This window comes from Colossoma macropomum, unplaced genomic scaffold (assembly GCF_904425465.1).
Source record: "Colossoma macropomum unplaced genomic scaffold, Colossoma_macropomum, whole genome shotgun sequence".
Taxonomy (NCBI): Eukaryota; Metazoa; Chordata; class Actinopteri; order Characiformes; family Serrasalmidae; genus Colossoma; species Colossoma macropomum.
This window is the reverse complement of record NW_023494801.1, coordinates 35,237,803-35,300,218: the sequence shown is the minus strand read 5'-3', so window position 1 is coordinate 35,300,218 and position 62,416 is coordinate 35,237,803. Positions and strand designations below refer to the sequence as shown.

The window sequence follows — 62,416 nt, the reverse complement described above, 5'->3', positions numbered from 1 at the left end:
GAATTATGCTGAAGGTAGAGTGAGCAAAACTTTCTTCTTTGTATTATAATTATTGTTGTTGTTGTTGTTTATGTCACAAATAAAAATGCAATAAGAATAAGTTCAAGTCTATTACATGCTAGGCCTTATTAAGTCTGTAATGAAGAGCCAGGCATTAGGCTTATGATGCAGAGTAAGTAAAAGTTGGCCTTAGGCTAATGCTAAAGTGCCAGTGAGTACAGGTAGATTAAGAGCTAATCCTTTGGCTATTGCTGCTGGTAAACAAAGTAGTTTTATATAGTTTTATCACTAAGCCTCTAGCTTAGTGCGTAACATAAGGTAGCGTAAAGATAGGATTAACGTAGAGCAAAGCCTTGATTTAGGGCAAGACCTTTGACCGTTGCTGAGGTCAGAGTTAGCACAAGCACGCTTGAAGTCTTCAGAAAAAGTTAGAGTGAACTAAATAAGTTTTCAAGCTAGGCCTCAGGCTTACAATGTAGACAGAGTAAATGATAGCAGGTTAGAGTGAGTTGCAGTAGTTATGGAGCTACAGTTAAATGATGTTAAAGTAGGGCAGGGCCTCAGGCTTGTGAAGGAGTAAGAGTGAGTGTACTGAGATGTATAGTTGGACTTATGATGAAGATGTGGTATGACAGCAGGTACAGAGGCAAGTTTTAGGCTGATGATATAGTTTAAGCAAGCCAAAATTAAGCTTTTTATTTGTACTCTGGCTCAGAGTGTAGTTAGAGCAAGTAATATTAGACTTTGGGTTTATGGTCAAGTTGGAGAACGTCAAAATGGGTTTAAGGAAAGGCCTTAGGCTTATGATGAAGTCAGAGTAAGCAAAGGGAGGCATCTAGCTAGGTTTTGTGCCTTTATTGTAATAAAATAAGTAACAGTGGTTTCATTGCAAGGTCTTAGGTTCATGAGAAGATAAGGATAAAACATACATCTAAGGTGTAGCTTTATAAGCCCTGTTACTTACTCTGTTTATATTTTTAGTCTTTATGCTTATGATGAAGCTAATGCAAGCAAAAGTAGGCTTTCAGCGAGGCCTCAGGCTTATAATGTAGATAGCTTAAGTAAGTGTTGCTATAGAGCTCAGCCTTAGGTTTATGAATAAATAAGAGCTTGTAAAAGTCAGTGTAGGCAAGGTCTTAGGCTTCTGAAGAAGTTAGAGTTAGCAAGATGAGATTTCCAGCTAGACCTTAGGTCTAGATAGCGTAAGTGATGGTAGGTTAAGAAGGAGGCCCTAAGCTTGTAGTGTAGTTAGTGTGAGAACAAGATGTTATAGGGCTACAGTTAAATGTTATTAAAGTAATCTTAGGGCAGGGCCTCAGGCTTGTGACGGAGTAAGAGTGAGTGTACTGAGTAATAGTGAGTGAACTGAGAACTTTGTAATGTATTGTACTGCACTTATGTATTGTATTATATTGCACTGTTCTGTGTTCAACTCTGTTCCTTTTTCTCTGGGTATCAACATTGACTTTTTGTTTCTATCAGTATCTGAGCTCAGGACTGGCTTTCTCTCTAACCTATTGGTAACCCGCAAAGATACTTTCTCTAGATAGACAAAGCACTTCTTGTAAGTCGCTCTGGATAAGAGCGTCTGCTAAATTCTGTAAATGTAAATGTGAATCTATAGCGCTCCATTAGACTTATGATGAAGCTATAAAATTAAAATCAGGTACAGAACCAGGCTTTAAGTTCATATTGTAGTTGGAGTAGGCCAAATTAGTCTTACAACCTTTCCTCTGGCTTAACGTGTAGTTAGAGTAATAATAAATGTAGAGTTTTTTGAGGTTCATGGTGAAGTTAGTAAAAGTGAAAGTAGATTTAGGGCTAGACCTCGACTGTTACTGAGGTCAGAGTAAGGTGATGACGCCTCCTTGCCCATCCCAAATATTTCAAATCTTTTCAGTTACACATCATTATCTCCAACTTTCATGACTACATTGAAAACCATTATATCCAAACATAGGTTATTTTATTACCTTTCACAACATTATTAATGTCATTAGTGATTTTTTATCAATAATTATTCCATTATTTCCAAACCAAGAAGTAAAATACATTTTCAAAGATAATCATAGGCCAAGGCCACAATCAGGCCTAGACCTCTAAACTTTATTCCTACTATTCAATATGGTTATAACTAAGTCTCTCTGCGTATGTGCTTTTCTCCTTCAAAGACATTTTAGTTCTCAGATGGAACAAACAGGTTATTCTCTGAGTGTGTGCCTCTCCTAGATTGGGCCTGCTTGGCACACACCACTGCACTTTGCGTTTACACAGAGGGTCTCACACACACTCACAGGAAGAGAGCTGCACGTGACAGAGAGAGCCATACAGTAAAATATAATAATATAATAATGTTTTTCATATAAGCTTAGGACTACTTCCCACTGGTCAAATCAAAGTTCATTTACATTGTTTTTTTTGTTTTTTTTGTTTTTTTTTACAACAGCACATCAGCAGAGAGCAGGCTCTGGCCCTGCGTGCCGCTGATGTCACGCCTGTGCTTTACCCGCTCCAAGAGAGCCCGTTTTACACATAGTCAACGAGGGGCTCGGTCGCTGGAAGTTCGCCCGCGCCCTCGCCGAGGTTCTCCCCGAACGCGCCGTTGAGCTCTCCGAAGGTTCACGCCGACGTTTGCCGCCGTTTTCCACCGATTATCGCGCCAAATACTCCGTCTCTCGTTCGGAGCGGCGACCGCCCGGCGCTCTTTTAAGAGCGTCCTGTAAAACGAGGCGTCGCTGCGCGCCCATTCCCAGACTGGGGACACACAGTAGAGCCTGTTTTAGAGTAGCGAGCCGTTGGACGCTCGCCAAGCGGCGCTTTCGCTCGTATTTTGCCCGATAAATGCCACGAGAAAACACAAATCTGAGCGCGTCACTGAGACACTACTGCACAGCGCCCGCCAGATTGAGTCTACCCCGTTCTCATGTGCCTTTTAAGGGGCCGGCTCCCCGCCTGAGAGGGAGGTTCCTCTGAGCAGTGCAGTTCGCGCTCATTGTCGCTCCGCTCGCAGCAAAAGCAGAACGATGGCAGAAGTCGTTCCCGCTCCAGCCGCCGCGCCGGCCAAAGCTCCCAAGAAGAAAAGCGCCGCCCGGCCCAAGAAAGCCGGCCCCAGCGTCGGCGAGCTCATCGTCAAGGCTGTTTCTCAGTCTAAGGAGAGGAGCGGCGTGTCTCTCGCCGCCCTCAAGAAAGCCCTGGCTGCCGGCGGCTACGACGTGGACAAGAACAACTCCCGCGTCAAGCTCGCCGTCAAGAGCCTCGTGACGAAGGGCACTCTGGTGCAGACCAAAGGCACCGGTGCGTCAGGCTCTTTCAAGCTCAACAAGAAGCAAGCCGAGGCCAAGAAGAAGCCGGCGAAGAAAGCAGCGTCCAAACCCAAGAAGGTGGCCGCCAAAAAGCCCGCCGCGGCCAAGAAGCCCAAGAAGGTAGCGGCAAAGAAGCCCGCGGCCGCCAAGAAATCGCCGAAGAAAGCCAAGAAGGTAGCGGCGAAGAAGCCCGCGGCCGCCAAGAAAGTCGCCAAGTCTCCCAAAAAAGCCAAGAAGCCTGCGGCCCCGAAGAAGGCGGCCAAGAGCCCGAAGAAAACAAAGGCCGTCAAGCCCAAAGCAGCGAAGCCCAAGGCGGCGAAAAAGGCCGCCCCCAAGAAGAAGTAAACGTGCCGTTGACCTTCACGTCCTGCTTCTCCTATTGAAAAAACGGCTCTTTTAAGAGCCACCCACATTTTCCTCTCAGAGTTACGTTTTCCGTAAGCTGGTCATTACTGTTAAGTAGCGATATTGGAAAGCGCCAGGCTCGACGTTGTAACGGAGGTGCCGTTTGCATTTACAATAGGAGCCGAAATGGGGTCAAAAAAGCGCGGAAACAGGGACTTTATTTCTTTGTTTCCTTCTTTGTAATTATTATTACTCTTATTATTATAATCATAATTACAAAACCATGATTGATAATAAAACAATTAAGATGAAGGATTAATTATCAAATAATAATTTAAAAGTATATACAGTAATAAAACAAAACCTATTTATGTCTGCAGCACACAAGATAAAAAGTTAATTATCAAATGTATTTTTGTAATTTAGAAGCAAAACAAGAAAATAAAAACACACCTATATTACGTATATATATATATATATATATATATATATATATATATATATATATATATATATATATATATATATATGTACACGAAGGGGAGGGAGAGAAGCAGAGGGCTTGGAGAGGAACGGTGGGCGGACCCTAAAGTTTTATGACAGGAGCCCGCCAAGGCGTTGGGGCAGAGTCTTGCGATTTGAAATGTTGACGCCCAATAGCGTTCAGCCAACGCGTGGGGAGTCGTCCAATGGGAGGCGGGCACATTCAAGACGCCCAATGAGCGGCGAGCAGCTCGAGCGCTTAAAAGCGCCGCGGTATGCGTCTGAACTTATTCTATAGCTCTGGTAGGGAGGCGTGCAGTTTGACATCATGGCAAGAACTAAACAGACCGCCCGTAAGTCCACCGGTGGCAAAGCTCCGAGGAAGCAGCTGGCTACCAAGGCTGCTCGTAAGAGCGCCCCGGCTACCGGCGGCGTCAAGAAGCCTCACCGTTACAGGCCCGGCACCGTGGCTCTCAGGGAGATCCGCCGTTACCAGAAATCCACAGAGCTGCTGATCCGCAAGCTGCCCTTCCAGCGCCTGGTGCGGGAGATCGCTCAGGACTTCAAGACCGATCTCCGCTTCCAGAGCTCTGCCGTCATGGCCCTGCAGGAGGCTAGCGAGGCGTACTTGGTGGGTCTGTTCGAGGACACTAACCTGTGCGCCATTCACGCCAAGAGAGTCACCATCATGCCTAAAGATATCCAGCTGGCCCGCCGTATCAGAGGAGAGCGCGCTTAAATTCAACGGAGCGCTGCCAGGTTTCCCCCAAAACACCCCAACGGCTCTTTTAAGAGCCCCCTCACTTCTCTGTCCAAAAGAGCAACTGTCCTAGATAGCGTCCCCCACTCCGAGTTCTCTTAAGTGCTGTGACTGAGGAGATGGTTCTGTTGCTGATGAGTGGCTTGAGAATGATTCGTTTCACACGCCCATATTACAAAGCTTGTCGCTCAGTATTTACCCAGCACTACGAACACACACCAAAAATAAATAATAAACACTGCTCTTCGACATTCTGTACGCGGGTGCTATGTCTAGGTTATTTACAACCTTACAAATTAGCAGCAGTATTTTTATATATAAAAATACGTATTTAAGCATTTAATTAATCCCTTTTGGTACACTACCTGCACAAAAGAGCACACGAACAGAAACTGGACGGGAAAAATCAACTGGCACGGCAGAACCCCAAATAATATTTTCTCCCCAACTCCGCAAATCATCGTGTTTTCACCCACACAACGGAAACAAAAAGCTCTTTGTGCGAAAACGTGGGTGGCTCTTAAAAGAGCCGTTGGGTTTAATGAAGTCTCCGTCACTTCTTACTTGGAGCTGGTGTACTTGGTGACGGCCTTGGTGCCCTCGGACACGGCGTGCTTGGCCAGCTCACCGGGAAGAAGCAGGCGCACGGCGGTCTGGATCTCCCTGGACGTGATGGTGGAGCGTTTGTTGTAATGAGCCAAACGGGACGACTCACCGGCGATGCGCTCGAAGATGTCGTTGACGAACGAGTTCATGATGCCCATCGCCTTGGAGGAAATGCCGGTGTCGGGGTGGACCTGCTTCAGCACCTTGTACACGTAGATAGCGTAGCTCTCCTTCCTGGACTTTCTGCGCTTCTTGCCTCCCTTACCAGCCGTCTTGGTCACGGCTTTCTTGGAGCCCTTCTTCGGGGCGGACTTGGCGGGTTCAGGCATGATTTTCTTCTCTTCGAATAAAACTGAAGAATGAGGAGGAGCGCCCGGCACCGGCTTATCTAGACTCCGATATTCAAATTATAGCTCCGCCCTTCTGAACGGCTCACTTGGCGGACAACTCCCAGCTCCCCCTCCTTCTCCTCCTCCTCCCCCCAGCTAAAGACTCTTCCTTTGTTCACCTTCCCGCGCATTCTTAGCTACCGTGCGTCATGTACAATACATACGTTTCTATCAGGTTTATTCCATAAACACACACACACACACATGCAAGTTACAGGCTCGAGAACTCAGGGACGCGCGTGAAATATATCACATTTTTGGCACAGTGCAAGGTTTAAAAATGTGACTGTGTGTGTGTGTGAGATGGTAGGATGCACATTCTATTCTCGTTTTTTGTTTTATTTTTATTCTTATATTATACACAACTGCGAAGTGTAAATAATAATTTAAACTGTGCGCTGAGAGCTCCTGTAACCAAAACCAAAATCCTTGTATGTGTTAAGCGTACCTGGCCAATAAAGCTGTTTTAAAGCTTTAAAGATTTTTATTTTTCTTGAGTGGCTTGAGAATTCCCCCGTTGTAGGACTAATAAAGCAGTATCCTGATTCTGGAATAAAATGATTATAATATTTAAAACACTTTTGGGGGAGAGGGGGCGTCTGGTTAGTTTAAACTTTCGCCCCCACTCGTCTAGTTATTCCGGCATTAAATTATGGTCATTCAGTCAGCCTTTAAGAAGTAAAATAACTAGCTAGTCAGAATGAAAAAGTCTGTATCGGGTCATAAAGAAAAGCTCTTTAAGCGGAAACGTGGGGGGCTCTTAGAAGAGCCGTTGTGTTTATCGTTGTTCGAGTCGAGCGCTTAACCTCCGAAGCCGTACAGGGTTCGTCCCTGACGCTTCAGGGCGTAAACCACATCCATGGCGGTGACGGTCTTCCTCTTGGCGTGCTCGGTGTAGGTGACGGCGTCCCTGATCACGTTCTCCAGGAACACCTTGAGCACGCCGCGGGTCTCCTCGTAGATCAGACCCGAGATACGCTTGACACCGCCACGGCGAGCCAAACGGCGGATAGCCGGCTTCGTGATACCCTGGATGTTATCGCGGAGCACTTTGCGGTGACGCTTAGCGCCTCCTTTCCCGAGACCTTTTCCACCTTTTCTTTTTTTTTTTGAAACTTTATTTGGTTAGCAACAATTCAACATATAAAACAGACAGAGCATAAGAAAGACAGCATATATATACACATACCTTAACACCTACAATTCAAAAATGTCCCACAAGTCAACGTCTTTGAATGGCGTGTTCAACGTCCGCAGTCTCTTTAGTTCAATTTTAATTTGTTTAAAAACGTCTCTGCTGGACACGAATTGTTGGTCTATGGTCATCCGACATCTTGTTTTCCAAAGTTTAGACTTTACAATAGCGATGATAAACCACAAGAACTCATGTTTCCTGTTATCTACTTTTTCATCAAAAATCCCATATATTATAGATTTCATATGTATATTTATTTCTAAACCCATATCCTTAACCATCTCCCACACTTCTTGAGAGCGATAACAGTTGAATAAAAAATGGTCTAAAGTCTCTTCTTCTTGGCAATTTGGCATGGGGCATAAAGTGGTTTTCACAAAGCAACTCCATCTTACTACAGCTCTCACTGGCAGCCTTCTTACGGCCATCAGCCATGAGAGATCTCCCTGTTTGTCAGAAAGTTTTTTACACAGAAGATTTTTAATACACCTGTCATTTTCTTCTCCTACAAGATTTCTAAATTCTACCTTTGAGCCGTACTCTTCATCAGTTATTAACCCATATATCTTTTTATTTGAATCATTAATCCAATCGATATCTAAATGTTTGTATTTGTTTATAAAATCACCATATAACAACTTATAATAGGGTACTGATGTTCTAGCACGACCCTTTTTTTGCTTCCAATTGGTAATATTTCCAATCCAATCTGCTTGTCTATTTATACCATTTGCAATGATTTTACACACAGAGATTTTGGTTTTAATGGCGATATCTATGGCTCCTAATCCCCCCAAATCTTTCCTCTTATATAGCAAGTTTCGTTTTGTTACTTCTCTAGTGGAATCCCATATAAAATTACAACATAATTTATTCACAATTTTGAGCCATTTATCTGTAGGTGGAAATATGCAAGATAAAAATAAAATTTTTGATAAAATATAAGTCTTAACTATATTTATTCTAGTTTTATAGCTTAAATCACAATTTTTCCATTTACTCACTTCTTCTTTTATAACTTCTACTTTTCCATTCCAATTATTCTCGACACAATCTTTATTGTTTATACAAATTCCTAAAACCTTTAAATTTTGAGTTTCTGGTATATTAACCACAAACTTATTTTCAGGATTCCCTATCCAAACACATTCAGATTTAGAGACATTTAGTCTTGCTCCTGATACTTGTTCATACATTTTAAAATGTTCAAATATTGCATCTAATTCATTTTTAGATTTAACAAAAACAGTTATGTCATCTGCATATGCAGAGATCACAACTTTCCTTCCACCTACAGTTACTCCTTTTAAACGCTCATCGTTCCTAACTTTTGTGATCAAAGGACTTATAGCCAATACATAAAGAGCTGCACTAAGAGGGCAACCTTGCTTTACACCCCTCATAACTTCAAAGGAATCTGTCAAATTGCCATTCACATTAATCTGTATATTGCTTTTAGCATATAAACACATGATCATTTTAATAAAATTATCAGGAAAATTATACATTCTAAACACTTCCCATAAATAAGTTCTAGAGACATAATCAAAAGCTTTTTTCTGATCAAGAGTAACAATATAAAAACTTTCACCACTCTCATATACCAGTTCTCTTAAAGTGTTCAAATTATCCCACATAGCTCTCCCTTTAATAGCACATGTTTGCTCTTTAGCTATGATTAAATCCAAAATATCATTTAATCTATTCATTATTACTTTTGCAAAGATCTTGTAATCAACATTCATCAAAGTAAGGTGTCTCCAGTTGTTAATATCACTGGCATCACCCTTTTTATACAATAATGATAACACCCCATCATAAAACGTGTCATACATATAACCTTTTCCAATACCCTCATTAAACACCCGTGTAAGTAAGTTAGATAAGTCAAAAATACACATTTGATAAAATTCCGAGGGCAAGCCATCTTTCCCAGGAGATTTCCCAGTGTTTAGCTGTTTAATGGCAGACACTACTTCACTTTCTATTACCTCATCTCCCAAATGATCAAAATAATAATTATATTTAAAGTTCAAAAAGGACTTTAACATGTTAACATCTATTTCTATTTCTTGATACATTTCCTCACAAAGCTCTTTTATTGTATGTCTAACTTTTCCTGATTCGGTAATAATAATACCACTTTTATCTCTGATGCTAGTAACACAAGATCTTTGCTTTTGTTTTGAAAACAGATGAGATATTTGAGATGGATTCAAAGTTTCATCAAGATGAACACCAAGTTTAATCTGCAATTTCTGTAAATGTTCATTATTCATAACATCAATTTCATCCTTTAATTCACGTAAACTATTTTCTTCAACTGCAGTTATGCATGGTTTTAATTTCAAGTTAATATATTGCTCCATTATATGGTTATATCTCACGTTTTTTTCCTGATTAATTAATTTGCTTTTATATTTAAAATAATTTTTAACACGTGTTTTTAAAATTTCCCATACTTCATACTTATCTTTGGTCAGAATATTTAGAGATCTAATTCTTGCAAGCTCATCTTTTAATTCCAACAAAATATTGGGATATTTTAAGATTTTTGTATTCAATTTCCAATAGTTGACACTTTTATCATTTAAAAAATTTATTGTAGATGTAACTGTCAAATGATCAGAATCTATAAGCATTTTAGTTTTATATGAAATTACAGTAAATTTTTTATTAACATAAATTCTATCTATTCTAGTTTTACATGTTCTATCAAACCTTGTAAAGTCTATACGATCAGGATAAACCATTCTAAATGTATCCTGCATATTGTATTCGTTCATTATTTGTTTCAAAACATTACCTTCTCTACCGATTTTACTTGACCTTTCTGCTATTCTGTCTCTCTCATCTGTAACTGTATTAAAATCACCACAGACAATTACATAAAATCCTACACATAGCAAAGTTTTAATTTTATTAAAAAGCTGTATTTTTCTAACTCTATCTTGGGCTGTATATAAATTTATTATTCTAATTTTTTTTCCAAATAAAAACACATCAACAAACATTAACCTGCCTGGAATAATTTCTCTTAATTGGATAACGGCAACATTTTCAGAAAAGAAAAGGATTCCTATTCCATCTGCTCTACTGTCACCTATTGAAAGAAAGGACTTACCCTTCACCCATAACTTTTGTACTTCAGCAACATCTTTAAAAGTAGACAACCTTGTTTCCTGAATACACAATATGTCTAATTTCTCTCTTAACAATATATTAATTTTTTTAGATCTATTTAAGGCAGATTGAATACCACGAACATTGCAAGAAGCAACAAGTAAATTATAAAAAGGCATGCATGATACATCAGTTCTCAACTTTTTTTCTGATTTTTTTTCTTCTTCTTTACAGCATTACCTTCAGTCTCAGTCGAGGAGTTCAGCTTCCGTTTCTCATTTTCAGCTTTCAGAACTTCTGGATCCTTTCCAGTTGTCTTTTCAATATCCATTTGTTGATCCTCTGTGTACTCGTCCGGTGCTTTCTTTCCTTTTTGTGACGGTTCCTTCTTTTCTTCCTCCGAAGACTCACTAAAATCTCCACTCTCTGATGAGTCACTTGACGAGTCGCTGTCCGAGCTCTCATCCGGGCTTGATTCGTCATCCGCTTCTGAAGTCTCCATTTGGGCTGCTTCCTCTTTAGATTTTTTTCCTTGGGCATGTTTGGAAGCTTCCTTTCCTTTCTCTACGTCCTTGGCAGAAATTGTAACTGCACCTTGAGCTTGACCACTCAGCATCTGGACTGTAGCATCCACTGACAATTCTGTTGCTGCACCAGTTTCCGCACACTGTAAGTTGTCATGTCTTGGAACACTCGGCTTTTGCTTGGATTTATTGGCGTAGGATTTAGGGCATGTGAAGAAAATGTGCCCCACGTCTCCACACAAAGTGCAGGTGGCAGTGTTTCCACATTCCATAGCCTTATGGCCAAATCCTCCACACTTCCAGCATTTCGTTTCCAGACATTCTTTAGCCTGGTGTCCTGTAGACTGGCACACATAACATGAGGAGGCTTGACCTTGATAGCTAATTTTGCCGTTGTAAGGGCCAAAGGAAACAGAATTTGGGATGGGCATCATCTTGCCTTCAGCATCTTTGCGGAGTTTTACTTGATATTTCCTAATCCCATACCACATTCCAAAATTATCCACAGGTTTAACTGCGGGCTTTAAGACATCACAGAATCGTTTTAGGTACAGTTCAACATCATAATCAGAAATGCGTCCAGTCCAGAACTTGATAACAAGTGTCTTAACATCCAGGTTTGCAGGGGAAAATACTTCAAAATCCTTCCAAGCATGTTGGTTGGAAGAGTACAGCTCAAGGAACACATGTAAAGCTTTTTCTGTGTTGAAACAAATTTCAAACTCTTTTCGATTCGGTAGACTTATGAAAGAATAAATGTCCTGTAAGGTGATCCACTGGGACTGAAAAAGGAGTTCACCAACATAGTTACGGTCTGGTGGTTCTCCAAGTCCGATATATTTCAACTTAACCCAATATTTGATGAAGCGATCGCTGAAGGCTCCACGAGACGCCATTGCCGCGTCGAGACCTTCAGCGTAATAAGACGAAACTTTGTGCCTTAAAAGTCCACAAACCGGAAGAAAATCCAAAATGTAAGAGTAGGAAACAGGGACCGCAGACACCGCGAGGTGCTGCGGTCAAAAGGACCACACTAATTCTCTTCTTTAAACTTCAATTTCCCCCTTTCCTCTACCGGACATCCTACCTTACTTTCTTTTCAAGTGAAGGAGAAAGGAATCAATTTCCTCCTTTTCCTCTACCGGACATTCTGCCTACTTTGTTTCCCACGTAACGAGAATACAATCAGTGACAGGGTAGAGCGCCGTCCGCGCCTGTTATGCTCCTCTACAGGACCTAGTTGAAGCCAAGACACGGGAGGCGGAGTCACGACACACAACGGACACTACAGAGAAAACAGCAATACGATGGAATCAAAGATACACAGAGCAAATACAGCCATAAAATAAATATCACTTGTATTACTATAATTATGACTATTATCAATACATTTTTTTAGTAGTTGCACTTTACAGCCTTCTAAACCGCATTTCATTTGAAGTCGAAATGTCAAAAATTGTCCAAAGTAGAAAACAAAAAACGTCTCTGTGTGTGTGAGTGTGTGTGTGAGTGTGTGTGTGTGTGTGTGTGTTATATACAATATATTACTATGTATGAGGGAGTTTATGCAGGAAATAAGTGCTACAGCTCTCATTCACGTGTCACTGATGAGTCTTGGGCGCCATCCTGTGGTCAAACCGTGAACAGGCAAGTCTGAGAAAGACCATCAGACTGCTTACTGTAAAGGCTGAACTACTGTATGAAATGATGTGGTTTGGTTGTTGTAACTACGCTAAAATTATTAACATTCTATTTCCCATTTTATTCACTCAGCCTCACAAACACAGCAATTCAAGAAGTCACTCAGCTACACAATGTTTCCACACAGGGAACTATCTGAAACTTGCAGGTTTACATTTTGACCACACGATGGCATCCAAGCTCCATCGATGACAAATCGCCCTCAGCCCAAAACAGCTGGGATGGTCTTTCTGCAGTGTTTTCGCTTCTCTGATCAGAAATAAATAAATAAATAAATAAATAAATAAATAAATAAATAAATAAATAAATATTACACATTTTTTTTAATGAACAAAAAAAAAAACCCTTTGTTTTTCACAGGAAGCTCAGATTTTTCTCTGAGGAAATGTCCCTCCCCTCGTTTTCAATGTAAGATTGCATCAAACTCTTCTTCAGTGTAAGTAGCTCACACTCATTCTCTGTGTCTCTTTCTACAGTGAACACACACACACACTTTTTAAAGCCTTGTCTTTATGATGAACATCAGAGAAACATGGAGCGAGTTTACAGAGAAATGTTTGACATTCAGCAACTTCTTTTCGCCGTTATGTTTAATGTTATGACTGCATTTCACAAAGATAAAATGCACTGATGTAATAAAATGACTTAAGATCAGCTGCAGGCACCTTAAATCTGTTTAGCATCTAAAATCACTGTGTTTTCATAGAAGTTCATTTTAATTTCTTTGTCAGTCCTTTGATATTTGCTGTCTTCTGCCATGTTTTCTAGCAACAGCTGGGAATAACAGAATCGCCTGATCAGCCATATGACGGCCCAAGCCATCAGGCTGCTGAACAGCCAGTAGTGCTGGTGTATCGGTCAGTGGGCCGGTCACTACACCTCTGAATCATCATCATGATGATCATGATCTCCACAAACAACCCACATCAACAGACTCACTCAGATTTCTTACTGTAAGATGACTACTGTAAAAATGAATTAGTTATTTGAATTGATCAGTGGAATAGAATGGAAAAAAGAAAACAACCCAGCCTTTGGTTCATTTAACCCAGCAATACAGTAAAAAGTGCACAGCTGTTGGGTTAATTGCTTGACCCAAAGAGCTAAGACTAATAACCCAAGATGTTGGGTCATATCTACCCAGGGCTGTGTTTGTCCAGTATTGACCCAGCACTGAGTTAGGAAAATGACCCCATGTAGTAACATGAACTATTTTTATTCAACTCAAAAAAATCACACTGATGTAAAGAATCATTCATACCACATCAATCTTTTAGGCTGATCTGAGGAGCCATTTTTACAGTTTGTGTGTTTTCAGTGCCACGATCATGGAAACATGATACAGTGAGGAACAGAAAGACCACAGAGGCAAAAAACACAGTGAGCTACTGTGACTTATTTGATTCACTTGTGTTTGTTTGGTCAGTGAAAGTTCGTTGTGTAAAACTCTTGTATCTCCCGTTGTCTTCTGGCACCATCTATTCGCATATTATACATGTTGTTCCCCTGTTCTGTTTACCGCCTGGTCAAGCTTCCCTGATGTATGTGTTTCCCTCTTGTTCTTTGGTTAATTATCTAGCACCTCTGGCTGTAAAAGTGAGTTAATGTGTGCTCTGTTCCTGAAAGTGTCCCTACACTGCACTGTTAAAATGTCAGTTCAACCTAGAACATTACTTCATGTGGTAACAAGTAATTAAACTAAATCATTTGAATGAACCAGCATTTTACTCAAAGCATTTGATTTAAATAAAACTTTAATTTGCTTGTTACCACAAAGTACATTTTACAAGTTACCATTTTTGCAGTTTGGCTGTAGCTTAAATCTGTCAGCCTGGCTTGTGTTGCTTTTGCTCTTTTTGTTTAAAATAATTTAAAATGAAAAAGGTGTGCATCGTACATAAAAATGATTGGTCCAGTTAGTTTCCATTCATTCAATTCATTTTTATGGTACACTGTAAAAAATGTCCGTAGATATTACAATAAAAAAAAACTATGAATTGGCAACAGTAAAAGACCATGAAATGCAAAATAGTATCTCACTGTACTGGATATAATGGCTTACCCTAAATCAAGAAGCACTACATTACTTTAATTTTTCCTGTCATAATATGTAGAAAATGCACAATTTTACTGTGAAAATATAAATTTTTTGGTAAAATTAATGGGAAAATACCATAAAGCCACTAGCAAGTAATTACCCTAAAATTAACAGTATTACTTTGTATAAACTACGGATTTTGCTGATGTGTACATTTAAATTTACAGTCTAAAGCCTTCCACCATTCAGCAAAATTATACCTTCATTTCTATAGAAACAAGATGTTAAAAATTTAGTACGTTTGTTAAATAATGTTTATTTCATGGTAAAACATAAATATGGTAAACGTAAAATATACGTATATGTAACTTTAGGCGATATCCTTGTAAATATGGGTTCAATCTGACAGTTAATGTGTTATGTGCAATGAAAACAAAAACATTTCCAGAAAGATGTATTTCTTTAAGAAATTCAACTGATTGCTGTGCACCAATGCTAGCAATCTTTGGTGGTGGCCAGGGTTTACTAGTTGGTTGTAAGGGTGTTTTTAGATGGTTGCTAAGGTGATTGTAGGTGTTTGCTATTGTTGGTCTAGGTGATTGGTAAGGTGTTTTAGTTGGTTACGAAGATGCACAAGGTGGCTGCTGGGATGTTGTGTTTGATAAGATGAACTAGGTGGCTGCTAGCGTGTACCATGTGGTTGCTAAGGTGTAGGTGGTTGCTAGGGTGTACTACCCTGATAGCAAGAGGATAGAGGACTACTGTTGGCCCGCTGATGGCAAAGCTGGTGGTCCACTGGCGTTTTGTTCAGTGTTCTCTGAGTGGCCCACTGGTGTTTAAGCAGAGTAATAGAAAAAGTTCCACTCATTTTCCACTCACAGTCCTTTTTACTTATTTTTTTCCTATTTTACTTTGTAAATTAGTTTAGTATCCATCCATCATCTAAACCGCTTATCCTTCTGGGTCGCGGTGGGGTGCTGGAGCCTATCCCAGCTGTCATTGGGCGGAAGGCAGGATACACCCTGGACAGGTCGCCAGTCTATCGCAGGGCAGACATACACAGTCACACACACTCACACCTAGGGGCAATTTAGTGTGTCCAATCAGCCTGACTGCATGTTTTTGGACTGTGGGAGGAAACCCACGCAGACACGGGGAGAACAGGCAAACTCCACACAGAAAGGACCCTGGTCACCCGGCCGGGAATTGAACCCAGGCCATTCTTGCTGTGAGGCGACAGCGCTACCCACTGCGCCACCGAGCCGCCAAATTAGTTTAGTAAATAATTTTAATTTAGCACAGAGTCAGCAGCAACATTTTCTATAAAATCATTTTATATCAGGCCTCGTCATTATTTTTCTCTTAGTTGTTTGTCATATTAGTTTCTTTTTTTCTAAAATAAAAGGCTCTGTCCATTTAAAACCTGTTTGGGGAGATTAAAATGTAGGTAGAGTTTTTATGCAGGACAAAAATCTGGGTGGTCTGAGGGTGGAACAGCAGTGGCAAACAGTCAGCGGGGTGTCTTATCAAACCAGCAGACCAATATATGCTTGCTATCTGGGTAGCCAGTTGCTAAGGTCTTTGTAGGTGGCTGCAAGGCTGTTCCAGGCTATAAACTAAGATGTGACAACTAAGATGGCTGCTGTTGTGTATCTAGGTTGTTGCTAAGGTGAAGTATTTGGTTGCCAAGGAGTACTAGGTGGTTGTTAGAGAGTGCAAGATGGCTGTTGTTGTGGTTAGAGATGTTGTTAGGGTGTTTCTAGGTGACTGCTGGAATGTTCTACATGGGTGATAGGGTGTTTATGGTTTATGGTGGCTGGTTTTTCTAGGCGATTGTTAGGCTGCTAGAGTGCTTGGTGGCTGCTATAGAATACTGGGTGTTGCTAGGGTATCGGTACAGTGTACTTAGCGGTTGCTAAGATGTATGTGGTCGTTGTCAGGGTGTTTCTACATGATAGAATGTACTGAGTGGTTACTGGGGTCACTGTAGGTGGTTGCTAGGGTGTTTTGGGTGTTTGCTTGGGTGATAATAGGCAGTTGCTTGGGTGATAATAGATAGTTGCTAGGGTGTTCTTGGTGGTTGCTATAGTGTTTATAGGTGGTTGCTAGGTATACTAGTTGGTTGCTAGGGAGTTGCTGGGATGTTTTTTGTTGGTTGCTAGGATCTACCAGGTTGTTGTTATAAGAACACATAGGACATTAGATGATTGCAGCAATTACCCTAATTAACATAACTAATGAGGCATAACTTTACTGATGTAATAAGAACATAGATATTGTCTTTTATATTGTCATTTTGTAACAACATAGTGATTTAATTTTCCATACTATTTTTTTCTTATTTATTTCAATTACACACAATAAAATGTGGCTCTCCAACATAATTAAAATACGCACAGTTTAAACGAAAATGATAACAATTATGTGCATTATAATTAATAATACCATGTTTCTTTCTTTTTTTTTTTTCTCTACAGAACAAAAACTCCAAAGCGTGGGTTAACATTAGATTCTTCAGCCTATGATACAGCCTGTAAAACACTGCTGTAAGTGGCTTTAAGAAATATTTGCTCACCAGCTGCTCACAAACGATTATGCTTTGTTTTTAAACTACCTCAGAGTCCATGGTAACTTCCTAATTTAGACGGAGAGGGAGGAGAGAGGCTCCTGTGCAAGCCTAACGGAGAGCGAACTTGTGACCCCATCACCGAGCGATTGCCGCCGTTTCAGCGCGCCTAGCTGTGCTGGTCCGTGAGGATTACGCGGGCAGCGCTGATGGCACAGCGTCCTGTCTGCTGGGCTTAGAGGAATGCGTCCTTCAGGTCAGCACGTCAACATAAATTATTCCAGTCTGAGAGTAAAAGCTTTCTCGAAGGGTCGTTTGGGTTTGTAATAACTACGTTAATATTACGTTAAGTTTGCTAGCGTTAGCTGGGTCAGGTTTAGTAATTGACCTAACGTTACCCAGCTGGCTGGGGTTAGCGTTGATGTTAACACGGCCTTGTTTGCAGTTTTGTGTTGTCCTTGAAATAACTAAGTTATCTCGCTATTGAACGGTAAGTTAACTTAACGTTAGCTCGCTAACTTTACCCAAGGTTGGCTAAAGAAATGTTTAGGTTCTGTGCTTCGTTGCAAATTTCATCGAAATGAACCGCGTTGTTTAAGTGTTTCGGAGCCGCCTGTAAACAGACGTTTTGTAGATTTGGAGCGTTTAAGGCTCATTTTTACCGGAGGCGTATCTGCTTCTGTTAACGTTCCTGTCGGGGCGGCTGTTACCGATTTTAAATGCGGATCGGCGCTGTGAGAGCGCCAGTGTAGAGACACTGAAGCTCTAATAGCGCAGTTGAGGGAGCGTGTTGTTGAAGGTCGTGCCGTTAGTTTACCGCCCACATGTCACAGAAGCGCAGAGAGCAGCGTTAGTGATTTATACAGAGAATCTGCTTCTCAGTCATCACGTGTTCCAACTGAATCAGTAGACTTTGACCCTCGTGTGTGTGAGGCAGGTACAAGATGAGAGTCAAATGGATGTGTCAGAAAAAAATCAGCGATCTTTTTCTTCGAAACGTCGGCTTATTCTACTTAAAATTGCAGGGGCAGTTTCTTCTACCTGCTTCGACCATACAGAACATCGCGGAGGAGATGCAAAACATACATGACCTGGGTCAGACATATACTTTGAGTAAACTTACTTCGCTGCTAAAAAATGACATCATTATCAGATGAGGACGTCACCAAAGTTTGTGAGTCTGTCCGGGGATTTGATCTGTTCTCTACATGTCACGCAGGGCCAGTGAGGACAGCATTCTCAAGAGCTCAGTCTTACAAAAAAATGTTCAACTATGTGGAACCTAAGAAAATATGTTTAGGAAGAGATGAGAACAGCACAGATCTGTCTGCCTATTATGTGCCTGTGAGAGAGACTTTGAAATGCTTGTTAGAATCTGATCTGTGGCGGAGTTGTGTGTCAGGGGAGCACTCAACTGAGTCTCCTTCAGATGTGACATTAGTGATGGTCAGATATTAAGATCCAACGATTTTTTTTGGTCAACATCCATCGTATTTGAAGCTAGTACTATACCAGGATGGCTTTGAGGTCGTTAACCCTTTAGGCTCTGCAAGAACAAGACATAAAATATTAGCTGCTTATGTGTCTGTTGCTAATGTGCCACTTCATGTATGGTCTGACACAGACCACATGTCACTTGTTTTATTGTGCAGAGAGAAAGATTTCAAAGAATTTGGGCATGCTAAGGTGTTCTGAATTAATAGCAGACTTGAAGGAATTGGAGGAGAAAGGGATTGTACTAACAGATGAAACAGCAGTCAAAGGAACCATATATTACATTGCTGGAGAAAATTTGGACTCGCATTGCATTGGTGGCTTCTCTGAAAATTTCAGTTGCTCAAAACATTTCTGTAGGTACTGCCTGATAACACGATCTGAATTTCAGGGTGATGACCTAAATCTGTGCGGACCGGAGCGCACCATTGAGAGCTACAATTCTGCTGTTGATCGCCTCCTGATGTGGAAGGCATAAAATTCAAGTCAGTATTCAGTTTTTTGAAATACTTTAATGTGTGTCAGCCAGGTTTGCCACCTTGTCTAATGACATCTCTAATGACAGGCCATGCAGAATTGGAATTTTCTAAGGCTGCTGCCTCTCATAATTGATGACAGAGGGAAAGATACAGCAGATGATGTGTGGCAGTTGACTCTGCAGCTGAAAGACATTGTGGACATGATATGTGCTCAGAAAATCTCTGTGCCTCAGGTTGCATATCTTGATGTTCTTATTCAAGAATATTTAGAGTCAAGAAAGGCTCTATTCCCAGAGAGTAACCTCAAACCAAAGCATCATTATTTACATAATTACCCAGCACTGATTCTGAAGTGTGGCCTCTTGATCAGGCTGTGGACAATGCGATTTGAAAGTAAGCACAGTTATTTCAAGAGATGTACGAGGAATTTGAAGAATTTCAAAAACCTCTGCCATACTCTCTCTGAAAGACATCAGATGTTGCAGGCTTATCTTTCTGCTGGATCAGTGGGTCAGACTGTCTTGCAAGTTAAAGGTCCTTCTCCATTTTACTCAGTATTATACAGTAAATCCATTCAAGATGCAGTCAGACAATTTGGCCTCACTGAGACCAAGACAAAGGTCACAGTAGAAATTCTGTATAAGGGAACATCATACAAGAAAGGACAATTCCTTGTCACAGGGAACACTGATTCCATGGAGTTTGGTGAACTAGTGCTTATTTTGATAAAAAAATGACATTGTCCATTTTCTGGTGTCCGTGTATACATAGCAGAATTCCTTCCTCAGTACCATCTGTACTCAGTTAAGAAAGCCAGTGAAAAGATGTAGTGTCTAAACATCAATGACTTGACTGATTTCTATCCATTGCCATCTTACATGAAGGATGGATACCAAGTGGTTCCTTTGAAACACAGTGTGTTGTCACACTAATGAATGTCTTGGGCTGTTGTTCTGGTGTTAAATGAGATTTATTCACACTTTCATAGTCAGAAATGGATGATCCAGAGCAAATCAACATAAGCAGTGCCATTACTGAGGTGTTACCAGACCTCCCAGCCTCAATTCTAAATATAGTAGAGGAGACACTACAATCGTTGGGGGTGGAGACACTGATGGCTGCATAAGTTGGGACATGAACTTAATGCCAGTGAGTGAGACACCAGAAAGCCAACAGGAGAAAGAAGACAAAATGAAGGTCCTCAGTGAACAAACTAACTTCAGCTCAGATGAGGTAAAAACCCTTATGAAGTGCACCTACTACTCCCAACGTAAAGAGATGAATAAGGGTACAGATCTGCAGTGCTTCATGGAGAATTGGCCTTTTTTGTTCCGAGAGATTGGCATGGTGGTTCACTTCCAAGAGCTCACTGGAGTATCACTAAAAGAGACTTTACTAACAAGTGTGGGAAAAAAAGGGAAAACGGCTTCTGGACTTCATGAGAACCGTTTGTGCGAACAAGAACAAAAGAGTTTTGCAGGCTGTCACAAAGCTGAAAATTCTGAGATGACAGTTGGAGTGTTGCCCAGAAGATGTCAAGGATGTGGTGCTCCTTCATTTCTCCTATTTCGAGGAAAAAGAGGAGAACCTCTTACACTATGTAGATGAAACATGTCTGGCAACAGAAGTACAAGTGGAAAGCTTGCCTGTGACTCCATGCATCATTGTATGTGCCAAGTTAATATTCAGTTTTACTGAAGGAGCCTAAGCTAATGTAAGGAAATATTTAATCAAACGCATCATCATGCTTAAAAATGCTAGTTGTGTTTCTTCCCCCTATTTTTTTCTCCATACAAGTATAATAGATCTTCCAAGTTTGACCTGTCAGCTCCTTCTTTGTGGGAACAAATGCTTCATCGGGACTGTTTCATCTCTGAAGTGAATGAAATGGATCTCGACCTGCAAACACCATTTTAAGCTGCTAAAATGGTTTGAAGGATGCACAACAAGAACAGAATGCACAATAAATGTGTTGTCATGCTTTCTTCAAAACATTTTTCAGCTCACAGTGGTGTTCGCAGGTCCAGTTCCACTTCATTCATTTTGGGGAACAGCAGTCCTGGTGAAGCACTTGTTCTCACCACAGGAAAGGACAGCTGACAGGTCAAACTACACTCATATAGAGGAGAAAATACCACTGGATGGGGAAGAAACACAAGTAGCATCTTTTAAGACCACTTTTGGATGGTAATTGCTGATGTGCTGTTAATTATTGTCTACCTGTATCTTCTTTGCAGGAACCTCCTGCTATACCTCAAAGCAGTTCATGCTGAGTCTAGACCACAATGACCAAACCTCCACCTTCATTTCTGATATCTGTTTGATGTTTGGAAGCTATTACTGCCTCAATATCCACTATCCCGTGTATTTGGGCTCCACACTTGAGTTCCTTCAGAGGTATATGTGTGTGTGTACGTGTACATATATATATATATATATATATATATATACACACACACACATATGAGTTAAATCTCCTCTTCAGAACAAATCACCGTATATTGTGGTTGGTTATGAGTTCTTGTGTTCGCAAAGGTGTTTCTTCAACATCAATCCAGAGAGGGGCACAAAAATTGAAACAAGGAAAAACAAGAAACAACTGTCAGTAAACCCAAGAGTCCTCACCCTCATCGCAGATCTCTCTGATCACAAGTGGAGAGGGACATGTTCAGGATGGATTTATCCAACTGAACTCTTATACAGTACTAGCTGTATGGAACAGTATGCACTGTTAATTGTTGACATTCAGAATAGTGTTCTTTGATGTTTTCAGCTAGCTTTAGTGTTTTAATAAGCAGTGTTTAGTTCTTTTAAATTTATGTGAACTGGCTTATTGTACATTTTGGTGGAATTACTAATGCCTGATGATTACTTGAACAGTTCAAAGCAACAGCAATTATGTTTGTCATTTTTGTCGGAGGCTGTTTCAGTTAGCTTAAACATTTTAAAGGGGAAGACTGACTTTCATTATATAATTCTGAAAATGGCAAACAGTAATTTAGTTCAAGATTTTACAATACATACAGGGAGCTTTCCAATTTTGGCTTTTTCTTTTTCTTTTGCCAGAAGCAACTTTTCAGAAGATTTGGTCACTTTTTTTGATTTGAAATTGTCTGTGACCCATGCAGGGAGTTTGCAGAGCTTAAGACCACTTGAGCCTTTGTTTCAGTTCTTTTGTGACACTCCAGAGTAGGTTGAAGGCTGCTGGCATTGCTAAGATCTAATAATCTAATAATCTCCTCTAAGGTAAGTAAACTGAGCACATGTCTAACAAATGTTTTAACATTTTAAGAGTAAAATGTCTTAATTATCTATACACACCGCTCTTGTATAAATTCTGTTTATTACAAGTGTAAAAATGTAAGTCTTTCACTCTTGCCACCTTTCATGCATTGCTTTCATACTCCTGTGAGCAGTTATAGACCTGGAAGTAACAACTTGCTGGCCTTTGTGGCACCTAGGAAAACGGTGAGATTCTAATACATTTAAATATCAAAAGCAAGCTGTTTTTGATTTTAACTTTCAAAGATGATTTGTTTGGCATTTCTGCTTTATTGGACAGATGCAGTATTAATAGACAGGAAACACAGTGGAGAGAGGGGATGATATGCAGAAAAGGGCCCAAGCTGAAATGGAACCTTGGATGCTGCAATAACAATATGTATATGTGTTCTACCAGCTTGAAAAAAATTTGAAAAAGCAATTGAAAATAGTAACAACCATAAGCAATACACTTAGTCAGCAGTTCATTTGGAAAAGAAATTTTTAATTTTGGCTGCTTTAGTTTCACTTTCACCGGGCCTTTTAGGTTGAAGATCCTGAATACAGGTGGGGTAGTGGCGTTTGGGAAAAGGAAAAAAAAAAAAATGCAGGTGCTTTTGTTTCTAGCCTTTAGGCTGTTTGTTTCCCTGGCTGTAAATGCTGATTTGCAGAGTTGAAATAAAAAGCTTCAGTTTTGGACCAGACCCTTGACTCCACTAAGTTTCAGACAGAACCTAAATAACACAATGTATTGCATTTAGCTGCATTATCATTAAATTTCGTGAGCCCACACTTTTGAATGTCTTACCCTTACTGACCAGTCTGGAACAGGTAGCAGTTTAATACCAGCTCTCGATACCTATCCCTAGTGTTCACCTTAAAAAAAATAAATAAATAAAAGGAGGTAGATATGGAGGAAAAGGAAAGACAACGTGAGTAGCGGAGGTTGGGCTGTGAATAGGCTCAAAAGTGAAATGACATCTGTTTCTACCTTTTGCCCTGATACTCTGTCGACTATAAACTATATTCTAGAATGCTGTGCCATATTACAGAAACTCGCTATCTTTTAGATTTGAGGGTTAAGATTTTTCACATTCGTATTACAGAAGCAAATTTTATATTAATTTAGGCTCTTTATCTTATCTTGCAACATCTTATCTCAATGTAGGAAATCTTAACCTACTCAGTTGAAGTTGACAGTTACCTAGCAACCGACCATGATGTAAAAAGGTCAAACAAAACTTGTGGGCTAAGTTAAGAATATTGTGAGAGCCCCCCTCATTATTTCTTATTATTCACCACCATCACTGTAATATTTCATCATCAACATTAACACACGAAGGTGATCAGAGGGGCGGTGGAGATCGAGTCTGCAGTGTCTGAGATCTTTAAAACGCAGAGTTAGAAAAGAAAATCATCTCACAGTGAAAGCAGCGTTTTACAGTAGAAATAAATGGAGCTCATTATGCTGGTAGTGAACTATGCTGCTGACACAGCTGCCTAAAAACCATAGAAACGGACCTTAAACAGAAGTGAGGACCCTGTTGGGGTTTGTCCTAATTTCAGTCCTAACTGAAGTTGTCATGGTGACCTAAAAAGATTTCAGAGGTAAGAAGTTTCTGCAATATGGTTCCTGGTTTCTCCTATACATCATGGGAGCTCAGCTTAACAACAGTCAACAGTTAACTGTCAGTTTATCTCCGTGTAGGCATCATGCTCAAGAACTACATCAATCTAACTGCTTTTTTTCTGTTTTACGGTGCAGAGAGGATGGTGCCAGCCCACAGTGAACAAACACCTGATGGGCAACATGTGAGTCCTCAAGTTCCAGTTTCTTGAGCATCATGTCCATGTGAGAGTCTATCCCATGTTGAACACCCTCTTCAGTCAAGTCTGGACTCGGTGACTCATTACTCTTGATCAACCAGGGCAAGTGGCTGTTTTTTGTCCATGAGGTTTATTCATTCCACCGTGGATTATCCTATATATGGACACATGCTGTTTTTTTCAAGATCTCAACACTAATTTGTGAGTGTGCTGGACAAGTTATTAGATCAGTTCAATTTGTTTTTCACAGAAAATCTGTAAACAGTTTCTTAATATTTATCTGTGGTAGTCTATACCTTTGTTTACAATGGACTTTATTTGTTATTTTCTTTGTAGTTTATCATAAACAGTAGTTGACTGCAAAGTTTATGCCAACTAACTGTAACCCCTTATGTGTTGTACCATTTTTTGCAGTGGAATCCTGGCAACCACAGCTGCCGGTAATTTACTGTAAAGTTGAACTTTGCAATAAAGTACTGTAATATATAATACAGTTTTAGTGTGTCCATCACTGAGAGAGACCGTAATTATCTTTACAATATATTTGTTGTTTTTAAAATTGTTTACCATTGTAACGTTTGAGGCATGGAGGCGGGATGCAAATGCGAGTTTTTATTGAAATGAGAGTCCATAACAAAAACAAAACAAAACCAAACTACAAGCGCAACAAGCAAATAAGATACAATACAACAATACACAGAGGGGAAACGAGACACACCTGGGACTAATGAGGGGCGGAGCTACAAGCAGGTGGAACAGATAACAAGGGGGCAGGACCAGGGAGGAGACACAGAGCAACAACAAAAGCACATGGTACAAGAAAACAAAAAGACACATGGCTACAACAGAGGGGAAGAAACAGACACTCAGAGGGAGAAAAGAAGGAATCCGTGACAGAACCCCCCTCCTAACGCGCAGCTCCCGAGGTGCGAAAAACAAAGGCCATCCAAAGTGGGAGCCGGTTAGGAGGAGGGACCGGGCAGGAGACGGGACTGAAGACAAAAGTGGAGAGAGAACAGGAGACTGGAGCGGAGATACAGGATACAAGAGGGAAGTCTGGACAGTGGAACAGACATGGTTACTGGGACAGACATGGACAGGAATGGGTACAAAAAGACCAGACACAGGAACAGAAACCCGGATAGAGACTAGAACAGATATATACAAGGTGACAGGGACAGAAACAAAACTATGGATCGGAGACTGGACAGACATGGGGGCACACACAGAATGAAGAAGTTCATGTAGGTGAAGGAACTGGGAGGTTGACTGGGCAGGGAACTTGAAAGGCGAGGAGAATGTTACTTGAACAAGGAGCCGGGGAAACGTTCGAAGAGCAGGACACTGGAAGGTCGGCACTGGAGCAGGACGCTGGGAGGTTGTCACTGGACGCAGAAAGGTTGGCATAGGAGGGGGTCTCTGGGAGGTTGGTGGCGGAGCGTGATGCTGAGAGGCCGGTGCCGAAGCGGGACAGGAAGTGAGAAAAGGAGTATCCCAGGGTGCAGGAGCAGGAACTGGGACTGGTGACCCTGAGACCACGGGCAGGTCTGGAGACATGGAGGTAACCAGCAGGTCAGGGAACTCTGAAGTGACGTCCTCGGCAGCAGCCTGGGCCACAGCGACGTCCTCGGCGGCAGGAGGGCCTGCGGCGGCGTCCATGGAGGCAGCCTGGGCCGCAGCGACGCCCCCGGCGGCAGACGGCCCTGCTGCGACGCCCCCGGCGGCAGGCGGCCCTGCTGCGACGCCCCCGGCGGCAGGCGGCCCTGCTGCGACGCCCCCGGCGGCAGGCGGCCCTGCTGCGACGCCCCCGGCGGCAGGCGGCCCTGCAGCAACGTCCTCGGAGGCAGGCTGGGCCGCTGCGACGTCCACGGAGGCAGGTGGCCCTGCAGCGACGTCCACGGAGGCTGGCAGGGCTGCTGTGACGTCCATGGCTGAGGCTTTCTCCTTACTAGGGAGCAACAACTGAAGCCGACAGAGCAGATGGTAGCTCTCCTGAAGTCTGACCTCATTCTCCTTGATTAGGTCCTGCAAACTCGCTGCTTCCCTGTGTGGTCTTGCATTCTGTAACGTTTGAGGCATGGAGGCGGGATGCAAATGCAAGTTTTTATTGAAATGAGAGTCCATAACAAAAACAAAACCAAACTACAAGCAAACAAGAGACAAGATTACATTCACAATGCAAGACGAAGACTGAACAAACACAGGGGTATAAATACACAGAGGGGAAACGAGACACACCTGGGACTAATGAGGGGCGGAGCTACAAGCAGGTGGAACAGATAACAAGGGGGCAGGACCAGGGAGGAGACACAGAGCAACAAAAAAGCACATGGTACAAGAAAACAAAAGACACCTGGCTACAACAGAGGGGAAGAAACAGACACTCAGAGGGAGAAAAGAAGGAATCCGTGACAACCATAAACAGATTTATAATATAGCTGTTATTTTTAGAGCATATTTACAATATATGAATTTTTTTTTATAGTAATTTACCGCAAACAAATTTTTAACTGTGAAATTTACAGTTGCCAAAAAAACATACCATAATGTCTTATACATTGTCCCTTTACTTTTAACTGTGAAATTCTGGCAAGCACAGCTGCCGGTATTTTACCATGAATTACACGGATTCTTTTTTACAGTGTACTTACCCTACTCTGACATAAGATTTTTAAGCACATTTAAGCAAAATAAAGAACGCTTTCATGATGCAAAGAACACTTTAATCACACAAAGGGTTCTTTAAGTGTTCATGGATCTGCATAGAACTAATTCTTTACTAAAGAACCCTTGAAGCACTGAACACTTTTTTAAGAGTGTTTAAAATCAGAATTTAAACTCATCACCACACCTGCATCAGGATTTCACCTGAATAGAAACCAATCACTATAGTTCAGAATTTACATTACCCAGTCTTGTTAGACCAGATAAACTACATTACATTGTTTTGATTGTGTTGAATTTTATTTATTTATTTGTATGGAGATACGGTTTGCAGTGGTCTTCTAAATGCTCTTTCCTCTCATTGGTCAGTCTGACCCGTTTGTTTATCTTTATCCTGTGTTGTAAATCTTTGATCTTGCCATGGAAAAGATTCAGGAGACCGGGGTTTGCAGAAATAATGATGGTTTTATTAAAAGGAGAGCGCTCAGTATTCCTGCCTTAGTCTCTCCCCCAATCTGAACAGCAGCTCAAACACACAGCTTTTGTGCTAAGCAACTGACCCCCCACCCCCAACAGAGTAATACAGAACAGTGGGACATTTGAATCCTGTCGTAAATACCTTACTGTGTTCTGCCCCAGGACATCCTCCTTTGGGGTGTTGTAAGGCCATTTGGTGTTATTGTTCAAACCACGGGAACAGAAATGGAGGTGGTTTCTTTCACCCTTCAGCATTAATAGTGTTTAGCAATGATTAACAATTAAAGCAAAGTAAACAGAACACTAGCAAATAAAACAAAATAAAACAATTTCCAACACCTGCCCACAATTTTTGTGAGGCCGTCAGATCAACAGGATCAGATTTATACTCGTTTGAATATTTCCACCTTGTTCAGCAACAAGCGCTTCATCGGGTAAGACTGCAGGTGTGACTGTACACATCTATTCAACTGAGTGATATTTTTATTACACCTTTGAGAACAGATGTACACTCTTAAAAAGGTTCTTCAAGGGTTCTTTAGTGAAGAAAATGGTTCTATATAGAGCCATGAGCACTCAAAGAAGCCTTTGCATGATTAAATGTTTCTTTGCATCATGAAAGGGTTCTTCAGACTGATAGAGAATGTGCTGCATATGGTTCTATGTAGCGCCCAAAGGGGTTCTTATGTTGTTATGCTGAAAACAAAGAAATTGGTTCTATATAGAATAATGAAAACTCTTGGCTCTGAACACCATTAATGTCTGTTCGTTATTATTAGGCTTTATACATTTTAACTTCGTCATGTTTGCTGTGAAGATTCTGAGTCATTCAGCTTTTACACAGTTCGACGCTGAAGTTACTCCTGTAATTTATGCGTTGAGGCCTAATAAGAGTGGTTAATAAAGCGATAGGCCACAAGAGGCCATGCGTTACTGCGATTTTATTAGGGGAAGGGTCTTATTTAGCGAGTCTTATTTAGCACCAATCCTGATGGAGGTGTGCTGAGTTTACACTCTTAAAAAGATGGTGCTGCAAGGTTTGTTTAGTAAAGAAAATAGTTCTGTATAGAACCATAAACACTCAATGAATCCTTTGCATGATTAAAGGTTTTTTTGCATGGTAAAATGGTTCTTCAGATTGATGGAAAATATGGAAGCACTATTTAACCATGGCAATCATTCTTTATTGGCAAAAGCACACTTAGTGTGTAAGAGTGAACTCGGTGGTTTGCCACCAACCATTTATTGAGTCCATTGAGAATTCAACCATTTACTCCCATTCATTGAGGACTTGCTCGTGGGCGCCCTCTGCTGTTTAGCAGTCCTGTTTTTGATACAAGAGGGGAAACAGGAAGAGTCAAGACTCCTCATAAACTGGCTTTGGTTCAACATCATATATATTAGCTTCAACTCCCAGCATTCCCTCTAATGTACATCGATTTGTGTCAGGCTTAATACTGACTTGACCATCACACTAGACTTCATCAATATGCATATTAATACATGAACAGATAAGTACAAATAATTATTGCCAAGTATTTTCATGAAAAAATGTCTGCCGCAGATGTATTTTTCAGGACCTTTTTTATTCATTTTTACAAACGATGCCAATAATTATGGAGTTCAGAGGTGTAAAATTCAGGTCCTGAAAGTAAAAATCCTTCCCAGGATTTTGTTCCAACTGCCTCGACAGCTCTGCTGGTGGTTGGATCAAACTAGAGAAGCCAAAATTTTTCACCTCTGAATGGAGCTGACTGTATTTTTATGTAATGCAAGTCATTACTGTACTGAATTCACTGGTTTATTAATGAGCCACAAGGGTCAGTTCTTTTGAAAGGGTCGGTGTGTAGGCTGGATATTTGGGGGCTGAAATACATCTCTGAAGTTGTGTATATTTTTGTAGTTGCATCAACACCAAACAAGAAACACAGTGTTTCAAGCTCAGAGTTACTGCAGAAACATCTACACTGACCTGGTCAGCATCAGAGATCAGAACCAGAATGAAGCAGTGAAGATAGAAGGGCTGAAGAGCAGCACGTCCTTCTGGATCGGCCTGCTGAGTGATGACTGGGAATGGACCGATGGAGGACGCTCTGCCTACAGAAACTGGGCGACTGGTCATCCTCAATCATCACCGTTTGACTGTGTACAACTGAGAAATGGGAAATGAGGACGTGCAGTGGAGTCCACTCTGTTCTGTGCCACCACAGTAAATCAGGATCTTTCAAACACTAATTAAAACTTAAATTTGATGTAATGTGGGTGAAAAGGCAGTAATGAGAAACACTACAGCAAGTAGGAGGATGTGGAGAAGAATCTATTGAGAAATCAGAGCTCCGCCCTTCCCAGTGTTGATAGGAACTAATGTACTACTTATATTATAAACTAATTGTTGCGAATTATATAAGATGTGAATTTTGTTGAATGTATTTTGTATATGGCTAATTATTTTACTACATGTAGAAGCAAACCATGATTTTGATCTGTCGATTTCTTCATTCTGTTGTATTAAAGTGATGCTGTTTGAATTCTGGTGTAATATCTACTTCATGAATCTCATCAATTATAAACCTTAAATATCATCAATCATAAATACCTACTCATTATTAAGCTCGGATCATATAAATCTGGACAGGACTCTTATATGATCATTCAGTTATGAAGACATGATTTGCATCATTAAAGGGTTCTTTGGTGTGAAAGGGTTTATGTTGTTGGAGAGTGTGGAGTAGATGGTTCTTTACAGAACCTTTTTTGAAAAGTGTTCTATACAGCACTAAAAAGGTATTGTTACGATGTGAAGTTTGTTATAACAGAACCTTTTTAAAAAGGTACTGTATAGAACCATCGACAGCACATTCACCATCAAACTGAAGAACACTTTCATGATGCAAAGACTCCTTCAATCACACAGAGGGTTCTTTCAGTGTTCATGGTTCTATACAGAACTATTTAAAAACCCTTAAAGAACCATCATTTTTAAGTGTGTGTGTACTAGATTAGTGAAATTTTTAAAATCCCTCTTTAGAAATCAAGACCTATAATCACTGTGTGATATCAAGAGTGACTTTAGGAATGAAATATGATTTCATAAACCTTAATGTACAGAATACATGCATCTACAGATAAACAAGTCATTTATTTTACGTTTGTGCACAACAGAGTAAAGAGGAATGTGAAATAGAGCCGTACAGCGCTGTATCTTTCACTGTGTTACTGCAGTAAATCATGACTGGACGAGCTCTCTGATTCTCTCAGTGTTCAGTGTCACAAACACAACATACCTTCTGTAAATCAGTCACTCTAAAACATCCCTGTCTGTTTGTGTTTTATGCCTCATCAGCCCTGATCCATGTCAGTGCTGAGCGTATGAGCTGGGAGAGCTCTGGATTACTGTAAGAGAGATAACAGGAGGGCTGTTCTGCACATCGAATCTGATCTGGACCAGAAAGAGGTGGAGTCTGAGCTCAGGAGGAGGCGTGTCTCTGGGCCTCTGAGGGTGGGGCTTGGACAGAGTCAACTCTCTGAGCTGCTGAAGTCGTTCACTAAGCTGGCTTTGGGACCCTGGACCAACTGGAACGAGAGACGGACAGAGTCTCCGCCCTCCCTCAGTGGGCTGGGACAGACACTGTGCAGGAAACATTCAGACAGAAGATGGACGTTTCCTGTTTGCTGGCGAGTCTTAATCTTAATAAAAGAAATTGTACTTTTTTCCCGCTAATCCTGGTGTTTTGGGCTGTAATTGAGTCTCCAAATCTGGAGCTGCAAAGCTGCAAATTATTTTTTCCTCACAACATCTGGAGCAGAAACACAGACGCTATAATGAAGTTCACCTCTAACGGCGCCACATTACAGCGTTAATCATCATTACTGAGCAGCGGGGCTTTCATTTCTCTATGATTTCGCTGTTAAAGCGGGAGTCTTTAAGAGTCTCTTCCTCATATCGCTTCAGTTTTTACTGATACAGTAACTACATCAGATATAGAAACAGCTGTAAAAACATCATATAGTCTCCTAAAATGCCAGGATTGGGCCTGTCTGCTCAACACTAATGCCTGACTGCCTTTATCACACACGTGCAATCTGCTCGCGTATTTGCGGTTGAAGTGATAGGAATTTTTTTTGTTTGTTTGTTTGGATAAATAAAATACGACCCTTTATTCCACCGTTGTTTACTATTTGATTTTATGATTAGTTTCTGAAACTGTAAAATGAAGCTATTTCTTGATTTTTCCAATGACAATAACAAAACCAACAACGGGAACTGACCCATTTCCCGTTTTTCAAAACTGCTTTTGAAATAAAAATAAAATAACCAAAAGATACTCGAACCACAGCAGCACCCAGTGAGTAGTTAAATTACTAATTCGCTGATCAGAGAAGCGAAAACAGTGCAGACAGTCCGCCCCAGGTGTTTTGGGCTCAGGGCGATTTGTCATCGATGGAGCTTGGATGCCATCGTGTGGTCAAAAAGTGAAAGTCGTAGAATCAGAAACATTTTCACGTGTGGAAATATTGTGACTGAGTGACTTCTTGAATTACTGTGTTTGTGATGCTGCGTAAATAAAATGTGAATGAAATGACGATAATTTTAGAGTATAATTTTATGGCCAAACCACATCATTTCATACAGTAATTCAGCATTTACAATAATGAGTCTAATGGTCTTTCTCGGACTTGCCGATTCACAGTTTGACCACAGGATGGCGCCCAAGCTTCATCAGTGACACGTGCATGGGCGCTGTAGCACTTATTTCCTACATAAACTCTCTCATACACGGTAATATATTGTATATAACACACACACACACACACACACACACACAGACACGCGCATAATTATACGGTGTTTGTGTTTTATTAATCTTACAGGCTTCTTACTCCATAACAGTGTTGCTTTACGTTTAGGGCAGTCTAGTTTAGCCCACTTTGACTTGTAATTATTAAATACTTTTAAAATTAGACCCGCGGCGTGCTCAAGGTGTTCCTGGAGAACGTGATCAGGGACGCCGTCACCTACACCGAGCACGCCAAGAGGAAGACCGTCACCGCCATGGATGTGGTTTACGCCCTGAAGCGTCAGGGACGAACCCTGTACGGCTTCGGAGGTTAAGCGCTCGACTCGAACAACGATAAACACAACGGCTCTTTTAAGAGCCCCCCACACCCCCACCAGAAGAGCTTTTCCTTATGACCCAATAACATCACCAAACTTTATATTATGCCTTCCTTAGTAATTTTACTTTTTCAAGACCTTAATCTGATACTGGAACAAGCGGAGCGGTGGCGAATGTTTAAACTAGCTCGAAATCCTTTAAACATGTTTAGAATTGTACTATCATTTTATTTCATGCGCTTTCGTGAGTTGATGGGCAAAACATTCTCAGGAATGAGGGAAAAAAGAAACGTTATATTTGTAATAAGCCCGATAAGGACGTTTGTATTGTACGTGATACTCAATAGCTAAGAATGCGCGGGAAGGTGAACAAAGGAAGAGTCTTTAGCTGGGAGGGGGAGGAGGAGAAGGGGGGGGCTGGGAGTTGTCCGCCAAGTGAGTCGTTGACATTTGTCCAATGATCGTGTGTCTGTGTTCAGAAGGGCGGAGCTATAATTTGAATATCGGAGTCTAGATAAGCCGGTGCCGGGCGCGCTTCCTCATTCTTCAGTTTTACTCGAAGAGAAGAAAATCATGCCTGAACCCGCCAAGTCCGCCCCGAAGAAGGGCTCCAAGAAAGCCGTGACCAAGACGGCTGGTAAGGGAGGCAAGAAGCGCAGAAAGTCCAGGAAGGAGAGCTACGCTATCTACGTGTACAAGGTGCTGAAGCAGGTCCACCCCGACACCGGCATTTCCTCCAAGGCGATGGGCATCATGAACTCGTTCGTCAACGACATCTTCGAGCGCATCGCCGGTGAGTCGTCCCGTTTGGCTCATTACAACAAACGCTCCACCATCACGTCCAGGGAGATCCAGACCGCCGTGCGCCTGCTTCTTCCCGGTGAGCTGGCCAAGCACGCCGTGTCCGAGGGCACCAAGGCCGTCACCAAGTACACCAGCTCCAAGTAAGAAGTGACGGAGACTTCATTAAACCCAACGGCTCTTTTAAGAGCCACCCACGTTTTCGCACAAAGAGCCCTTTACGTTTGCGAATGTCAGGGAGAGCAGGATGTTTCTGCGGAGTTGGGGAGAAAATATAAGCTAGGGTTGTCCGCATTTCAGTCTGTTTTACTGCATAATTACTTGCTAGTAGTTACTCTATTGTGTGGGTAATGGTAAGGCTTGTAGTAAAATAAGTTATATTTCATGTTCTGTAGAAGTGTAATGAATGAGTGAGCAAAATGTTTATGAAATTAGACTAAGTTAAAGTAGGTTAGATGCTAGGCCTTACATCTGTGATGTAGAACCAGGCATTAAGACTTATGCAGTTAGAGTAAGTTGGCCTTAGGCTAATGCTAAAGTACCAATGAGTACAGGTAGATTAAGAACTAAACCTTAGGTTGTTGCTGCTGGCAGTGTAAGTAAAAGTAGTTTTATATAGACTTATCACTAAGCCTCTGGCTTCTAAAGTGGTCAGAGTTAATAGAGGTGGCTGTGGAGCTTATCATGTAGATAGGATTAACGTAGGGCAAAGCCTTAGGCTCCAGAAAAAGTTAAAGTGAACTAAAGCTTTCAAGCTAGGCCTCAGGCTTACAATGATGTTAAAGTAGGGGAGGGCCTCAGGCTTGTGAAGGAGTAAGAGTGAGCGTACTGAGATGTATAGTGAGCTGTTATAATGACTTATAAGGAAGTTGTAGAATGATAGCAGGTACAGAGCTGGGCTTTTAGCTGATGATATAGTTTAAGCAAGCAAAATATTTCATCAATATTAAAATCAGGTACAGAACCAGGCTTTAAGCTCATATTGTAGTTAGAGTAGACTAAATTAGTCTTACAGCTATGCCTCAAGCTTAACATGTAGTTAGAGTAACAATAAATGTAGAGTTAGGCCTTTTTGAGGTTCATGGTGAAGTTGTAAAAGTGAAAGTAGATTTAGGGCAAGACCTTGACTGTTGCTGAGGTCAGAGTAAGGTGATGACCCCACCTTGCCCATCCCAAATGTTACAAATCTTTTGAGTTACACATCATTATCTCCAACTTTCATGATTACTTTGAACACCATTATATCCAAACCTTACATAGGTTATTACCTTTCACACCATTATTAATGTCATTAGTGATTTTTTATCCATAATTATTCCATTATTTCCAAACCAAGAAGTAAAATATATTTTCAAAGATAATCATAGGCCAAGGCCACAATCAGGCCTAGACCTTTAAACTTTATTCACTTTGTGTATTCCCACTATTCAATATGGTTATAACTAAGTCTCTCTGCGTATGTGCTTTTCTCCTTCAAAGACATTTTAGTTCTCAGATGGAACAAACAGGTTATTCTCTGAGTGTGTGCCTCTCCTAGATTGGGCCCACTTGGCACACACCACTGCACTTTGCTTTCATACTGAGGGTCACCCACACACACACACACAGGGAGAGCCATACAGTAAAATATAATAATATAATAATGTTTTCCATGTGAGCTTGGGGTTATTTCCTACTTGTCAAGTCAAAGTTCATTTACATTTTGTACAACAGCACATCAGCAGAGAGCAGGCTCTGGCCCCGTGGGGGTTAGGGTTAGTTCCGCGTCAAGCTCGCCGTCAAGAGCCTTTTGACGGAATGCAGTCTGGCGCAAACCAAAGGCACCGGTGCATCAGGCTCTTTCAAGCTCAACAAGAAGCAAAAGAAGCTGCCAAAAAGCCAAGAAGGTAGCGGTGAGTTAGATTTTTCTTCGTGTTGCACTTAAAAATTAGTCATTGCTAGTCAGTAGTGACATTATTGGAAAGCGCCAGGCTCGACATTATAGTCAAGTTGCCGTTTGCATTTACATGAATGAGAATAGGAGCGAAAATGGGTTAGAAAAACAGCGAGAAAACAGGGACTTTATTTGTTTCTTTCCTTGTCTTCATCTCTTTGTATAATAATAATTACAAAACCATGATAGCAATAAAACAATAAAGAGAAAATAATGAAATTAATGATATAAAAGTATATACAACAATAAAACAAAATCTATTTAATATGTGTCTGCAGCACACATCAATATATAAAAGCACACCTATGCTACATAAAAGGGCAAGTTGTGGTTTGGTGGTCTCTCACTGTCCTGGAGTGAATGTCACTCATACATATCTGGCTGATGGACCTCCTAATATAATCAAAATCTTTATTTTCCAAAGTATCTTATGTATTCTCTCTCTCTCTCTCTCTCTCTCTGTCACACACACACACACACACACACACACACACACACACAACACACACACACGAAGGGGAGGGGGAGAAGCAGAGAGCATGGAGAGGAGCGGTGGGCGGACCCTAAACTTTGACGACGCTAATATGATTGGTTGTTGGAAGTCATCGCATTTTAGCCAATAGAAACACAGCAGCTTTGCCTATATGGAGGGCGACCAGAGACCGTTGTCTTCTATTTCAGCTTAGTTCTGCAAAGCGAAAGGAAGTGAAAATGAGTGGAAGAGGGAAAACCGGAGGTAAAGCTAGAGCGAAGGCCAAGACTCGCTCCTCCCGCGCCGGGCTGCAGTTCCCTGTGGGCCGTGTTCACAGGCTGCTGCGCAAAGGGAACTACGCCGAGCGCGTCGGCGCCGGCGCTCCCGTCTACTTGGCTGCCGTGTTGGAGTATCTGACCGCTGAGATCCTTGAGTTGGCCGGCAACGCCGCTCGCGACAACAAGAAGACCCGTATCATTCCTCGTCATCTGCAGCTGGCTGTTCGTAACGACGAGGAGCTCAACAAACTGCTCGGAGGAGTGACCATCGCTCAGGGTGGCGTGCTGCCCAACATTCAGGCTGTACTGCTGCCCAAGAAGACCGAGAAGGCGGCCAAGACCAAGTAAACTGGGTTTTTCCGCTAAACTGGAAAAAAAACAAAGGCTCTTTTAAGAGCCACCCACCTTAGCAACAAAAGTGCACGTTTCCTTTTCATTTCCCATGTAAAAACCGTACAAAAGCGGTTTTCGATCAGTTGTGTCAGGTTACTGTGTACATTAAAACGAAATAAAAGGATCACAGCATCGCCACGTCCCGCGATTGCATACTGCGTTCAATTTAGCTTTCATTTTACTTGAACACAAGGTGAACAAATCTACATAGGCGTCTGTACAGCTACGCGCGTGAAAGTGAAATAAATGGCGTGTAATAATGAAAGAACCAAAAATCTGACGAACGTTACACACGACATGTAGGAGATAATGTGGTTCAGGAGCCCGCCAAGGCGTTGGGGCAGAGTCTTGTGATTTCAAAATGTTGACGCCCAATAGCGTTCAGCCAACGCGTAGGGAGTCGTCCAATGGGAGGCGGGCACATTCAAGACGCCCAATGAGCGGCGAGCAGCTCGAGCGCTTAAAAGCGCCGCGGTATGTGTCTAAACTTATTCTATAGCTTTGGTAGGGAGGAGTGCAGTTTGACATCATGGCAAGAACCAAACAGACCGCCCGTAAGTCCACCGGTGGCAAAGCTCCGAGGAAGCAGCTGGCTACCAAGGCTGCTCGTAAGAGCGCCCCGGCTACCGGTGGCGTCAAGAAGCCTCACCGTTACAGGCCCGGCACCGTGGCTCTCAGGGAGATCCGTCGTTACCAGAAATCCACAGAGCTGCTGATCCGCAAGCTGCCCTTCCAGCGCCTGGTGCGGGAGATCGCTCAGGACTTCAAGACCGATCTCCGCTTCCAGAGCTCTGCCGTCATGGCCCTGCAGGAGGCTAGCGAGGCGTACTTGGTGGGTCTGTTCGAGGACACTAACCTGTGCGCCATCCACGCCAAGAGAGTCACCATCATGCCTAAAGATATCCAGCTGGCCCGCCGTATCAGAGGAGAGCGCGCTTAAATTCAACGGAGCGCTGCCAGGTTTCCCCCAAAACACCCCAACGGCTCTTTTAAGAGCCCCCTCACTTCTCTGTCCAAAAGAGCAACTATCCTGGTAATCTCAAAGTTACTTCGAAAGTACTGTACAAAGTACTGCGACTTAACTATCTGTCTGAGATAGTTCTGCCACTGGTATTCATTTTGACTAGTGTAGTGGAACAGATTCGAGTCTCTCAGTCGTAGTAAGGCAAAAAAAAAAGGAGCGGCTTGAGTATGATCTGCTTCACATGCTCGTGTTACACAGCTTTCTGCTCAATTTTTACCAAACACTATTAACACCAAAAAAAATTACTGCTTTAAGCGCCCGCCTATACAATGTAAAAATAGCATCTGAAATATATCATGAACGTGTTTCATAAATACAGACACAACCCTGGATTATGGAGGAGCAGATTTGCCAAAATGAAAAATAAATACAATTAAAAATAAATGGCTTAGTAAATTAATATGAAGTAGAATTCCAAAGAATAATAAATCTAAAAATAAATATACATAATAATATATGAATAAATAAAACCTTATATAAATCAATGTCTGCATTTATTCGTCCATTTAGTAATTTCCCCTTCTCACTCATTTTTATATATTTTTTTTGTTTCTTTATTAACATTTTGTTTTTCTATTCATTTATTTCCATGACTATTAATTTCTTTCTTTATTTCTCTGTTTATTTATTTCTGTATTTCCTTGTCCTCATGCTAATAAAGGGGCTGTCAGTCAATGATGTCACAGCGTCTTAATACTCCTATTGGTTGATCGATGTCAGTTTCTGTAGATCGATTGTATTTGTCTTGCTCTCTCAGCGGTAACTGAGGACCAGACAGTACAGTAACGGCTTCTTACAGCAGCAGACAGTCAGAGATCTGAGAGTCTCGGCTGATCTGGCTGAAAATGCAGGTCCGGATTATTGACTCTTCCGTTGGAGGCTGTGGGGACAGTTTGCTCCATTTTGCTGCCTCTGCTGATTCAGAGGTCAAGCCGTAGTGTTCAGAGCTTTGGAGGAGGAGTTTCAGCGTCTTTTTCTGTAGAATTCAGATCAAACTCAGACATTCGGACGCCCGTCTCACACACGGCCTGTGGAGCCATCGAGAGTTATTCATTGGCAGGTCTGTCTGTTCGTGACATTGCAGCTCTTTATGGAGTGAAAGAGCAGTTTAATCAGCTCTTCTCCTCCTGGTCTTGACTGCTAAGCCTCAACGTGAAAAACACGCCCCCTAATCATATGAACGACGAAATACAGAAATAAATAAATGAATTAATGAAAAAATAAATAAAAATATAGATACGGGAAAATATTTTAAAAAAAGGCATTAATAAAACAATACAGAAATAAATTGAGAAATATATAACTGCAAATTAAAGAAACGTGTTTATTCACAATTGCAATATATAGTTTTTCTTTTATTTATTGATTAATTTACTGATCCATTTATTTTTTTAATTTTATTTATGGCGGAACTCCAAGTAACGTTTTCTCCACCTCTACAAAACATCATGTTTGAAGTCACATAACAGAAAAAGCTCTTTAAGCGGAAACGTGGGGGGCTCTTAAAAGAGCCGTTGTGTTTATCGTTGTTCGAGTCAAACGCTTAACCTCCGAAGCCGTACAGGGTTCGTCCCTGACGCTTCAGGGCGTAAACCACATCCATGGCGGTGACGGTCTTCCGCTTGGCGTGCTCGGTGTAGGTGACGGCGTCCCTGATCACGTTCTCCAGAAACACCTTGAGCACGCCGCGCGTCTCCTCGTAGATCAGACCCGAGATACGCTTGACACCGCCACGGCGAGCCAAACGGCGGATAGCCGGCTTCGTGATGCCCTGGATGTTATCGCGGAGCACTTTACGGTGACGCTTAGCGCCTCCTTTCCCGAGACCTTTGCCGCCTTTTCCTCTTCCAGACATGCTGCTTCGTTCCTCTCCTGAACGCTACGAAAAGAACCAGTGACAAGCGGAGCGCCGTACGGCCTGTTATACTCCTCTACAGGACCTAGATGAAATCAATGAACAGGAGGCGGAGCCACGCACAACAGACAGTACAGAGAAAACAGCAACGTGGTGGAATCAAGGAAAACAAAAAGCAAATATTGCCATGAAGTAAATATCACTCATATTACTATAATTATCGCTATTATTAATACAGTTTTTAGCATTATCATTTCACAGCCTTCTAAATCTCATGTCATTTTAAGGCGAAATGTAAAAAAATGTCTAAAGTACAAAACAAAAAGAACAAGAAAAAGAACGAAAGAGAGCAAAAAAGAAAGATTTTTTTTTATCAATTGTAAAACATTTCATCTTAATTTTAAAAGTATTTAATAATTACATCTCAAAGTACGTTAACCTAAGCTACTCTAAACGCAAAGCGACGCACTGTTATAGAGTTAGAAGCCTGTAAGAATAATAAAACACCAAAATACTGTTTAAATATGCGTGTGTGTGTGTGTGTGCGTGTGTGCGTTGCTACATTTGGAATAAATATCTAATTTTATAGATAGATATTTTGTCATATTCTAGAATATTGTTCTTTTATTTGATGTTTCTTATTAGTTTAGTGTTTCATGTGAGCGGGAAGTTATCCAGGCACTTTTAGTTGTACCGCGTATGTGAAAACTTTGAAACTTTGACCTTGACAGGGACACGCAGTAGCTAAGAATGCGCGGGAAGGCGAACAAAGGAAAAATCTTTAGCAGGAGGAGGAGCAGGAGAGGTTGGGCGAGAAGCTGGGAGTTGTCGGGAAATCGAGCCATTGGTTGCTGTCCAATGATCGTGTGTCTGTGTTCAGAAGGGCGGAGCTATAATTTGAATATCGGAGTCTAGATAAGCCGGTGCCGGGCGCTCCTCCTCATTCTTCAGTTTTATCCTCATTCTTCAGTTTTACTCGAAGAGAAGAAAATCATGCCTGAACCCGCCAAGTCCGCCCCGAAGAAGGGCTCCAAGAAAGCCGTGACCAAGACGGCTGGTAAGGGAGGCAAGAAGCGCAGAAAGTCCAGGAAGGAGAGCTACGCTATCTACGTGTACAAGGTGCTGAAGCAGGTCCACCCCGACACCGGCATTTCCTCCAAGGCGATGGGCATCATGAACTCGTTCGTCAACGACATCTTCGAGCGCATCGCCGGTGAGTCGTCCCGTTTGGCTCATTACAACAAACGCTCCACCATCACGTCCAGGGAGATCCAGACCGCCGTGCGCCTGCTTCTTCCCGGTGAGCTGGCCAAGCACGCCGTGTCCGAGGGCACCAAGGCCGTCACCAAGTACACCAGCTCCAAGTAAGAAGTGACGGAGACTTCATTAAACCCAACGGCTCTTTTAAGAGCCACCCACGTTTTCGCATAAAGAGCCTTTTGCCGTTTTGTGTGTGAACATAAGCACAAAGTTTCTTTCGAGGCTCAGCGCTTTGCCGTGTTCGAATCCATTTTCCCGCCTAATTTCTCTGCTGAAATGGGCAGTATAAATGCGTATACAAACAGACCCGGATATGTGCATATGAAAAATTCAGCTCTGCTGCAGTGTTTTGTTTTTGGTGCACGTCGTGCTTGGTAAATACCGAGCAGAAAGTCAGTATCGCTTGCCTGAGTTACACACAATCATCGTCAAGCTATATTTTTGTGCTTTATTCACGGAGAGACTAGAAACTACTATAACACTGCGATATCAGCAGCAGGACTGAATGAATATCTCACAGATAATTAGGTCACAGCACGTAAAACCGTTGGGGTGTTTTGGGGAAACCTGGCAGCGCTCCGTTGAATCTAACCGCGCTCTCCGCGGATCCGGCGGGCCAGCTGGATGTTTTTCTTCTATTGATAAAACGGATCACCCACATTTTCCTTTCAAAGAGTTGGATTTTCCTTCGTGTTGCACTTAAAAATTAGTCATTGCCAGTCAGCAGTGATGTTACTGGAAAGCGCCAGGCTCGACGTTATAATCGAGTTGCCGTTTCCCTTCACATGGGTGAGAATTGGAGCGGAAATGGGGTAGAAAAACAGCGGAAAACAGGGACTTTCTTTGTTTTCTTCTTTGTCTTCATCTCTTTCTCTCTCAGTTCAGATTTTCTTTACTGACGTGACAAATTTACATTTGTATTATTAAAGTACTCCAAAAATGATCAGAAGTTATAATAGTAATAAAAACAACAAAATAATAATAATAATAATAATAATAATAATTATCATAATACCAAAACCAATATTGATAATACAAGGAGAAAGTCTAATCAATATTATAAAAATATATACAGTAATAAAAACTATTTAATATGTGTCTGCAGCAAATAACGAGACAAAAATATTAATTGTCAAATGTATTTTTGTAATTTCATATGCATATATAACAGTGAAAGGAAAGGTTGTGGTTTGTAGGTCACTCACTGTCCTGGATATTTGGCTGCAGTGGACACTGATGGACCTCCTAATATAATCAATAATTCATCTTTATCTTCCAAAGTATTTTATGTATTTTATCTATTTTTCTTTTTCTCTCTCTCACACACACACACGCGCGCGCGTGCGTTCAAAGGGGAGGGAGAGAAGCAGAGAGCATGGAGAGGAGCGGTGGGCGGACCCTAAACTTTGACGACGCTAATATGATTGGTTGTTGGAAGTCATCGCATTTTAGCCAATAGAAACACAGCAGCTTTGCCTATATGGAGGGTGACCAGAGACCGTTGTCTTCTATTTCAGCTTAGTTCTGCAAAGCGAAAGGAAGTGAAAATGAGTGGAAGAGGGAAAAACCGGAGGTAAAGCTAGAGCGAAGGCCAAGACTCGCTCCTCCCGCGCCGGGCTGCAGTTCCCTGTGGGCCGTGTTCACAGGCTGCTGCGCAAAGGGAACTACGCCGAGCGCGTCGGCGCCGGCGCTCCCGTCTACTTGGCTGCCGTGTTGGAGTATCTGACCGCTGAGATCCTTGAGTTGGCCGGCAACGCCGCTCGCGACAACAAGAAGACCCGTATCATTCCTCGTCATCTGCAGCTGGCCGTTCGTAACGACGAGGAGCTCAACAAACTGCTCGGAGGAGTGACCATCGCTCAGGGTGGCGTGCTGCCCAACATTCAGGCTGTACTGCTGCCCAAGAAGACCGAGAAGGCGGTCAAGACCAAGTAAACTGGGTTTTTCCGCTAAACTGGAAAAAAAACAAAGGCTCTTTTAAGAGCCACCCACCTTAGCAACAGAAAGTGCACTTTCTTTTATATTTCTTATTCAATGCAAAGAAAAAAATTGATTGGTATCGATTGGTACAGGTTGTGTACATTTGAGCGAAATAAAAGGGTCACCGCATGATCCACGATTGGATATGGAATAAAGTTTAGAAGCTCCTATTCTATTCGAGCACATAAGGCGAACAAACTTACATGAACGTCTGTGTATCTACCTGAGTGAAGGTGACACAGCAGGCGAGTAATGAAAGGCAAAAATCTGAGTAACACTACAGAGGGCGTGCAAAAAAGAACATAAAGCGGTTCAGGAGCCCGCCAAAGCGCAGGGGCGGTGTCTTGTGATTTGAAAATGTTGGCGCGGCAGAAGACGCCCAATAAGGTTTAGACGCGTAGGGAGGCGGGCACATTCAAGACGCCCAATACCGTTTAACCAACGCGAGGGGAGCCAATAAAACCGTTTAATGCTAGTACAAGAAATCACTGCGTCACTGACCAGAGGTCAGGCAGAGTAATGTTTCTGAAATCTCCTTGTTCTGGTTGGTCACCTGCACGTCCTTCATATACCAACAGCATTTTTCAGGCATGGAGGCAACCTTTATTTTCCTTTCTTTTTCTGCTGGCCGCTGGTTTGATTCCACTCATTTTCTGTCTGCAATCACCCAAAACAAGTCTGTCTGTCTGTGTTTGGCTATTTTATATCTTAACCACACGTCAGCACAAGTATACCTTTCCCTTTCTCAGGATTGGCTGTAATAACGATGGGGGAAGAACAGTTTTGTGACACTTTATTATAAGTCCTGTTTCAGTGTCTTTTTCCTCTTTTACTTCTACGCTCCCTATTAACCACCATATTTCAAGCTATGGAAGCTCTTCTCACCAGGAGAGAGCAAAGTACAAAACTACTGAACCTGAGTAAAAGTAGAAATTCTTAAAGTACAAGTATTTGAGTTAAAGTACCAAAGTACTTGTTTTTAAGTTGTGAATTGGAAATCATAATGCACTATATATTCATTTATTTTTTGCACAAGTAACTACACTTTTATAGAAGATTATGGTGAAATAAGAATTGTGTTATGTGATGAATTAATAAGACCATGGTGGTTAATAAAGTAAAATGAACTAAGAAAGGGTAAAGTTCCATTTTGATTTCAGATTGACTTTAAATGTATTTCATCAAACTATCATCAGTAAAAGTGCTGAATTGCAGAAACTGTATGGAACTAAATTGAGTATGTTTTGCTAGCTGGGAGTGTTAATAGCACAACGTATCTGGATGTAAGCCGAGCATTTAGGCCAGAATTGGGCAGAGATACAATCCAAAGTCTCGGCCAACGAGGTTTAAGCTTGGTATGAAGTATTCGGCCCAGATGCGGCCCAACTGAGTTTTGCTATCTGGGAGACTCGATGTTGAAAGGTAAGACGTTGAAACAACGTCGCAATATCAACGTTGATTCATCTTTCAAAATCGTTCCATAATCCGTTTTTTCAACCGTGAATAAACTTTGAAATTCCAGCTGGGGAGTGGCTGAAGCAGCTGCTCAGTCTGAAAGTGCTCCACCTGCACTGTATAAAATGCTCTCGTGCTCCAGCAGGACCACAAAGGCTGAAACCTCAACACAGGTAAGCTGTTCTTCTGTGTATCTGGAGATGTTTCAGGTAGTCAGAACTTTTTAAGGATGTTATTAGAAATTCTGCTCAATGCTGCTTTAAAGAGCTGAACTCAGCTGGGTTTTAATGTAGAACAGAATTAATAAACTTACTAAACTCTGCAGTGCCCAATAAGGGTTTCTATGGTCAGTTAGGTTTTCTACCACACACGCACACAGAGGTTTGGGATGTATTGGAATACAAGTGTTGTAAATACACATTCAGAATACAGAAATTAAGTATCTGTCAGTCCAAGTTACATTTTGTAGAGTTAGTATTCAGAATACAGTTACTTTCTACATTTTAGGAGAAAACTTTTAGAACACTTACCTACTAAATTAAGGTTGTGACAGGACGGCAGGAGAGGGGGCAGACCCAGAGAGTGAAACCTGTGAACAAAGCTTTAAATGACAATGAATGAAAGGTATACAATTATAATTGCCGCTATTATTATTATTATTATTATTATTATGCAATTTAAATAAATGGTATTTGGTGTGGATGGGAACTTTTGTGGCGAGAGCACTCTGAGCAGGGACTGACCCGTTCGTATCATCATCCGTTGCGTTACCACCTAAGATTTGGGGTGGAAAAACAGCAGGAAAGGGCAGACAAAGCGACGCTGAGGCAGCAAGAAACAAGCTTAACTCTGCTTTTCCTTAGGAGCTGTTTCTCCTGTAAGCCTCTTCTCTTTTCCTTTCTCTTTTCTTTGGGGCTGTTTCCCTTTTTAACTTTTTTCCTTCTTTTCCGTCTTTTGGTTTTTGAGACAGACACTTCAGTACCATGCTTGTCACCCTTCTACAAAGGTGTGACACTGACTGCTATTTTGCTATTTGCCACAGCCTTAAATGGGCTTCTCAGAACTAGTTTTCCTCAAGATAATAGCACTTTGCCATTGTTGCCCTCTGCTGGTGGCCAGTGGCACAAGCTGGACCCTTTCAAATGTGTGTGTGAAAAAGTTAGGACAGGATTTAGGAGGTTTAGTCTAGTTAGGATGTTTGTGTGATGCTGTTTTCTTATCTGGAGTTAATGATGAGATGGTGAAGGTAGGAACTGTTATTCTGGAATAGCTACTGTCCTGAATTCAGTCCGTACTGAAGTCGCCATGGAGAATAAACAGATTTCAGAGTTGAGATGTTTAATAAGGCACCTGGTTGAGGGGGAAAAAAGAAAGAACACAGGAATTGTGTTTGAGTATTGAGGAATTGAGTACTAAGGTCCAGATGAGGGGGGCTGAGGGGGATACCTCACCTCCAGAATTCAGGACCGTTTTAACTGCAACATATAAAATAATAGACAAACTAGTAAAGAATTATTTAACATCTACGCTGTGTAGAGTTGAATGATGATTGAAGTGATGACACCAACATATCAGCTTTTATGTGAGGTGGCATTTATTTTCTCTGCCTGCATAAAGAGCACACAGGACCAATCAACAGGCTTCAAACGCTCTTCTCTCTCTCACTGAGAGCTCTCATTTCAGCAGAGCTGTTACACTACATAAGCTCTTAAAACCAAACAGAACAGATCAAAGTTCCAGCATTTCTCTAAAAATGACCGAATGCATCATGGCTTGTTGGTTTAATCTTGTCGCATTAAATAATGAGAATGTTTTGTGAACAACTAGCACCAATGGTCTCACTTCATAATTAGCATGTCAAAGTCACACCTAACAGTGAGTAAAAAGTATTTAAGTGCCCAAAAACACAACCAGTATGTGATTAAATGCTTATATGATTGAATGACTGCATTTTATGTTGAAAACTGAACACAGAGCACATCTTTTAGACAGAATTGCAGAGCTGTGCTGACACAGTGGCTGGTGTTTTTCAAAGAGGACGAGTGGTGAGGCTGAACTTCTACTCCACTCACATGAAGGCTGTGTCTATCTGTCTATCTTTGAAGTAATTTGAAGTGAAAGCTGAAGAACAGATGATGGCCGCAGCTCAGGGACATCCACTCATCCTGTGGGTGGTGCTCTTGCTCTGCTTCATCACTCCATCAACAGAATTTGGTAAGATTTCACAGCCATCAGTTAAGATAGTTAAGAGAACTGCAGAACTCTTTAGAGCACTTTGCTTGACTGAAACTAAAAGTACTTACTCATAAGAAAACTTTAAGATTACTTATCAAAACACAATGAGGCTGTTAGTTTGTTAATAGTGCTTATATTTGACTGTGCAGAGCTGGAGGAGCGCGAGTTTGAGGAGTTGGGGGTCGATGTGATCTCTCTGCACAGACTGAAAGGAATGGCTGATCGCTTCTCACACTTCACCACAACAGCCCAGAATGATGATTTGAAGTATGTACAGTAATTAACCACCAAATATGAAAGACAGAGTCGGGTCCAATCGCTCAACAGTCCATGGCCATAGTTATCTGATTTGTTGTCTTATCAAAATAACCATGGACTTCCCAGGAAAAAGTGTCATCTCACTGGCAGATCAAAATCCCAGTATCCCAGCCCACAAAGTTCCGTCTGAACCGACTGTAGCCCACAAAGTTCCGTCTGAACCGACTGTAGCCCACAAAATTCTGTCTGAACCGACTGTAGCCAACAAAATTCTGTCTGAACCGACTGTAGCCCACAAAATTCTGTCTGAACCGACTGTAGCCCACAAAGTTCCGTCTGAACCGGCTGTAGCCTACAAAATTCTGTCTGAACCGACTGTAGCCCACAAAATTCTGTCTGACCCGACTGTAGCCTACAAAATTCTGTCTGACCGACTGTAGCCTACAAAATTCTGTCTGAACCGACTGTAGCCCACAAAATTCTGTCTGACCCGACTGTAGCCTACAAAATTCTGTCTGACCCGACTGTAGCCTACAAAATTCTGTCTGAACCGACTGTAGCCCACAAAATTCTGTCTGAACCGACTGTAGCCCACAAAATTCTGTCTGACCCGACTGTAGCCTACAAAATTCTGTCTGACCCGACTGTAGCCCACAAAATTCTGTCTGAACCGGCTGTAGCCCACAAAGTTCTGTCTGAACCGACTGTAGCCCACAAAATTCTGTCTGAACCGACTGTAGCCCACAAAACTCTGTCTGAACCGACTGTAGCCTGAAAATTTTATAGCTAAAGTAATTTCAAGTTAAAATCTTCAGTGAAAATCTGCAGCAAATAGCAACACAAATACAAACAGACCTGTAAATCTATTTGCTGTAAATGTGCAACAGAAAATATTAAAGGATACTTCCCTGTTTTTTTTTAAATAAAGTTCATACATACATACATCATCCAAACCGCTTATCCTTCTGGGTCACAGTGGGGTGCTGGAGCCTATTCCAGCTGTCATTGGGCGGAAGGCAGGATACACCCTGGACAGGTCGCCAGTCAATTGCAAGGCTGAATAAAGTTCAGTGAACATGTAAATATTGTTAGTGTCAAAATTTACTTTTCACTCTCTTCGTCTATACAGTATATGTAAACTCTGCTGCAACAACAACCTGTTTTGAATCATTGTTTTTGTGATGTTACAAGAAACAACACATTTTTTAAATATCCACCTTTTCAGAATGAGGCACAAATCATAGTAACCAAACAGAACAGCGCTTATTTATCTTACATCTGTCTAAAATGCACAGTAACAAAGTAAGCCTTTTTCATTCTAAGGGTTAAAGAGAGGTGAATTGTGCCCATGTTTGGTACATAAAGTCACACAAATATCATATTTTAACCTCAAGGAGAAAAAATAAAATACAAAAAATGTGGGATATGGGCTCTTTGACATTGTAGACTGTGTTTGTGTTGTTAGTGTCTTAACGGCCAGTTTTATGTCTGAAGATGGTAAAGATTTTGTTGAGAGCATTGTGAAGAAGCAGAAGGTAAGACGAACACAACATGCTGTAATCTGCTTTATGGATCTGTCTGTTTTTGCGGTGCTAGTTTATTCACTAATCCTAAATCAACTGAAAGAATTAGAAAGGAAATGATATTGGAAAAAACCTTGAGTAAACAGAGTTAAATTAAATGCACTTATAATAAACAAATTGTGTGTTGCTTAAAAAATAAAATATTGTCAACAAATAAGAAGTACTTGTGAACATTTCTAATTTATAAACCTGTTTCCAAAAAAGTTGGGACGCTGTGCAAAATGTAAATAACAAAAAAAGTGCAAAGATGTGCAAATCATTTAAAGTCTATATTTAATTAAAAATAGAACAAAGACAACATATAAAATGTTGAAACTGAGAAATTTAATAGTTTTTTGAAAAATATATGACAACTTTGAATTTGTTGCCAACAACATGTTTCAAAAAAGTTGGGATGGGGCAACAAAAGGCTGGTACAGTTAAGTAAAGCTAAAAACACACCTGGTGGTTGATTGGCAACAAGTCAGTAACATGATTGGGTATAAAAGAGCATCTCAGAGAGGCGGAGTCTTTCAGAAGTAAAGATGAAGAGGGGTTCATCATTCTGTGAAAGACTGCATAATCAAATAGTGCAACAATTCAAGAATAACGTTTCTCAACATAAAACAGCAAAGAACTTTTGCTTTTCATCATCTACGGTTCATAATAACATTAAAAGATTCAGAGAATCTGGAGAAATCTCTGTATGTAAAGGACAAAGCCAAAAACCAGTATTTGCATCCACAAATGCTGATAAAACTCTAAAATACAAAGAAGAAACCAAATATAAACAGGATCCAGAAATGCTGCCACCTTCTCTGGGCCTGAGTTCATTTGAAATGGACTGACGGGAAGTGGAAAAGTGTCCTGTGGTCTGACGAATCAACATTTGAAATTCTTTTTGGAAATCGTGGACCTCCAGGCTAAAGACCACTCAGCTTGTTATCAGTGCACAGTTCAAAAGCCAGTATTCATGATGGTATAGGGGGCGTTAGTGCACACGGCATGGGCGATGTGCACATCTGTGAAGGCACCATTAATAATTAATGTTTTGGCAACATATGCTGCCATCCAGACGACATCTTTTTCAGGGAAGGCCTTGATTATTTCAGCAAGACAATGTCAAACCACATTCTGCATGTATTACAACAGCATTGCTCCGTATTAAAAGAGTCCAGGCACTAAACTGACCTGCCTGCAGTCCAGACCTGTCACCACTTAAAACATGTGGCACATTATGAACTAAGAAATACAACAAAGGAGACCCTGAACTGTTGAGCAGCTGCAATCCTATGTTAAGCAGGAATGGAAAAAAAAATTCTCTTTCTAAACTACAGCAGCATCTCTTCAGTTCCCAAACACTTACAGAGTGTTGTTAAAAGAAGAGGTGATGAAAAACAGTGGTAAACATAGACTTTAGTTTAGCATTCAACACCATCATCCCTCAGCATCTTGTTGGAAAGCTGAACCTGCTGGGATGCTTCCCTCTGCAATTGGATCCTGGACTTTCTTACTGAGAGACTTCAGTCAGTCCGGACCAGGACAACACACTGAGCACCGGAGCTCACAGTTCTAACCACCACTGTAAAGTTTGCTGATGACACTACTGTGGTTGGACTCATCAGCAAGGACAATGAGTCAGCATACAGAGAGGAGGCGCAGCGACTGAAAGACTGGTGTAAAGTCAACAAGGTTGTTGACTTCAGGAGAGCACACGAGAGCACACAAATACTACTTGCGAAAGTTAAGGAAACTTCATCTCCCACCATCCTTACCACCTTCTACAGAGGCGCTATAGAGAGCATCCTGAGCAGCTGCATTACTGCCTGGTTTGGGAATTGCACCACCTCCGACCGCAAGACCCTCCAGTGAATAGTGAGGACAGCTGAGAAGATCATCGGGGTCTCTCTTCCCTCCATCACCGACATTTACATCACACGCTGCATCCGAAAAGTCTCTAGCATTGTGACTGACCCCACACACCCCTCACACCACCTACTCTCTCTTCTGCCCTCTGGAAGAAGGCACTGCAGAATTCGGGCCCTCGCAGCCAGATTGGGCTACAGTTTTTTTACACAAGTTGTCAGATTCCTCAACTTCCACAGACTGAACTGAAGGACACCCACATGGACCCACACACATATATGTTACAATATGCTACCATCTCACTCTCTGCTTCTTGAAATTCCAAATTATGTCTGCGACACTGTATTTAATAACATATTTACATAACGTATATTTTTATATTTTATACATAGAATATTTTTTAATCTCTCTGTTTTATCATGCAGAATTCCCAAGATCTGGAAAATAGCTCTTGTAACTCCACTGCATAAAGGAGATGAGGCGGCAGATGTAAATAACTACAGACCAATCTCAAAATTGTCCTCTTTAGCTAAACTTTAGCTTAAAATCAACTTAAATCACTTCTTCTTTTCTGTCCTGTTTCATTATCAATTAGGCTTTAGAGAAAGACACAGCACCATCTCTGTTACCACACTGGTGTTGAATGATCTCTATGGGGCCATAGACAGGAAGAAGCATTGTGCTGCCATTTTTATTGATTTATTAAAGGCTTTTGATACCGTTGATCACATTGTTTTTTAAGGAACTTAGAAAAGATTGGCTTTGATACAAATGCACTAAAATGGACGCAGAATTACCTTTCAGGCAGACAATAGTGTGTAGCAATTAATTACAAATAATTACAAGTCAGATTTTTGACTATATACAGAGGAGTACCACAAGGTTCAATTTTGGGCCCAGTTTTATTCAATATATAATATATATATATATATATATATATATATATATATACATATATATATATATATATAAATGTATACTTGCTGCCTCTGCCTCAAACTTCAAAGTACACCTGTATGCAGATGACACGGTTTTATACTGTTCAGCTGACTCTGTTTATGCTGCAGTAAGAAAACTACAATGCTCATTTAATGCTCTACAGGTTGATTTGTGTAAACACAAACTGGTTTTAAATGCTAAGAAAACTAAATTCATGCTGTTTTCCAGATCTACTAATGCTTATTTTAATACTATAAATATCACTACCACCGCGACCCAGAAGGATAAGCGGTTTAGATGATGGATGGATGGATGGAAATATCACTACCCTGACAGGATCCAACATCAAGAGAGTCACAGAGTATAAATACCTTGGCATATGGCTGGATGATAAACTCACTGTAAACCCCATATTAATAAATTGGTTAGCAAATGTAGGCAGAAGCTCAGTTATCTATATAGAAATAAATCATGTTTCCTCATGTAGCTAGAAAAAGAACTGTTGAGGCAGCCTTACTGTCTGTCATGGACTACGGTGATGTAATTTACAAACACGCGGCCAGTTACCTCAAACCGCTGGACTCAGTCTGTCACTCTGCACTGAGGTTCGTTACTGGAGATCCTTATAACACTCATCACTGCAGACTGGATGAGAAAGTTGGTTGGCCCTCACTAGCAACACGGCGGGAAACACACTGGTTTATTTTCATTTATAAAAGAATGCCAGAAAATATACTTCAATGATGTCTGTAAATAATCGTATTTATCAGACTCGCTCCAGTGGTTGGATCACATGCCAGGTATGGAGAGTTTTTACTGAACTGGGAAAATCTGCCTTTAGTTCCAGCACCAGTGAGCTGGACCCTCACTACAGGAACCACTACAGCTCAGCTCGCTGGGTCACTCAGTCATTTTAAACTCTTACTCTCTAACCACCTCCACTCTGCCTCACACCATTTTACCTGATTTTTTTTATTATTATTCTGTTTATTTGTTTGTTTATTTACTATTATTCATATTCGTATTCTTATTTTAATTATGATTATTTTATTATTTTAGTCATTTTAATTAATTTTAGTTTACTTTTTGATCTGATTTGATTGTAAGAACTTTTACATTTTAGCTATGTTTTAATTATTGTTTTATATTTTCTACTGTATTTTTATTATAAACATTTCATTTTTTTATACTTACCTGATTTGAGTCTTTTTTATTATATTTACCTTTATTATTTGATATGTTCTTACACATTATCAATCCCTTTTCCTATATGACCTCAGTAACATTGTAAATGAGGATCACCCTCAATGTTCTCCGAGGTTAAATAAGGTTGATTAATTGAAATGTAATTATTGCATGTGTACTTCAATAAAGCTGAAATGACAATAAAGCTTCTTGAACAAGCACTAGGCTCCCTGACTACCTGTCTGTCTGCTCTTGATCAGGGTATGAACAAAACATTCCAAAACTAAATGAAGATCAGACAGAAATACTCTAGTTTGGCCCTAAAGCCAAAAGAGACACACTGTCCACTAGGCTAGGAGATCTGAGTCATCAGAGTAAAGGGGGAGTTTTAAATCACACATCAGCAAAGCGACCAAAACAACCTCCTTCCACAAAAAAATATCAAGCAAATATGTTCCTTTTTAACTCAACAGAAGTGCCTTTCCTGTCAATGCTTTAATTTGTTGGATTTTTTTCTTATTTGTTTGATTCATTTTTTGATTACATGTTTGCTTCTTTCTGTGTTGTTTTTACTTCGTACTGTTAAGCACATTGAACTGCATCTGTAATGTATGAAAGATGCTATACAAATAAAGATTATTATTATTATTATTATTATATACATAATGGCAGACCATCATGACAGGCTTCTTCCTTTCACTGACATTCATGATTTTCTCTGTGATTCACTCCTAACAGTAGTTACTTGTTTTTCACTGTTAACTGATTCTCAGAAATCTGTTTCTCAGAGTTGTTCACTCTGATCGGCCTCTAAAGGTACTCATTGGTTATCGTCAGGCCCAGATCATCAATTGGGTTTTATGGTGGCATGCCCAGGGGCCCAGGCCACAGGGGGGCCCTCATGAGCAATCATGACAAAATTTAAGCAGCTGTTTTGACTCACAGCGGGGAAAAAAGGCTCACAGGCTGATAATCCTGATGCTCAACACGTCTTTCCTTTTCCAGCTTAGTTTTCTCCTCCAATCACTGCGTTAGCAACAGTTTCATTGTCCGCCATTGCTCTGGTCAAACGTTCAGGGGCTATTTTTTATATTGAGCTAGAGTTCCTGTAAATGCACTTTGAATTTGAAGCTCCAGAATTACACTGTAAAAATGTCTCGTCAGATCAACCTAAAACATTACTTCATGTGGTAACAAGTAAATTAACTAGTTTTATTCAACTTAAATAAATACTTTGAATGAACGATTCCTTCAGTCAGTTTTGAGTTGAATAAAGCTAGTTCAGTTGTTTGTTGAGCCATTTTTACAGTGTACAGTAGATGTGCCTGGAGAATCTGTAAAGGTGAACGATGCCCATTTCTGAAGCTAGGCACAGCTAAAAATCTCAGCCTGAGTTGAAATTGCTGTGTCTTTGTCTGCAATGATCTGTAAACCGTCTACTTCAAAGACAAAATGCAAAAACCAAAAAATCCTCTTCCACTGTGGCCGTACGCTTCGGCTTAGGATGGCTGATAGTTTGGGTTTTTAAGTTTGCTGTTGTTGTTTTCTTCAACCTTCATTTTGTACATCTGTCAGTCACCTGAATTTAAATGATGTCTTCATTGGGGTGAATGCAGTGTTTGTGAAGAGCAGAGGTGCTTTATAAGTAAGAGTTGTGTTGGTCGCTGGGTTTATGTTAAGCTGTGTTCTTGGGGGGTAATCTTGTATTTTTGGTTTTCACCACAATAGCATATTAGAATATGCAGGATTACAACTACATTGAGGTCTACAACCTGATTATCATGTTACTGTGGGACACAGTGTGTTTGGGAAATGTACTGTTGTCTTTATGCAGCCAGTGCCCTACAACACCCTAAACTTCCTGCTAATATTTCACTCAAGAGGTTTATTTGTAGAACCACTTACATAAGGTTTTTTTTTTGTACTGTTTTATATAGCACAATGCAGCTTAGTCAGAACATTCAAAAATGCTTTCAATAAAAAATGTAACTGAATAATTCATTATATATATATATATATATATATATATATATATATTGAATTTGATGTCAACAACACGTTCCAAAAAAGTTTGGACGGGGGCCTGTTTACCACGGTGTTTCATCACCTCTTCTTTAACAACACTCTGTAAGCATTTGGGAACTGAGGAGACACTGCTGTAGTTTAGAAAGTGAAATGTTTTCTGTTCTTGTTTGATACAGGATTTCAGCTGCTCATCAGTTCAGGGTCTCCTTCGTCCTATTTATATCATAATACACCAAATGTTATCAGTGGTGACAGGTCTGGACTGCAGGCAGGTCAGTTTACCACCCAGACTCTTTTAATACGGAGTAATGCTGCTGTAATACATACAGAATATAATTTTATGTTGTCTTGCTGAAATAATCACGGCCTTACCTGAAAAAGACGTCGTCTGGATGGCAGCATGTGTTGACAAAACGTGTATATTGTTCAGCATTAATTGTGCCTTCACAGATGTGCATGTCACCCATACCATCATGAATACTGGCTTTTGAACTGTGCACTGATAACAAGCTGAGTGGTCTTTAGCCTGGAGGACACAGTGTCCATGATTTCCAAAAAGAATTTCAAATGTTGATTTGTTGAACCACAGGACACTTTTCCACTTCGCCTCAGTCCATTTTAAAAGAGCTCAGGCCCAGAGAAGGTGGCAGCGTTTCTGGATCCTGTTTATATTTGATTTCTTCTTTGCGTTTTAACTGTCATTTGTGGATGCAGTCATGAACTGATCACTGATCACGGCCAGCAAATACTGGTTTTTGGCCTTGTCCCTTACATACAGAGATTTCTCCAGATTCTCTGAGTCTTTTAATGTTTTTATGTACTGTAGATGATGAAAAGCAAAAGTTCTTTGCTATTTTATGTTGAGAAACGTTCTTCTTGAATTGTTGCACTATTTGATCGTGCAGTCTTTCACAGCGTGGTGAACTCCTCCTCATCTTTACTTCTGAAAGACTCCGCCTCTCTGAGATGCTCTTTATACCCAATCATGTTACTGACCTGTTGCCAATTATCTATCAGTTGTGTTTTTAGTATTACACAACTTTACCAGCCTTTTGTTGCCCCTTGTCCCAACTTTTTTGGAACATGTTGTTGGCCTCAAATTCAGAAAGGGCAAATATTTTTCAAAAACCAATGAAATTTCTCAGTTTCAACATTTGATTTATTGTCTTTATGCTACTTTCAATGAAATATAGGGTTTAAGTGATTTGCACATAACTGGAAATGGGGTTGTAGATCAGACACTTTAAATGTTTATGAAGAATGATAAGGTTAATTAAATCATCACTGGTTTTAATCAGAAACACTGTAAACTTTCTGCTGTTTTGGTGAATATCAAAGTGAGCAGCAATTTAATTGGAGGAGAACATAAACATGGAACCTGCTGAACTGTGTTGAAACCAGATTATATTTTATTGATGGAAGATTTTCTATATATAGAAATTGTTTCTAACTCTGCTAACAGATATTAACAGATATTAAAACTGATTTTTGTTCTTCTACAGTCTGTTCCTATGATAGCTGGAGATGATACTGATGGTAATGTTTAAACTGTTATTTTGTTAAGTGTTTATTAGACTCATAAAATACTCACACAGAAATGTATTCATTTCTCATATTAGTCTTAGACAAACATGAAATGTAAAACCAGTTAAGAAAATGTAAATAAAATATATAAGCCTCAAATAATTGTTATGCAGAAGTACATCATTTAATTATATCATTTAATTATGTCATTTAATTGTATCATTACATTTTATGATTTAATTAGGTTTTTAAATTCACAAGGACTAAACTACACCCCCCCCCCACACACACACACACACACACACACACACACACACACACACACATTGTTTGCACACTTATGTCTGCACGTTTGTACTTTGTACTTTTTGTTCCATGTTGCACCATGTTGTTCCTGGAGGAACGTAGTTTCACTCCACTGTGTATTTGTACATAGATGGAATGACAATAAAAGCCTCTTGACTTGATATGAATATTACTAATATTCACTGGTAGATCTTTCTCTCATTTTTAAACTTCCACTTTAGCTTAGAGCAAAACTACAGGCCAGGAAACACTGTAGTTGTGCTATAAAAGAGATTTTGTGGCCAAATGCAAACACTGTCCACTGCTTACAGGTTGTTTTACATTCTGTACACTGCACTGTGCACTGTGGTTTGGTGTGAAACGTTCTGTTCTAGATAAACAGACCAAGTCAGAGCTGTTCACAGTGGTGCTGATAGGAACCAGACGTCCCCCTCTAAAAGCTCCCTCACAGAAAGTTCCTACATGAAATGGTTATGAATTCACTGCCTGATGACTGAGACACTGTTTTATGATGGTTTAGAGAACTTAAACTCCATTCATGGTGGAGGGATACATGCAGGGCGCTGTGAGGCAAAATAGTCCCCAAAGAAAACTTATTATTTCAGATTTTCCACTATTTTCCATCATCAACATTCCATATAAACTCAGAAGACTCGTGTAGGTTCACTGGTGGTTCTGGATAGTAAATAAAATGTCTATATTTGTGTTGTAGTCATGGCGACCCCTGGTTCCTATCACCACCACTGTAAAGACATCTGTGTCTCGTTTCACATGAATACATTTTTGAAAAACTGGTGGAATTAATTTGCTTGACTTGCATTCAAATATCGTCAGCAGATATTTGTTTCAAAATATCATTATCAGACAGTTCTTTAGATTTGTCTAATATTTCAGACTAATATTTGATGATATTTATTTATTGATATGCGTTGAAGAGCAGAATGTTTAGGTGATGCTGTATTTATTTTATTGCATTTCTAACTCAACACAAATAAATGTTATATTTCTCTGTAATGAAAATCCAACTTGTATTAATCCTAATTAATGTATCAGCATCTGGCAGATTTATGCATGAAAAATATCAGACATCACCACATCAGTGCATCTGCAGTCTGCTGACACGTTTGTGAAGACAGACCCAGAATTAAATTTTGAACACAAGGTTTCACTGCTTTAAGTCCCCAAAAGTTATTAAGGATCGCCATCCAGTGGTGAAATGTGGTACTACATTAGTTTGTCTCTAATGTGGAGAAAATAACGCGCTGTGTTCATCTCTGAAAATTTCCATTAGGAGTGAAGTTTGATCAGAAGCTGACAAGCTATTATAGGTAATAAATTATGGATATTTGAAATATTATAGATAAAGGTGATATAAATAGATCTGTAACTTGTTAAAAGAAAAGATAAATTTTATTTTACAAATAAAGATATTCATAATCAAATAAAAACAGATATAACAGCAATAAAATGAAACAGGAGATCCACAATTCATATAATGGATCATAATAAAAACCTCAAAAATTTTTTTTTAATAAAGTTCTGACTAACTAGGTTCTACATCTTTAAGTCTTTGAGGGAGTGGAAGATCCTTTGAGGGGCTCTCTGGGCCTCGTCACTCATAAACTTTGTCTTCTTCCTCTTTGCTCGTTTACGTTCCTCTCAGGGTAGGTGACAATGTATCGGTTGGCCTGAATGAAGAACCGCAGCTGTAATCACCACAAACACAATCCAAACAAAAACAGACCTATACAGTTGGAGCACATCGGTGTTAGCCAAGCCCTTACATGAGTTAACCACGACCTGCATTAACCGCATTCACGATTGTTGTGGTAACACCCGAATAAACCGCATTCACTACTGTTACACCAGCATTTATCTTCTGAACTCTGTGAAGAGTCTGCAGTTCATTTTCAAAATGCAGTAGACTTGATAAGGCAGTGCGAAGTTCAGCCGACTGAAACAAGCTCCTATAACCTTCCTGATCAGCCTTTTACATCTCTAATGACATCTTCATCTGTCATCAGTCATCAAGAGCTTACAAATATTATAAAGTTCATCCATGTGATCTTGACCCTTTTCCTACTTCTTTTTTGTTACTCTTTTTTGTTTTTTTTTTTCCAGACACTTTTAAAACTGTCCTGGTGAAGCCTCTGCTAAAAAAGAGTAGCATGGATCCTTTTGTACTAAATAATTTTAGACCAATTTCTAATCTTCCTTTTTTAAGTAAAGTCACTTTCAAACAATGAAAGTTATTAATGGCATTCTCTTACACACAGTCTCTGAAAAAACATCTGTTCTATTACTACTCAATCTCAGTGCTGCCTTTGATACTATTGACCATAAAATTCTCATAGACAGACTTGAGAACTGGGTCGGGCTCTCGGGAGCTGACCTAAAATGGTTCAGTTCATGCTTGCAAGGAAGGGACTGCTTTGTGGAAATTGAAAATAATATTTCTGAGTGATTGCCAGTGACTTGTGGTGTCCCCCAGGGTTCAATTCTTGGGCCACTCTTATTCAATTTATACATGCTGTCCCTTGGCCAAGACTATGGCCAAGACTTACTACAAGACTGTGGGAAATCTTACCACAGCTATGCAGACGATACTCAGATCTACTCAACCCTCTCCCCAAATAACTATGGTCCCCTTGACTCACTCTGTAAGTGCCTTGAGCTCATCACTAACTGGATGGAACAAAACATTCTGCAGTTGAATGAAGATAAAACAGAAATTATTTAATTTGGAACCCTAAAATTGAAAGAACTAACATGTAACCTTGGTGTTTCAGCAGTCAAGAGCAGCGCATCTGATCTGCTGCAGCGATATGAGCCGAGCAGAACTATCAGAACATTAGGAACTGGTCAGTCAGTCCTGCCGAAGATGAACACTAAACATGGAGAAGCAGCGTTTAGATACTGTGCTGCTCTTAAATGGACCCAGAGAGCATTAGAAGAGCCAACACTGGACACTTTAAATCAGCCTGAAAACGATCCTGTTAGAGCAGCTTTCAGCTCAGTTTAAACACTGTTAGCTCTGCTGCTCTTCTCTCCTCTAACGCCGCTCTATTATACTCAGTTCAGCTTTAATCTGATCTTTAATTATACTAATTAAATGTTACTTTGATTTCATTATTTTCGCTTTTAAATATATTGTTTTAATCATGTTTTTAATTTCTGTTCCGTTTATGTTTCTGTTCTCCTTTTAAATGATTTTGTATTTTGTCATTTGTAAAGCACTTTGAATGACAGCAGGTTATGAAAGGCCCCTTATAAATTAATTTGCTTTGCCTCTTATTTAACTTAATATTACTGTGGACCATCTTGTCAAACGGCGACAGTTTAGGCCAGAGTGCAAAAAAAACAGTATTTCCTGGCCGTGATCTTTGGGCCCTCAGGCAGCACTGCATTAAAAACAGACATGATTCTGCACTGGAAATCACTGCTAAACACTCTCAAACTCAAAGAAGAAACCAAATATAAACAAAGATAAATGGCAACAGGTCAGTAACATGATTGGGTATAAAGAGCATCTCAGAGAGGCGGAGTCTCTCAGAAGTAAAGATGAGGAGGGGTTCACCACTCTGTGAAAGACTGCACCATCAAATAGTGTAAAAATTCAAGAATAACGTTTCTCAACGTGAAATAGCAAAGAATTTTTGCTTTTCATCATCTACAGTACATAATATCATTAAAAGATTCAGAGAATCTGGAGAAATCTCTGTAAAACGCGAAGAAAAAATCAAATATAAACAGGATCCAGAAACGCTGCCACCTTCTCTGGGCCTGAGCTCTTTTAAAATGGACTGAGGTGAAGTGGAAAAGTGTCCTGTGGTCTGACGAATCAACATTTGAAATTCTTTTTGGAAATCATGGACACTGTGTCCTCCAGACTAAAGACCACTCAGCTTGTTATCAGTGCACAGTTCAAAAGCCAGTATTCCTGATGGTATAGGGGGCATTAGTGCACATGGCATGGGTGACGTGCACATCTGTGAAGGCACCATTAATGCCGAACGATATATACATATTTTGGAAACATATGCTGCCATCCAGACGACGTCTTTTTCAGGGAAGGCCTTGATTATTTCATCAAGACAATGTCAAACCACATTCTGCATGTATTACAACAACATTACTCTGTATTAAAAGAGTCTCTGCGCTAAACTGACCTGCCTGCAGTCCAGACCTGTCACCACTGATAACATCTGGCACATTATGAAATGAAAAATATGACAAATGAGCCCCTGAACTGAGGATCAGCTGAAATCCTGTATCAAACAAGAACAGGAAAACATTTCACTTTCTAAACTACAGCAGTGTCTCCTCAGTTCTCAAACACTAACAGAGCGTTGTTAAAGAAGAGGTGATGAAACCCAGTGGTAAACAGGCCCCCGTCCCAACTTTTTTGGAACATGTTGTTGGCATTAAATTCAAAATGGGCAATTCAAAATATTTTTCTAAATTAATGAAATTTGTCAGTTTCGACATTCAATTTGTTGTCTGCACAGCGTCCCAACTTTTTTGGAAAATGGGGTTGTAAACTGAACTGCACTCAGCTCAAAAATCTCATTTGAATGTTTGAAATTGTGAAAAAAAAGGTTACAAGAGAGTGAAAAGCATGAAAAGCCTAAATCATTTAAACAGAAATGTTTCTGCAGTCTGTCAGATAAATTCACTGACAGTCAGCTCAGCCACTGAACCAGCTGATAAAAACACTGGAACTGGAGGCGACCTGATAATCCTGATAAGCATCATGTTACTTGTGCTTGTCAACCAGCACTTAACATACCTAAAACGAGGATGAGCACATGGAGGAAACAGTTGAATAACATTTTAAACTTTTGAATAAAGTTACCTGAACTTAAAATACGCTTCAAATATCCATCTTACCTCATTTAAATACTTAGCAGCTCTTCTGAATCAAGCCATCAATTTTAACTGTGTTAGTCTTTCACCCATCAAAGTACCCGAACTCTTCTCTTCCTGACTTTTCAGAATTGCTCTCTCTACATATGATATGATTCTAAATTTCCATGTTGGTACCTCTACAGACTGCAAAACCAAAGATTAATGCTACTTTTAACTTCTCTTGATTTTATTCAGCATGTGACTGAACCAACAGGCTCTACTCCAGATTTGATCATTTCTCATGGCTTAAGCATTAATATACATGATGGTATCAGATCGTTGCTGCTTGTTTTCAGGTTAGCGTGTAAACAAAATGTCAAGAAACCTAAATTGATACATGCAGCTACTGAGGATGAACTTCAGCTGACTTTATGAACATGTTTAAGGGAATCCAGTCCAGTAGTGAGCCTGAACTGAACATGGTCTAGTTTTCTTTTTCAGTAGGCTAATGAGGCTCTAGAAGCAGCTGCACCATCACAAATTAAAATGAAAACACAAGCTAAAGTCATACTCTGGAAGAGTGAGCGATTATGATCTCTCAAACAGGGCTGCTGTAGAAATGAGCTTATTTGGAGGAAGACTGAATTAGCCACACACTACGAAATCCTGAAAAACTGTACAGAACTACAAAACAAGGCAGTAAGTGTTGCTGGAAGTGACCCCAGATTTTTATTCTCTACAAAAGGCAGACTTTTTTAAACTCCTCACAAATAATGGAAGAGTTATCATTTTCACTACTATTTAAAAATAAATTCATTAATATTAGATCTAGTATTTAACTCTGAAGTAGAAGTATTGGATCTAAAAGCCTGCTGACAGCAGAACTCTCTAAATGATTTTAGTCTAAATAATGAAACTGAGCTTCATCCTGTTGTTTATCAGCTAAAGTCCATTTCTTCTTTAAACAGCTTATTTATTCCCTTTGTAAACATTTTCTTAGAAGCAGGTCGCTTCGCAGTCTCACTTGAAATTGCCACGGTGAGACCACCACATATGAAAAATGTCAGTCAGGCTTCAGGTCAGGCCACAGTACAGAAACTGCCTTGATGAAAGTAGTTAATGGCCTCAGACGGAATACTGACAGGATAAAATATTGATCCTGTTGGATGTTATTGCTGCGTCCGACACTGTTGATCTCTGTATACTCTTAAACAGATTGGAAAATTGTATTGGGCTTTTAGGAAATGTACATAAGTGATTTTACAGTGATTTTATTTGACTTTGCTACATTTGCTGTGGTGTACCACAGGGGTCTATCAACAGGCCACTTTTATTTTCATTATATATGCTGCCATTTGACCATATAATCAGTGAACTTCCTCAACTACACTGCTGACACACAGCTCTACATCTCTGTTGCACCTGATGAAATAAGTGCTGCTGATCAGCTGCTTAATTGTTTAGCGTATAGTTAATTGGATGAACAGCAATTTCTTGAAAATGAATGAAGGTAAAACTGAAATCCTTCTAAGAGGATCTGCTGAACACAAAGATCAAAAGGAAATCAAACTAGGAAGTTTGGCAACATACATTAAATCTGAAGTGTGAGACCTCAGAGCGTCATCATGACTCTGACCTCAGGTTTAAACTCCGGATTGAAAAAGCAAATAAAACAACATTCTTTCCTCTTAGGAACGCTGACCAGTCGTATCTTTCACTGCATGATGCTGAGAAGCTGACTCACGCTTTTTTTTTCACTTAATCATTTATTTTATCATGTATTTCATAATTTTATGGAATAGTCTTTTTCTCTCTCTCTCAGTACATATATATATATATATATATATATATATATATATATATATAT

The 62,416-nt window shown here is 40.5% G+C and overlaps 9 protein-coding genes, 1 long non-coding RNA gene and 1 pseudogene across 15 annotated transcripts; 8 read left to right on the top strand and 3 right to left on the bottom strand.

The window, feature by feature from the left end:
• Positions 1-3,023: 3,023 nt before the first annotated feature.
• Positions 3,024-3,715, top strand: LOC118820937 (histone H1-like). The gene has a single exon (XM_036589289.1). It carries the CDS (start codon positions 3,024-3,026, stop codon positions 3,645-3,647), a length of 624 nt encoding a protein of 207 aa, XP_036445182.1. The 3' UTR covers positions 3,648-3,715.
• A 648-nt stretch (positions 3,716-4,363) lies between these two features.
• On the top strand, positions 4,364-5,165 carry LOC118820939 (histone H3). The gene has a single exon (XM_036589292.1). The coding sequence runs from the start codon at positions 4,459-4,461 to the stop codon at positions 4,867-4,869; it is 411 nt and encodes a 136-aa protein (XP_036445185.1). The 5' UTR covers positions 4,364-4,458; the 3' UTR covers positions 4,870-5,165.
• Positions 5,166-5,409: 244 nt separating this feature from the next.
• LOC118820949 (histone H2B) lies at positions 5,410-6,077 on the bottom strand. The gene has a single exon (XM_036589302.1). The coding sequence runs from the start codon at positions 5,823-5,825 to the stop codon at positions 5,451-5,453; it is 375 nt and encodes a 124-aa protein (XP_036445195.1). The 5' UTR covers positions 5,826-6,077; the 3' UTR covers positions 5,410-5,450.
• A 588-nt stretch (positions 6,078-6,665) lies between these two features.
• Positions 6,666-12,258, bottom strand: LOC118820951 (histone H4). Its single transcript, XM_036589303.1, has 2 exons — positions 11,858-12,258; positions 6,666-6,979 (listed from the first exon to the last, which is right to left on the bottom strand). Exons 1-2 carry the CDS (start codon positions 11,874-11,876, stop codon positions 6,687-6,689), a joined length of 312 nt encoding a protein of 103 aa, XP_036445196.1. The 5' UTR covers positions 11,877-12,258; the 3' UTR covers positions 6,666-6,686.
• A 5,445-nt stretch (positions 12,259-17,703) lies between these two features.
• On the top strand, positions 17,704-24,752 carry LOC118820955. 6 transcript variants are annotated; one of them, XR_005008296.1, is made up of 4 exons: positions 17,704-20,719; positions 21,243-22,251; positions 22,422-22,473; positions 24,032-24,752. It is a non-coding gene; the product is annotated as an uncharacterized LOC118820955 (long non-coding RNA). The 6 variants fall into 6 exon arrangements; XR_005008294.1 differs by lacking the exon at positions 24,032-24,752 and adding an exon at positions 22,568-23,282; XR_005008293.1 differs by having other exon boundaries at positions 21,243-22,473.
• An 8,032-nt stretch (positions 24,753-32,784) lies between these two features.
• LOC118820947 (histone H2B) lies at positions 32,785-34,104 on the top strand. The gene has a single exon (XM_036589300.1). The coding sequence runs from the start codon at positions 32,924-32,926 to the stop codon at positions 33,296-33,298; it is 375 nt and encodes a 124-aa protein (XP_036445193.1). The 5' UTR covers positions 32,785-32,923; the 3' UTR covers positions 33,299-34,104.
• Positions 34,105-35,672: 1,568 nt separating this feature from the next.
• LOC118820954 (histone H2A-like) lies at positions 35,673-36,435 on the top strand. The gene has a single exon (XM_036589307.1). The coding sequence runs from the start codon at positions 35,796-35,798 to the stop codon at positions 36,180-36,182; it is 387 nt and encodes a 128-aa protein (XP_036445200.1). The 5' UTR covers positions 35,673-35,795; the 3' UTR covers positions 36,183-36,435.
• A 190-nt stretch (positions 36,436-36,625) lies between these two features.
• On the top strand, positions 36,626-37,240 carry LOC118820941 (histone H3). The gene has a single exon (XM_036589294.1). It carries the CDS (start codon positions 36,757-36,759, stop codon positions 37,165-37,167), a length of 411 nt encoding a protein of 136 aa, XP_036445187.1. The 5' UTR covers positions 36,626-36,756; the 3' UTR covers positions 37,168-37,240.
• Positions 37,241-37,900: 660 nt separating this feature from the next.
• Positions 37,901-39,128, bottom strand: LOC118820952 (histone H4). The gene has a single exon (XM_036589305.1). The coding sequence runs from the start codon at positions 39,104-39,106 to the stop codon at positions 38,795-38,797; it is 312 nt and encodes a 103-aa protein (XP_036445198.1). The 5' UTR covers positions 39,107-39,128; the 3' UTR covers positions 37,901-38,794.
• A 940-nt stretch (positions 39,129-40,068) lies between these two features.
• On the top strand, positions 40,069-41,341 carry LOC118820946 (histone H2B). Its single transcript, XM_036589299.1, has one exon. The coding sequence runs from the start codon at positions 40,100-40,102 to the stop codon at positions 40,472-40,474; it is 375 nt and encodes a 124-aa protein (XP_036445192.1). The 5' UTR covers positions 40,069-40,099; the 3' UTR covers positions 40,475-41,341.
• A 572-nt stretch (positions 41,342-41,913) lies between these two features.
• LOC118820945 lies at positions 41,914-42,397 on the top strand (annotated as a pseudogene).
• The last annotated feature ends 20,019 nt before the right edge of the window (positions 42,398-62,416 follow it).

Coding starts and splice junctions, on each gene's coding strand:
- LOC118820939 (XM_036589292.1), top strand. CDS start 4,459: ATGGCAAGAACTAAACAGACCGCCCGTAAGTCCACCGGTGGCAAAGCT.
- LOC118820952 (XM_036589305.1), bottom strand. CDS start 39,106: ATGTCTGGAAGAGGAAAAGGCGGCAAAGGTCTCGGGAAAGGAGGCGCT.
- LOC118820937 (XM_036589289.1), top strand. CDS start 3,024: ATGGCAGAAGTCGTTCCCGCTCCAGCCGCCGCGCCGGCCAAAGCTCCC.
- LOC118820954 (XM_036589307.1), top strand. CDS start 35,796: ATGAGTGGAAGAGGGAAAACCGGAGGTAAAGCTAGAGCGAAGGCCAAG.
- LOC118820947 (XM_036589300.1), top strand. CDS start 32,924: ATGCCTGAACCCGCCAAGTCCGCCCCGAAGAAGGGCTCCAAGAAAGCC.
- LOC118820949 (XM_036589302.1), bottom strand. CDS start 5,825: ATGCCTGAACCCGCCAAGTCCGCCCCGAAGAAGGGCTCCAAGAAAGCC.
- LOC118820946 (XM_036589299.1), top strand. CDS start 40,100: ATGCCTGAACCCGCCAAGTCCGCCCCGAAGAAGGGCTCCAAGAAAGCC.
- LOC118820941 (XM_036589294.1), top strand. CDS start 36,757: ATGGCAAGAACCAAACAGACCGCCCGTAAGTCCACCGGTGGCAAAGCT.